The following is a 60,948-nucleotide window of genomic DNA, read 5'->3' as shown; positions in this document are numbered from 1 at the left end:
TCAATATTCAAATAGTCGAATTTTTGGCCAATTCGATAGTCGAAGTACACAAAAATAGCTCAAAATTAATTTTTTTTTACTTTGACACTTGATAAATCTGCCCCTTAGTGTTCTGTAAGGCAGTGGTTGTGTTTTTTTTTTTTAGATCATTCGTTTGATTTATAATTGTGAATCATGTAACATGCAAATTAAAACCCCATCTCCCTGCCGAAGGGGCCAAACAACAGCTCGGGGAGCCCAGGCCGGCCCTTTAAGCAGTGTAAGGCTTATAGAAAATGTACAACTTAGAGTGCAGTAGCCAGACTTGCTGTATTTTCCCAACCACCCCCACCCCAATGTATTTTTGCTGGAAAGCAACAAGGCTTTAAGCTTCAAGACAAAAACACAGACACAACTTTTAAAAAAGTAAAATGACAATAACAGCGATGTGTTTACCCCGAGCTGCGGGGTCGATTTTTTTTTTTCCTCCTGGGCAGAGGCCAAGATCAGGGAAGAATCGTAGATGTGGGTTTATCTGAAACAGAGGTCACTTTGTTTTTCTGGGCATTTTAAAGGGGCAGTCCTCATAGCGGATTCCGAAAAGGGGCCAGAAAGACACCGGAGAGGCAGAGTGATGGGATGAGTAGGGCGAGAAGGTAACACCCTTCAGTTGAAGCACCCAATGACAGTTCTGTTTTGCTATTTCTTAAAAACAGCCCTGGCACCAATGTTCCCTCTAATTCCTTCTCAGTTATATGCACACAACAAAATTCTTTTGTTCGCACATTTAGCAAAAACGGTGTGCTCAGGTCAGAAATGATAAGCGTGACGTCTTTTAGGCACTTTCGCCGATTTACTAACGGTAGCTGGCATAAATTCGCTGGCGTAATTACGCCAAGGAGATAAGACTCTGGCGCAACTTTGCACTCTAACGCCAGACGAATTTTCGGTCTGGCGAAAGAGCGTTACTACACAAATTCACTAGGTTTTTGATTTTAATGAACGTTACCTCTATCGCCAGACTTGCCTTCGCCACTTAAGATCAGGCAAAGTGCAATAGAGTAGATAGGAGTTCCTCAAAAAAAAGTTGAAAATTGAAAGTCCCAAAAAATGCTGGAGTTTTTTCCTATTTAAAGGGTGATAAGACTGAAAAAGATCGTAAATTTTTTTTGGGGTACCCTCTTCCCCCTACATTTGATAACATATGGCACCTAAACTATACTGTGGGCACATGTGTAGGGCAATATAACAACTCTATATAATTTTATTAAGGTTCCCTGGCCTTGTGTAGTGTAATGTATTTGCTGCAGGATATACGGCCATTGTACTTTAACTGCACGCCGTATGCTAATTAGCCAACACTAGCGTAACTTCCAACTGCTGAGCGTAATTTTGCTGGCGTAATTTCGCCAGCATTCGGTACTCTGTGCGCAACTTCGGATCTTCGTGAATTAGCATTGTCCAGTCGAATTTACACCTGGTGTTGCAATGTGCACGAAGCCAGCGCTGGCGAATTTTCGCAGGTTAGTGAATTTGCCCCTTTGTGCGCACCACAATTTGTTGAGTGCGTGCACCTTAGAGCAGGGGTCCCCAACCTTTTTTTTTTTACCCGTTAGCCACATTCAAATGTAGAAATAAGTTGGAGAGCAACACAAGCATGCAAAAAGTTCCTGGGAATGCCAAATATGATTGGCTATTGATAGCCCCTATGAGGACTGGCAGCCTACAGGAGACTCTGTTTGGCATTAACTTGGTTTTTATGCAACTAAAACGTGCCCCAAAACCAGCCCCTGCTTTGAGGCCCCCTGGGAGCAAAATCCAAGGGGTCGAAGGCAACTTGTTACTCACAAGCCACTGGTTGGGGATCACTACCTTAGAGGGAACTACTGGCCATGCAGCAAGCTAATGTGTGTGTATATCTTTATATATAACTTTCTTGTGCCATAGGAGGAAACGTAAAAATGATCCACATTTCCCAGATAGACTGGAGATAATAAAGCAAGACTTGGATCTTCACAAAGATATTGGGTGATCACATGTATATGAAGGACCTTCTCCTCCTTATTATTTCATATAGTATAAAGCTTGGAATAAACCCTTCCTTGATCAGTAGTGGGCAATTTTTAACTATTCATTGAGAACCGCATTGACTAATGTCCCATCGCTCTTGGGTGGCCAATTGGATTCACGCACATAATGGACTGCCTCTTTCAGCTGCAGAACGTAGGGCTACTTTTAGGTGGCAGGCTGCCTACAAGCTCTGCTTTCACCTCAATACAACAATTTAGTAACGACAAATGCCAAAAAAATAATCAGTTTGGGGGGAAAAACCGTTCCCATGTTTATGGCAGTTTACTGATAATCAGTACTATTGGAACGATGTTAATATATTTGGTTGGACACAAAGACGTAAGCACCACAGGTCTCCTGCTCTTCACCTAAAGGTAGCCCTGTTACGATTCCTATAACCCTTTGTTGCCAGTCATGTTCCCCTTAGCTATCTGCTCTGGCAGCACTAGGGTTTAATATGAAGACTTGTTCCCCCTCTTGCTGCTGGAGTCTACATGTGAAAGGTTTTCTTCAGCAGTGAGGAGGTCTCTTAAGGAAGTGGATTGTGGTGGTGTTTGGAGATCGTTGGCCGGCCCTTCTCCAGACGTCGTCTACTCTATCCGTATTAACTCAACATCGAAGATCAGAGTAGCATTAGGAGGGATGACTCCGGGGTGCCCTGTGGCTCCATAGGCAACGTCAGGGGAGCAGGTCAGCTTTGCTCTCTGGCCCAAACTCATCTGGAAAAAAATTAAAAAAATGGTAAAATTATATACAAGTTATATAATTGTGCCTTTCTATCAACTGTGCAAGTAAGGTGTCAAGGTGATATCATTACTGACATCATTACTCATGTATAGAGCAACCGGACCTCAATAATCAGATACAACTGAGAGCTTCTTTAGTATGGTCAGTCATGGACTACAGAGACGGGTAAATATAGTTCTTGCTTTTGTCCCTGCCCAACGGATATCTGAACTGCTGTAATAATATACTGGCCAGTTTCGGATCAATAGACAAACCTGTGGTCATCAAATGTAGTCAAGAAGGCCAATGAATTAGTCAATATCTGGTCATGAATGGGCAACTCAAGACAAAATACATAATTACAAAACACCATGTGATCACAATTTTCCTTTGCTATCCTTCTCTGCCCCAGTTGAATTCCAGCACCCACCACACCAACCCTATCAGGCTTCTGTCTTATTCAGCATACACCCACAGTCACCCATAAACCCCTGCCCGGGCTCTACACAATCCTATCCTCATCTGGCCCCTCTCCCCTAACAGGACTAAAAGGACAGAGAGACATTTCTAAGGTTGGAAGACAAGATGTGATGCTCTCAAGTTGGTCCCAGAGCTGTCCCTTTCTATAAGGCATAGATATAGCCAGATAACATCCATAAACAGAGCGTACTTCCAGGGCCGAATTTATAGCGGGCGCCCCTAGGCCTGATGTCATTTGTCGTCCCTGTCTCCTCCCCTTTATTCACACACATTTTTAAAAAACTATTGGATCTCCAGCGCATCCCCAGTGTTTCTGAACCAATGTGGGTGAGGTTGGGTTTCATTCCGGGCCTTGGTGGCCTCTCCACAAATCCGGGCCTGCGTATTTCACTCCTTACCGCCTGACAAATCTATGATAATGAATCGGACCAATGCTCTAAATACAAGGAAGAGATAGGCTCTCTGTTGCATGTTTTCTGGTCCTGTCCTATAATTACGAGATTCTGGGGTGAGGCAGACAGATTCCCTACAATTCCGGTCTTAATCCAGCAGGTGCTATTTCCAGTTGCTTTACTATGCTAAGCAGGCTATTACAATGCATTGAAAATCCCTTGATCTATTCCCTCTACAATTTTCTAAAAACTGGTAAAAGACTCCGCCGAAGCCAGAATCCAGAATCCAAAGCCCAGAGAAATTAAATATGAAGTTCTCAATCCATCTTAAACTTATATGTATAATATTCAGTGTGTTCTAGATAAACTGTGACTCTCCCCAGTGATACTCATGAGTTCAGTAAAATATATAAAGGTATGAGACCTGTGATCCAGAATGCACAGGACCTAGGGGTTTCTGGATAATGGATCTTTCCATAATTTGGATCTTCATACCTTAAGTCTACTAGAAAATCATGTAAACATTAAATAAACCCAATAGGCTGGTTTTGCTTCCAGTAAGGATTAATTATTTCTCAGTTTGGATCAAGTACAAGTTACTGGTTTGTTATTACAGAGAAAAGTGGTTTCATATTTAAAAATTTGGACTATTTGGATAATTATTATTATTATTACGGATTTTCCGTAATTCTGAGCTTTCTGGATAACAGAAAGCTCCAAATTACAGAAAGCCTGTCTCCCATAGACTCCATTATATCCAAATAAAGCAAATTTTTAATAACGATTTCCTTTTTCTGTGTGATAATAAAACAGTAGCTTGTACTTTATCCCAACTAAGATATAATTAATCCTTATTGGAGGCAAAACCAGACTATTGGGTTTATTTAATGTTTACATGATTTTCTAGTAGACTTAAGGTATGAAGATCCAAATTGCAGAAAGATCCATTACCCGGAAAACCCCAGGACCCGAGCATTCTGGATAACAGGTTCAATGCCTGTACTTGTTTGCAACTGGACATTATACAATATAAAATAAAAAAACGTCACCTCTAGGAGATCAATCAGAGAAAAGCTCCCCAGTGTTGCCCTGTCCTGCTGACATTGGTTTGCATGTAATTAATATAAATATATACAGTATTAGAGTGCAAGTCACTGCTCCCATGTGCAACAGCATCACCAATCATTGGAATTAGTGTGTCAGGGCACATCACTCATACTCAGCATTGCACCAGTCCCCCCAGTTAAGAATAACCTATTTCAATTACTTTGAGATTATTAGTGATAAAGATATTTATGTACTTAAATTTCAAACTGTCAGTTAAAGGGCATGTAAATGCAAAAAAATAAAATCCCATTTTTACTTTCTTTAATGAAAAAGAAAGAAAATCTCCAATTTACTTTAATTTAAAAATGTGTACCGTTTTTATAATAAACCTGACTGTATGCAGTGAAATTCTCCCTTCATTTACTGCTGTGGATAGGAATTGTCAGACGGTCCCAAACTGCTGAGCAGGGAAACAATCATACTTATGAACAGCAGGGGGAGCCCCCGCCTTACTTCCCAGCCATGCAGAACTCAAGCAGCTTTGTTTATGACGATCCCTAAGCAGCCCAGTTCTCCTTTAAGATAAGTAACTGTCATAAGGGACACTGTTATGGGAAAATGTTTTTTTTTCAAAATGAATCAGTTAATAGTGCTGCTCCAGCAGAATTCTGCACTCAAATCCATTTCTCAAAAGAGCAAACAGATTTTTTTATATTCAAATTTGAAATCTGACACGGAGCTAGACATATCGTCAATTTCCCAGCTGCCCCAAGTCATGTGACTTGTGCTCTGATAAACTTCAATCACTCTTTACTGCTGTACTGCAAGTTGGAGTGATATCACCCCCCTCCCTTTTCCCCCCCAGCAGTTTAACAACAGAACTATGGGAAGGTAACCAGATAGCAGCTCCCTAACACAAGATAACAGCTGCCTGGTAGATCTAAGAACAGCACTCAATAGTGAAATCCAGTTCCCACTGAGACACATTCAGTTACATTAAATAGGAGAGATAACAGCCTGCCAGAAAGTAATTCCATCCTAACGTGCAGGCACAAGTCACATGACTGGGGCAGCTGGGAAACTGACAATATGTCTAGCCCCATGTCAGATTTCAAAATTGAATATAAAAAAAAACTGTTTGTTCTTTTGAAAAATGGATTTCAGTGCAGAATTCTGATGGAGCAGCACTATTAACTGATTCATTTTGAAAAAAACATGTTTTCCCATGACAGTATCCCTTTAATATCTTGGAATAAAAAGCCAATAAATAATAAATGCAAATGACAAAAGTACTTAGAATAGCCCCCTCATCAATTTTACATTCACTTATTTTAAAGGATAACTTATTAGTGAATTATTCACAATTCATCTGCCATTGTTCTTCACATGAAATATACATAAAACTAGATATTTTCTATTTACAGACATGAGGATCTCCAGCAGAAAGATTGTCATTTATTTGCATAGCCGGGTTGTGCCTAATGACACACTAATTACTGGCCGGCAAGAACAAGTCCCGTGTTATACGGGAGCCATGGGAATAATCAGGGGACACTGATTAGGATATCAGGATTTATTGCTGGTGACAGAGGGGCTCGCCGCAGCATGTGTCGTGATGAACAATCATATTCCCCCAACAGCAGCTTTCGCAACATAAAACACTCCATTTCAGAGGATTAGTCAAGTGTCTGAAAGCGAGGGGGGGGAGGAAGGTGTGTTGGCGCAACTGTCATTTCTCAGCACAGCAAAATGATCAATCATGTGTGAAAGTCACATTTTCCCTCCTGCGAGAGGCCGGCTGAGCAATAATTACTGACCTTGTGGGCCTGGGGCAATACATTCTGTAGGCTACATGGGAAATATGCACATCTGCCAGTGTAAACTCATTAAAGGAGAACTAAAGCCTAAACATGAATGTGGCTAAAAATGGCATATTTTATAAAGTGAACTTATTGCATGAGGCTAAAGTTTGAGCTTGTCAATAGCAGCAATGATCCAGGACTTCAAACTTGTCACAGGGGGTCACCATCTTGGAAAGTGTCTGTGACACTCACATGCTCAGTGGGCTCTGATTGGCTGTTGAGAAGCTAAGCTTAGGGCTCGTCACTAATTATCCAGCAGAAAATGAGCTTCCCTGGCTGTAATATAAGCTGATGCTACAGGTTTGCTGATTATTAAATTCTGATGCTAATTGCACTGGTTTCTGTGCTGCCATGTAGTAATTATGTGTATTAATTACTAATCAGCCTTATATTGTGACATTTCTATTCTATGTGTACTGTATATTGTGAGTGGGTCCCTAAAGCTCAGTAAGTGACAGCAGCACAGAGCATGTGCAGTGAATCAGCAGAAAAGAAGATGGGGAGCTACTGGGGCATCTTTGGAGACACAGATCTTTACTGCTAAAGGGCTGTGGTTGCCTTGGGCTGGTACAGAAGCCCAAAACATCATGTACAACATTTCTAGCTACTTCTTTAGTTAAGCTTTAGTTCTCCTTTAAAGGACATATAAACCCTACAAATATGCACGCAGCGCTCTCCTGAGCACTTTTGAAATTTGCTTTCATTTATTTTCAACTCTCTGAGAGAAAAACAAGTATTAACATGCCCCTTGCCATCAGACAGCATGTACAGCAATCATTGATCACTCCCGGGAAAATGCCACAGGGGGTGGTACATATGCAGGAAGTGCCTCCAATCAGAAGGCTCAGCGCTGTGCCGGCCCATTCGCTAGATGTGCTGGGAAAGGAACAGTTTCCACCAGTCCGAAACAGCACTGACAGATCCACAGATAGGGATCCTTCTAACCTGGTATAAAGAGGATTACAACTACACTAGAATGCCATTAGATTGTAAGCTATGGGGAACAGGGCCTCTGTTTACTCAGAAAAGATAAAGAAAGTCTAATTTCAAAGAAAATGCCTCAAAGCAAAATAAAAGTATCAAATAAGCTATAAGTAGAGCAAGGACAGATCAAAACATCAGAATGAAATGAGAGATGTGATTTCCTTAAAAAGTTATGGCATTTGTTGTATGTGTGTTAAAGGAACAGTAACACCAAAAAATTATAGTGTTTTAAAGGAATGACAATATAATGTAGTGTTGCCCTGCACTATTAAAACTGGTGTGTTTGCTTTAGAAACACAACTACAGTTTATATAAAGAAGCTGCTGTGTAGCCATGGGGGCAACCATTCAAGCATAGGATACACAGTAGATAACAGATAAGTACTACTATAGTTTATATAAACAAGATGCTGTGTAGCCATGGGGGCAGCCATTCAAGCATAGGATACACAGAAGATAACAGATAAGTACTACTATAGTTTATATAAACAAGCTGCTGTGTAGCCATGAGGGCAGCCATTCAAGCACAGGATACAAGTAGATAACAGATAAGTACTACTATAGTTTATATAAACAAGATGCTGTGTAGCCATGGGGGCAGCCATTCAAGCACAGGATACACAGTAGATAACAGATAAGTACTACTATAGTTTATATAAACAAGCTGCTGTGTAGCCATGGGGGCAGCCATTCAAGCACAGGATACACAGTAGATAACAGATAAGTACTACTATAGTTTATATAAACAAGCTGCTGTGTAGCCATGGGGGCAGCCATTCAAGCACAGGATACACAGTAGATAACAGATAAGTACAACTATAGTTTATATAAACAAGCTGCTGTGTAGCCATGGGGGCAGCCATTCAAGCACAGGATACACAGTAGATAACAGATAAGTACTACTATAGTTTATATAAACAAGCTGCTGTGTAGTCATGGGGGCAGCCATTCAAGCACAGGATACACAGTAGATAACAGATAAGTACTACTATAGTTTATATAAACAAGCTGCTGTGTAGCCATGGGGGCAGCCATTCAAGCACAGGATACACAGTAGATAACAGATAGTTTCTGAAGAATCCCTTTGTATACTACAAAGCTTATCGGTTATCTGCTGTGTATCCTGTGCCTTTTCTCCTTTTTCCAGCTTGAATATTTGAATATGATCCTCCTCTGGTCCTGGCTGCAGTCTGGTATAGCTGCAAAAACAATTAAAAAGCCCCCAATCACCTGCAATCTCAGCTCCCTGACGTACAATCACCATGAAAACAGCAGCACAAAGCCCAGGAAACTTTCTACTGATCCCCACATGGACCAAAAAATACTGTTTGGACAGTTTTTTTTGGTAAGCCTAAAATGCACCCACGCATCAGCCTGCCTCCATTCGGCCCTCTGAATAATTGTCCTGCGTTAAACTGGTTCCGTGTTGCAAGAAAGGTTGGGGACCACTGCTTTAAAACACTTTCTTTTTTTGGTGTTACTGTTCCTTTAAAGGGAAACAATACTAAGTTTTAACAATCCTTAACTGGTCTCCGTCTCCTAGTGGGAAATGGACATAATGAACATCATAACCGAATTATGGCTTTACACGTCATTTATTTTCCCTGAAATCAGTCAGTGGAGAGTTCAAGGCTTTCGGTTTCAATTTGGCGCTTTGTATAGTGGTGTTATCCATGGCTCTTAATTCCATATAGATTTAAAGTGAGACTGACATATTCCGGTTAATTAAAGAAACATTCCCTGTGTCACCCACTGATATCCCGTACCTACATTGCCACTGGGGCTGTGATTTTGGGCCTGGGGGCAGGACAAAGTTCCGTCAGGCTGTGATGCTCCTAATGGGATTTTCACTCGAGTCTTAATGGAAAGAGGCAAGTCAATGGCCGAAACAGCAATGAAAGGGGGGTTAAGCGTCCAATTATAAAAGGTATTGTGCTCCTTATTACTTGAAAAACAAAGCATTATCAATTAGGCATGCTTAGTTCAATGGTACACGTTAGCAGAATTTTCCTTTTCTGTATATTTGATTTTTTAAATATTAGGAGGAGCTGCCATGTTGCTCGACTTAGTAGAGATGTCACAAATAAACATTTATATGTGGCGAGGCAAGCAATACAGCAGCTCCGGCGAGTATATTACTTAGACATCTAATCATTTATATCAGCGCCTGAAGGCCGGCAGAGCGGATGTGCATGTTTTTAAGGCTCTCGGCCTGTCCAAAGTACTTATTATTATTATTCCAACAGGTGGAATAGCATATAACTGGTGCATAATAAATGAGTCATGATAAATGAATATTTATAATGTCCATTCAGCTTTGATAGATCGCTGCTGTTAAAGGACAAGGAAAGGCAAAAAAAATAAAATCCCATTTTTACCTTCTTTAATGAAAAAGAAACCTATCTCCAATATACTTTAATTTAAAAATGTGTACTGTTTTTATAAGAAACCTGACTGTATGCAGTGAAATTTTCACTTCATTTACTTCATCTCCCTAACTGCTCTGCAGGGAAACAATCATACTTATGAACAGCAGGGGGAGCCCCCGCCTTACTTCCCAGCCATGCAGAATTCAGGCAGCTTTGTTTATGACGATCCCTAAGCAGCCCAGATCACACTGAGCATGTGCACAGTCTTGGTCTTGCAAAGATGTATAACAAAGTTACAAAATGACAGCCCCCTGTAGCCAACTTTGAAAGCATAAATCATTTGTTTGATTAGGCTTGTGGTGCAGTAAGTTCATGTTTATGTTTAGTATACAAAATACAGCATTTCTAGCTTTATTCTATTTTAGACTTTACATGCCCTTTAACAACAATACACATTTGAGTTTGGCTGCTGCCACTTCCCATAATAAACCTAAAGAGAATTAACCAGTCAAAATGAACATCCAAGAAAGGAAATGATATTTTACACAAGCTCTGGAGCAGCAAATATCTGGTGTGACTGCTAGTCAATAACGTTTGCCCTTGTGTGGGTGTCTGCATCTGTTCCACTGGGCTGAAATACATGGGAGGTTTATCTGTCCTGTGTGTGAGTGTACATGTATGTATAAATATGCAACCGGGAGAAGTGAACATTTTCCTGCATGTTACTATGTACTGCACCAACATGTGTGATAGAGAATCGGCATACGAGCAGATCTTTTCCCAATTTGGCTAAATATATTTATATAGGATCTGTTATCAAGAAACCCATTATCTAAAAGGCTCCGAATTACAGGAAGGCCATCTCCCATAGACTCAATTTAAATAAATAAGTAAAATTTTTAAACAGGATTTCCTTATTCTCTGTAATAATAATAATAATAATAATAATAATAAAACAGTAGCTTGTTTAGGTATAGGATCCCTTATCTGGAAACTTGATATTCAGAAAGCTCTGAATTACGGAATGGCTGTCTCCCATAGACTCCATTTTATCCAAATTTTAAAAAATTATTTCCTTTTTCTCCGTAATAATAAAGCAGTAGCTTGTACTTGATCCCAACTAAGATATAATTAATCCTTATTGGAAGTAAAACCAGCCTATTGGGTTTATTTCATGTTTATATGAATTTCTAGTAGACTTAAGGCATGAAGACCCAAATTACGGAAAGATCCTTTATCTGGAAAACCCCAGGTCCCAAGCATTCTGGATAACAGGTCCCATACCTGTCCTTGATCCCAATTAAGATATAATTAATCCTTATTGAAATCAGAACCAGCCTATTGGGTTTATTAAATGTTTAATTTAACATTCTGGATTACAGGCCCCCTACATTAGTGATGTGTGAGTCAGGATTTCCCCGTCCAGCACCCGCCCGCCACCCGCGCCTGACTTCCGGGTTCCTTTTATAGACCCGCCCCACCAATGATGTCACAAAAGGGGCAGGGCGAGCAGGTGCAACGTCTATAAAAGAAGGACCCGAAAGTCAGAAGCCAGCATTTGACGGTGACGGGCAGGGAGAGCAGGAGAAGAGCTCAACCCGCACCCGCCCGCGGCGAAGAAGAGTGTGAGGCTGGCCCGCACATCACTACCATATATAGACAGATAATAGATAGATAATAGATAGATAGATAAATATAGATAAATGCGTGTGTATGTGTCACCGCCCCTTATAGTACCTGTGCAACTCCTTCCTCCCAGCCTTTAATCACTTCCTGTCTCCCGATCTTGAACTTGAAAGGCTTGTTCCTGTCTCTGGACGAGTCAAACTTCTTCCCGTTCTGTAACATCCCTGCAAGGCATAAACAAGATATTAGCTCTTTGGTCATTATCAAATATAAACAAAAAACATCAAATAAAACAGGTACCTATCAGATATGTAGATGTACATGGCCAGTGTGGCATAGCACATATACATGCCAGTTGCTTTCACTGTACAGGTACCTAGAAACCCGTTAATCAGACAGATCCGAATTATGGAATGGTCTTCTCCCACAGACTCAGTTTTATCCAAATAAACCAAATTTTTTATAAATGATTTCCTTTGTCTCTGTAATAATAAAACCGTAGCTTGTACTTGATTCCAACTAAGATATAATTAATCCTTATTGGAAGCAAAATCAGCATATTGGGTTTATTTAACGCTTTGAGTCAAATTTTAGAATGATATAGAGACAATTTGCAATTGGCTTTCATTTTTTATTAATTGTGGTTTTTATTCAGCAGCTCTCCAGATGGTGACCCCCCTGTGACAAGTTTGAAGTCCTGGATCATTGCTGCTATTGACAAGCTGAAACTTTAGCCTTGTGCAATAAGTTCAATATATATATATATATATATATATATATATATATATATATATATATATATATATATATATATATATATATATATATATATATATATATATATATATATATATATATATATATAAAATATGTCATTTTTAGTAGGGATGCACCGAATCCACTATTTTGGATTTGCCCGAACCCCCGAATACTTCGCTAAAGATTCAGCCGAATACCAAATCCTAATTTGCATATGCAAATTAGGGGTGGGAAGGGGAAAACATTTTTTACTTCCTTGTTTTGTGTCAAAAAGTCACGTGATTTCCCTCCCTGACCCTAATTTGCATATGCAAATTAGGATTCGGTTCGGCCAGGCAGAAGGATTCGGCTGAATCCGAATCCTGCAGAAAAAGGCCGAATCTTGGCCGAATCCCGAACCGAATCCTGGATTCGGTGCATCCCTAATTTTTAGCCATTTTCATTTTTAAAGTTTAGAGGGGTGGTTCACCTTTAAGTTAACTTTTATTATGCTATAGACTGGCTAATTCTAAGCAACTTGCCAACTGGTCTTCATTATTTATTTTTTATCGCTTTTGAATCATTTGCCTTCTTCTTCTGACTCTGTCCAGCTTTCAAATGGGGGTCACTGACCCCTTCCAAAAACAAATGCTCTGTACGACGACAGACTTTTTGTTATTGCTACTTTTTATTACTCATCCTTCTATTCAGGCCTCTCCTATTCATATTCCAGTCTCTTATTCAAATCAATGCATGGTTGCTAGGGCAATATGGACCCTAGCAACAAGAATCCTGAAACTGCAAACTGAAGAGCTGCTGAATAAAAATCTAAACAACTCAAAAACCACAAATAATAAAAAATTAAAACCAATCGTTCTCTACATCATACTAAAAGTAAACTCAAAGGTGAACAACCCCTTTAAGGGAAGGGGGACTGTGGATACAGAACACTGACAGATACAGAACACTTAGGACTTCCATTGGAAGCAGACAAGTCATTAGAATCTCCATCCCTCCATCAGATTTCCCATCGCCTCTGGCTCCTGTCATCTTTGTGCGTCTCAGAGAAACAGCCAGATAGGTCATGCTGGTTTACTTGACGCTCTTTACTTGAGGGTGCCAAAAGACAGGCACCCCAAGTGATTGTATATATTTACGTGACACCCCAGGCCGGTGCTCCTATCAGCAGAAAACTGCACTGGCCTCGGGGTTATTCCAGTGAGCACCGCAGAGTAAACGGCTTCCGGCTTTTCTTTCTTTGCCTTACTTTAAAAAAAGAAGTTGGGTATTACAGTCTACTGAGCATGTGTCTGTCCTGGGAAATTTGAAGACAGAAGGAAGCAGACTGCTCCGTGGTGCTCGCTGGAATAACCCCGGGCCGGTGCATTTTTATTCTGATAGGGGTGCCTAACTTTTGACACCCCCAATTAAATATGCCTTTCCTTTCCATCCAACTATGCGATGGCAGGTGGCCTTCCCACATGTAAGAGGAAAGGATGGTACATGCAAAATGATCTCAGATGTGTTATTTGCAATCTGACAGAAAACCCACCTTCTGTTCCATATCCTGCTCTCGTCCTGTAGCCAAAGTCATTTGTTAAAACTTCTGCATTGCTGCCAAGACTGACAGAAACCTGCTTGCTGCCAAGCTTTAGAATTTCAGCAAAATCAGATTTTTTTTCACAAGATGATTCACACACAAAACGTGCTGCTCTGACACACTGTTGTCTATTGATATGGCTGCATGTTTAGATTTTCATATCCAGTTCCATTTACGGATTTTAGATAGGGGAAAACAGGCAAGGGTAGATGAAGTTGGGGGCGGGACCGATGACGTGGGCGGGACCAATGACGTGGGCGGGACTGATGACGTGGTCGCTAAGCACCTTGTCATTAAAGGGATACTGTCATCGGAAAACATGTTTTTTCAAAACACATCAGTTAATAATGCTGCTCCAGCAGAATTCTGCACTGAAATCCATTTCTCAAAAGAGCAAACAGATTTTTTTATATTCAATTTTGAAATCTGACATGGGGCTAGACATATTGTCAATTTCCCAGCTGCCCCTGGTCATATGACTTGTTCCTTCACTTTAGAAGAGAAATGCTTTCTGGCAGGCTGCTGTTTTTCCTTCTCAATGTAACTGAATGTGTCTCAGCGAGACATGGGTTTTTACTATTGAGTGTTGTTCTTAGATCTACCAGGCAGCTGTTATCTTGTGTTAGGGTGCTGTTATCTGTTTACCTTCCCATTGTACTTTTGTTTGGCTGCTGGGGGGGGGGGAAGGAGGGGGTGATATCACTCCAACTTGCAGTACAGCAGTAAAGAGTCATTGAAGTTTATCAGAGCACAAGTCACATGACTTGGGACAGCTGGGAAATTGACAATATGTCTAGCCCCATGTCAGATTTCAAAGTTGAATATAAAAAAATCTGTTTGCTCTTTTGAGAAATGGATTTCAGTGCAGAATTCTGCTGAAGCAGCACTATTAACTGATTCATTTTGAAAAAAATGTTTTTTCCCATGACAGTATCCCTTTAACTTCAATGGCAGCCTTCCAAAAACCGGGCTGTCCGGGTAAAATCCAGACAGGTGGCAACCGTAGTTCTATTGGGCTCGACCATTTATTTTATATTGATCACATTCACCAATATTGTTGCACAGTATATAGCGCAGAAGAGGTAAAGCGAAAACCTCAATTTTACATACTCTGATTTTAAGTTTTCCTTCATTTAACTCTGTTTTGTCTTTAGGGTCCCACCACTATATAATGCATGATGAATTTGACATGTTCCAGATTTTTTTTCTTGTCATCTGAAAGCAGTAAAATGGGGGTTTAATGTAAATCCATACTGCAAGGCCATGCCTTAATGACTTTATTCATTTACCACCAAAGTGGTGGGCCTAAAATATATATTGCTCTAGCTACCAGAAATAGAAACCAGGATTAGAATAAAAGATACGTATGAGTTTTCATACAGAGGCATCATACAATGTCTCAACAACAACCAATTCCCTGCTGTGAAACTCTGGAACATAAGGGCAAGTCAACCCCAAAGCTGAATATAGTAGGATTGAGGTCTCCTAATACAAGCTCTATCAGAAATTCAGAGAAAGATGCAGATGATCAGTCAATGTAACACAAGATCCATATCCAGGCAGGTTTTATGGTTTTATGTAATGGTCATCACTTCTTGGGGTGAGTCTAGCCTCCCAGGAGCTATACAAGTAAGTTGTAGATGAAGACAACACCCTACCAAGTTCAAAGAACACGTTTATCCTTTTGTAAGTTATTTTAAAGCAACAGCTGCCAAATGTGGCTTAAGAGAATTGTGGAGACCCTGTTAAGGCAAGCACTTTACACATTCACATAAATATTTTGCAAATCTATGGGACAAAAACTGTATAAAAGTATCGATGGATGCCAGTCCGTTTGCCTTGCAGGGACACTCTCCATACATATCACTGCAGCATTATCTAAGCCAGTGCGTGTTCCTTTTAGCCGCTGATTAAATTATACATGCATGCTCATACACCCACGTGTCCCAGCCAATCAAGCTGAGGTGGGTTTTCTAATATATATTTATTTGCATAGATGAGAACAATGCTAATTTGTTAGAAGACCAAGTGCTCCTCAACGGCTGATGTGCAACAGTGATATGAATTCATGAGCAGATCAGCACAGACCCATAACGAAAGAGACCAATTCATGGCTAGAGCTGGATTATCACATGCAAAAGTACGTTGGCGTAATTATAATTACAAGTCACAAACCTCTTATAGAGTTGGGAAAGTTCAAATAGAACAACACTTTACGCTCCGAAGCAGAAAGTTATTGCATTGCCCTCAAAGGCAAAGAGCCACATGGGCATCACCCTTGTGGGCAACTTTATTGGTCGTAGCCAGAGCCTTTGTTGGTGGATGGGAGCCAATTTGTAGGTGCACTTTTTCCTTACCATTATATGTGCTAAATATGCACTTAAAGGGATTCTGTCATGATTTTTATGATGTAGTTTTTATTTATAAATGACACTGTTTAAACTGCAAATAATTCACTCTACAATATAAAACTGAATTCGTGAACCAGCAAGTGTATATTTTTTTAGTTTTAGTAAAACTAGTCATTGTGCCTGGTCATGTGCTTTTAGAAAGAGACTTTAGGATGGAACTGCTTTCTGGCAGGCTGTTGTTTCTCCTACTCAATGTAACTGAATGTGTCTCAGTGGGACATGGGTTTTTACTATTGAGTGTTGTTCTTAGATCTACCAGGCAGCTGTTATCTTGTGTTAGGGAGCTGTTATCTGGTTACCTTCCCATTGTTCTGCTGATGGGCTGCTGGTGGGGAAAGGGAGAGGGTGATATCACTCAAACTTACATTACAGCAGAAAGGAGTGACTGATGTTTATGAGAGCACAAGTCACATGACTCGGGGCAGCTGGAAAACTGACAATATGTCTAGCCCTGTGTCAGATTTCAAAATTAAATATAAAAAGATCTGTTTGCTCTTGTGAGAAATGGATTTCAGTGCAGAATTCTGCTGGAGCAGCACTATTAACTGATGTGTTTTGAGAAAGAAAAAAAAACATTTTTTCCCATGCCAGTATCCCTTAAAGGTATACCAACGTGGCTTGAACTCAGGCATGCGGAGTTCAAAGCTGCTGTTGGAAATGATTGGCAGTAGAAAAGCTTGTCGGCGCTTGAATTATTCCAAGGCTCCACTTACATAAACAACCCAGCTCAACGGCACACATCATCCTCAACATTTGTGCCTCTCACACATCAATTCCCAGCGGTGGAATACATTACAAACACATTCTGTGCCCATAAATAAAAGATTATTTTCACTGTACTATTTCTTTATTGAGCTTGTCGGATCTGACAGCTACTTTAGGTGGAGACAGTTATTGAAAAGTGAACTGAGCTGTCTGTGGTCTGTCTAGTCAGGCTTGGACTGGCAATCTGTGGGTTCTGGCAAATGCCAGAGGGGCTGCTATAAGGTGCCATAGAAAGTCAGTATTTAGTGGGCTGGTGGTGGCTGATTGGGCCTCTGTGTACCTGAAGTGCCAGGGCCTATTTTAATTCTCAGTCCGGACCTGCGTCTAGTCTTTATGATGCAATTCTGTAACCTTAATTCTACTGCTAGTATAAAGCGTTAGCCACATTTTTCCTGTTTCCTATCTATTCCTGTTTTTCAATCTATTATACAAATACATTTTCAACTTAATATCTGGGCTTGTTCTGTATGAGAACAGTTCCTCAGCAGGAGCACTAAGTGCCACAATATCATAGCCCTTAGGCTCATACAAACTTGCACTTAGCCCTTGCCTAGTGCAATATCTGGGGGTGTAGGTGTGATGCACCAGCGATTTGCTGTGTTGCCCTATTATAATTTCCCCAATATCATATCACATATCAATGATGTGATTTTAAGAAAAGGCATTAATATCCAGTTTGGAGTAATTAACTTAACTTTACCTTTAATTAGGTTCCTGTAGCTTTGAGAGAAGGGTGAACTGCTCTTTCCTTCCCTGCTAGCAGCTCCCAAATTACCGTATTTCTGGAACTGTACTGGATAAACCCCAACCGGAAATAACAATAGGAGCTGCAAATCTTTCATCCTTTTGCAGGTTTTGCACAAGGACAGAGGAAAATAACCTAAAAATTATTGGAGTTTGACTTTTTTTGTTTCTCGATCAATGTCACACAGCACAGAGGATCATTAACAGAACACAAAGTCCATTTCCCACATGGTATTATTGTGCAGGAATCCAGATATAATTAGCAAGTGTTCTGTTATGTAGTTCTCGGGGGGCTTTTTTGATTTAAACCCAATTTTAAAGAATAATTAGGTATGCTGCATGAATCCAGAGCAGCGGGGCTTTAATCAGAAATTCAAAAGGTTTTCGTAATAGTTTCTTGGCGTGAGCAATATAGACCTCAAATCTGATTTTAATTTTCCTTTATATTTCTCTTTTATGGGTCTAAAGAAATGATTGGGAAGCAAAATATATGCAGAAATACTCATTCCGTTTAGGAGACAGCGCATAGCATGGTTGCCCACTAGCTCACACGTGTTTGCTCCAGAGCACAAAGAAAGATAACACATTTCTATTATTATGATGTACAAGTATGAGATCAGGAGGCTTGATCCATGGGTTTCTAAACCGATACATTAGCTGATTTGCACAAGCTTCAGCCCTACTGAGCATGTTCCCTGAGCTTTAAAAGCATAATTCACTTTATAATTAACTTTTATGATGCAGACGGTGATATCCTGAGATAGTTTGGAACTGGTCTTCATTTTTTGCATTCTTAAAAGTGATTTTGCTTTTTGTTCAGCAGCTCTTCAGTTTGGAATTTCAGCAGCTATCTGGGTTGCTAGGGTCCAATTTAACCTAGCAACCCGGCAGTACTCTGAATAAGAGACCAAAGATAAGGAATAAAAAAATAACAATAACAATTACATTTGTAGCCTCTTGGAGGAACAGTTTTTTGAATGTATGTTCTGTAACATAACCTGAAGGTGATGACCACTTTAAAGGAGAAGGAAAGGTCTTTTTTTCTTGGGGGTGCCTAGCTTTTGGATCGCATGTACTTACCTGAAACCCCGGGCCGGTGCACCTATTAGGAGAAAACTGCATCAGCCTGGGATTCTTCCAGCGAGCACCACGGAGTGACCACCTTCCAGCTTCTTCTCATGCGCAGTAGAGCGAAAAGTCTAACTTTTATGAAAAATTCTACTACGCATACGTCTGCCCCGGGAAATGTGAAGAAAGAAGAAGCTGGAAGGTGCCGTGGTACTCGCTGGAAGAATCCCGGGCTGGTGCAGTTTTCTCCTAATAGGAGGTAAGTACATGCGATCACTTGGGGATGTCTGAATTTTGGCATGTTGAAGGTGCTGGTGCTTGCTGAGCTGGGCAACCCGCTAGAAAAATATTTCCCGCCTGATCCATGGGTTTTTGGGACGTTCTTTAAAACACTAACTTGGATAATGGAACTTATACCTTATTAAAGCCTACACTTTAGACAAATGGTAAACAAATAGAAAGAAAACAACATTATTAGTGATGTACTATTTGATGAGTTTTTAATGGTATAATCTCATCATATGAACATTTCTTTAGAGAGAATCACCATGTGGACGAGGAGGCTCAGATGCTCTGCCCCAAGCCTTCAGCATAAGGGAGCTGACATCCCTGTATTGTTTCGTAGGGTAGGCACTCAAGAAGCAGTCCTCCAGGCAGTAGTAGTAAAAACAGGTCTTTTATTGAGGTACAAGTGTGGATCACAGCCTTACGCGTTTCGTGTTCTCACAACACATAATCAGGTCTTTTATTGAGATACAAGTGTGGATCACAGCCTTACGTGTTTCGTGTCCTTGCAACACTTAATCATAGGCCTAACACGAAACGCGTAAGGCTGCTTCTTGAGTGCCTACCCTACGGAACAATACGGTGAGTTTTTAATGGTGACCTGCTCATCTAGTGAGTGCTCAAAGTCTATACCAATGATGTGCAGCTATAATGAATGGGTGGCATGCAAGGTGCTACACAGTTGAATCTAAATGCTACAGAGGCATATATCAAAAGCCCTGTGTGTGGCACATTTATACCCAGTACTGTTCTTGCTGCTAGTAAATAAGGCCCTTGTGTTGTGCCTGTTACCATTAAACATATAAGAAGGAGTCTGGTTCAGGAAAATGTGATAAATTTGTCTGTATTTATAATTAGCTTTTCCTGCTGATAAATGTCATTTTTTTTAGTGATTCAAGATTAAAAGAAAGGGGTTATCATCAGGAAGGTGGTTCCGCTCCCCAACGTAGCCAGGGTCGGAATGAGCCGACGGGACACCGGGAAAAAAAACGGTAAGCCCCAGCTCTTGTGGGCCCCGCTCCATAAATCATCTAAAACCCACTTTCTTAAAGGGCATGTAAAGTCTAAAATAGAATAAGGCTAGAAATGCTGTATTTTGTATACTAAATATAAACATGAACTTACTGCACCACAAGCCTAATCAAACAAATAATTTATGCTTTCAAAGTCGGCTACAGGGGGTCACCATCTTGTAACTTTGTTAAACAGCTTTGCAAGTCTAAGACTGTGCACATGCTCAGTGTGGTCTGGGCTGCTTAGGGATCGTCATAAACAAAGCTGCATGGCTGGGAAGTAAGGCAGGGATTGTTTCCCTGCAGAGCAGTTAGGGACTGTCTGACAATTCCTATCCACAGCAGTAAATGAAGGGAGAATTTCACTGCATACAGTCAGGTTTCTTATAAAAACGGTACACATTTTTTAATTAAAGTATATTGGAGATCGGTTTTTTTTTCATTAAGGAAAGTAAAAATGGGATTTTATTTTTTTGCCTTTACATGCCCTTTAAAAAGCTAGTACGCAAGTAAAGAAGAAAAGATGTGCGACAAAAAAGAATAAAGAGGCACGTGCGGCGGGGAGCAGGGGGTCCGGAGGGTGGGCCTGCTGTCTCAGGGCCCCCACCGGACACCCTGGTCCAGTCCGACCCTGGACGTGGCACTTTGTCCTTCAGTGCTTTGGGCCCTGTAAAAACCCTGTGCTGAATGACTCCCTCTCAGACGGACGGATGAACAATCTGAAAGCATTATCATTGCTCGCAGAGGCAAAGACGTGACTTAAAGCACTTACTAAAGAGTGGCAATGTGTGACCCACAGCCTTTGCAAATTTCTTTCTATATTGGTTATTTCTATAAGATTCGGAAGATAATTTTTGCTTGCCAGGTTTATACTGCAGAGCTGAACACTTAGACCTTCCTGTAATGAAGAGATTGCCCTTACGCTGACTTCCAAGAAAAATGTCTTGCTACACAGGTCTAGGAAAGCCAGCGTCTCATCTGTGACCTTTACTGGCTGGAAAATGAAAGACACATGAGGACTGTACTTGCTTTTCTTTAAAAACGCACAACAAATATCAGCGTAGCATAAAAAAATGAACCCATAATAAATTGCATGCATCTGTGAACGGGCTGGCTTCTGCTAGATTGTTTTTTAACAGTCAGAATCAGCAGTGCACTGATGGGGCCATAGGTAGAAACCAATGCATAAGCATAAACATCATTTTTTGTATCTATGGCATCATTGATTTTCTGATGTAGAAATACCCCTTGGAGCATTTAGATAAAGACAATTAATAAAACAGTATATACCACCCTTTTGAAGTAATGACAATATAATGTAGTTTTGCCCTGCCCTGGTAAAGCTGGTGTGTTTGCTTCAGACACACTACTATAGTTTATATAAACAAACTGCTGTGTAGCCATGGGGGCAGCCATTCAAAGCTGAAAAAGGAGAAAAGGCACAGGATACACAGCAGATAACATATAAGCTCTGTAGTATACAATGGGATTCTTCAGAGCTTATCTGTTATCTACTGCCTAGCCAGTGCTTGAATGGCTGCCCCCATGGCTACACAGCAGCTTGTTTATGTAAACTATTGTAGTACTTATCTGTTATCTACTGTGTATCCTGTGCTTGAATGGCTGCCCCCATGGCTACACAGCAGCTTCTTTATATAAACTATAGTAGTACTTATCTGTTATCTACTGTGTATCCTGTGCTTGAATGGCTGCCCCCATGGCTACACAGCAGCTTGTTTATATAAACTATAGTAGTACTTATCTGTTATCTACTGTGTATCCTGTGCTTGAATGGCTGCCCCCATGGCTACACAGCAGCTTGTTTATATAAACTATAGTAGTACTCATCTGTTATCTACTGTGTATCCTGTGCTTGAATGGCTGCCCCCATGGCTACATAGCAGCTTGTTTATGTAAACTATAGTAGTACTTATCTGTTATCTACTGTGTATCCTGTGCTTGAATGGCTGCCCCCATGGCTACACAGCAGCTTGTTTATATAAACTATAGTGTTGCTTATCTGTTATCTACTGTGTATCCTGTGCTTGACTGGCTGCCCCCATGGCTACACAGCAGCTTGTTTATATAAACTATAGTAGTACTCATCTGTTATCTACTGTGTATCCAGTGCTTGAATGGCTGCCCCCATGGCTACATAGCAGCTTGTTTATATAAACTATAGTAGTACTTATCTGTTATCTACTGTGTATCCTGTGCTTGAATGGATGCCCCCATGGCTACACAGCAGCTTGTTTATATAAACTATAGTAGTACTCATCTGTTATCTACTGTGTATCCAGTGCTTGAATGGCTGCCCCCATGGCTACACAGCAGCTTGTTTATATAAACTATAGTAGTACTTATCTGTTATCTACTGTGTATCCTGTGCTTGAATGGCTGTCCCCATGGCTACACAGCAGCTTGATTATATAAACTATAGTGGTGCTTAACTGTTATCTACTGTGTATCCTGTGCTTGAACGGCTGCCCCCATGGCTACACAGCAGCTTGTTTATATAAACTATAGTAGTACTTATCTGTTATCTACTGTGTATCCTGTGCTTGAATGGCTGCCCCCATGGCTACACAGCAGCTTGTTTATATAAACTATAGTAGTACTTATCTGTTATCTACTGTGTATCCTGTGCTTGAATGGCTGCCCCCATTGCTACACAACAGCTTATTTATATAAACTATAGTAGTACTTATCTGTTATCTACTGTGTATCCTGTGCTTGAATGGCTGCCCCCATGGCTACACAGCAGCTTGTTTATATAAACTATAGTAGTACTGATCTGTTATCTACTGTGTATCCTGTGCTTGAATGGCTGCCCCCATGGCTACACAGCAGCTTGTTTATATAAACTATAGTAGTACTCATCTGTTATCTACTGTGTATCCAGTGCTTGAATGGCTGCCCCCATGGCTGCATAGCAGCTTGTTTATATAAACTATAGTAGTACTTATCTGTTATCTACTGTGTATACTGTGCTTGAATGGCTGCCCCCATGGGTACACAGCAGCTTGTTTATATAAACTATAGTAGTACTTATCTGTTATCTACTGTGTATCCTGTGCTTGAATGGCTGCCCCCATGGCTACACAGCAGCTTGTTTATATAAACTATAGTAGTACTGTTCTGTTATCTACTGTGTATCCTGTGCTTGAATGGCTGCCCCCATGGCTACACAGCAGCTTGTTTATATAAACTATAGTAGTACTTATCTGTTATCTACTGTGTATACTGTGCTTGAATGGCTGCCCCCATGGGTACACAGCAGCTTGTTTATATAAACTATAGTAGTACTTATCTGTTATCTACTGTGTATACTGTGCTTGAATGGCTGCCCCCATGGGTACACAGCAGCTTGTTTATATAAACTATAGTAGTACTTATCTGTTATCTACTGTGTATCCTGTGCTTGAATGGCTGCCCCCATGGCTACACAGCAGCTTGTTTATATAAACTATAGTAGTACTTATCTGTTATCTACTGTGTATACTGTGCTTGAATGGCTGCCCCCATGGCTACACAACAGCTTATTTATATAAACTATAGTAGTACTTATCTGTTATCTACTGTGTATCCTGTGCTTGAATGGCTGCCCCCATGGGTACACAGCAGCTTGTTTATATAAACTATAGTAGTACTTATCTGTTATCTACTGTGTATCCTGTGCTTGAATGGCTGCCCCCATGGCTACACAGTAGCTTGTTTATATAAACTATAATTGTCCGATGTAGCCCGAAGTTGCCTCGTGAGGCAACTTTGGAAAACAGAAGCAATACGTATGCCATCCCGCCGGCACCCCACATTGATGATACCTTTCCTTTAATTTATGTTATTTATAATTTATTTAATGAAATCGTAAAAGGTTGTTTGTCAAGATTTGACTCTTGTTCCACTAATTTAAATTTTATATCAGTGGATAAAGAAAAAACTCCCCAAAAACAGCACATTTGCCCCATTCGTTAGGTCATATATTATTTGGCTTTTACAGGGCAATGCAATTAAAAATCGCAAGTTTAAAATGGAGTTTTTGCAATTGTTTACTGCTACTCACAATGTGAAATCATTCACCGGCGAATATTACGTCGTTCAGCAAAGGTTAATGCTCTGTCGTTTGGTCAAATACTTCTTAGAAAAATACGCTTTGTGATTGCGAAATTTGATTACATTACAGTTTTATTTGCGAATGTTCGCAAAAGCCATTTGGTCGCAAACTTTGCAAAGAAGTCGTTGAGGTCTGAAATCAGTCAATTTAACATTTCAATGGTGTAATTGTGTGAATATAAACTTTCCCTTTGACATTACCTTTTCAATGTTGCTCCATTCCCTTTCTTTAGTGTATTTATCTGCTGGAGACCTTTCCACACTTGTCCATTGCTATAATTAAATAATAATAATGACTGCTCACTGGGCTGCGAGCAAGAACATACATTCTCCCATGGAAACCATCAGCCTGGACAGGAAAATGGACTATAGGATTCATGGGCCTCGGAGGGTCAAGAAATAATGAAATCACTCCCATACTCATTCTATAGGATAGAAGCAGTGTGACTAATCTATATACTTCATATAACTACAGCTATGGGATCTGTTATCCGGAAACCCATTATCTTGAAAGCTCTAAATTATGGAATGGCCGTCTCTCCCATAGACTCCATTTTATCCAAATTTTAAAAAATGATTTCCTTTTTCTCTGTAATAACAAAACTGTTCCTTGTACTTGATCCAACAGTCCACAAATCCTTGGAAGTTCTAAGCTCTGTTCTTATGTCCTAAAACCAATGCTGCTTGAACTTTTGCAGTTGCAACCATGGGTCAGGGTCCCCCCTTAGCTCATTATAATATTACTGATATTAAAAAAAATATTGGTGCATCCCCAATATTCACCAACTAGGGTGGCAAATATGTATTCCATCTGAAAATGCAACTTGAAAGTCAAATAGGTATTTTCCCCAAATCTCTCCTTAACCGACCTCAAAGTTGGGCTTTCCAATGTATCTACGAGACTAAATAGGTATTCTCCCCTAAATTCATCCTAACTGACCTCCACGTTGGACTTTCTGGTGTATCTTGGAAACCAAATAGGTATTCTCCCCAAATTTTACCCTAACTGACCTCCAAATTGGGCTTTCTGGTGTATATAGTAGACTAAATAGGAATTCTCCCCATATTTCACCCTAACTGACCTCCAAGTTGGGCTTTTCTGGTGTATCTAGGAGACCAAATAGCTATTCTCCCCAAATCTCACCTTAACTGACCTCCAAGTTGGGCTTTCTGGTGTATCTAGGAGACCAAATAGGTATTCTCCCCAAATTTCACCCTAACAGACCTCCAAATTGGGCTTTGTCTGGTGTATCTAGGAGACCAAATAGGTATTCTCCCCAAATGTCACCCTGACATCAAAGTTGGGCTTTCCAGTGTATCTAGGAGACCAAATAGGTATTCTCCCCAAATCTCACCCTAACTGACATCAAAGTTGGGCTTTCCAGTGTATCTAGGAGACCAAATAGCTATTCTCCCCAAGTCTTAACCTAACTGTCTTTCAAGTTGGGCTTTTGGCTGTATCTAGAAGGGCAAACAGGCATTGTCCCCAAATCTTACCCTAACAGTCCATCAAGTTGGGCTTTCGACTGTATCTAGAAGGGCAAACAGGCATTGTCCCCAAATCTCACTTTAACTGGACATTAAAATGGGGTTCAGTTGTATCTGGGAGACCAAATAGATTTATCTCCCCAAATGTCACCATAACTGGCCTTCAGGCCTCCCTATCCTTGCTGAATGGGCTTAAGGTTTGCACTGAAAGAAAGACGATCTAGGTCCACAACCCTACAGGACCTTAACCCACGCTGTCCCCCATGCTATCTGTCAGTCACTGAACAGCCACATGAGACAAAACAAATAGTTCTAAAAAGTACAAAGCAACGTGCAGAGATCTGTGACTCAGTGAAAGTTACTTTGGAGTCATCAGTCAATTTAACAGCCGCATTTCACTCACCAGGAGCCCATATGTACCAATTTAGCAACGGATACTTTTCCATCACAGCTGATTCCTATTTCTGTTGCACTCCTGCTATTCACTTGCACAGCTTTGCACACAAGAACATCTAGCTTGATTTAACTGTCACCATTTCTTTAACAGATGTTTTATTATTTGTATTACTACTTGTAAACCACCAACATATTATTAATAAACCTAACTGTTTATTATAAGAGTCTTGTTCAATAACTTCATATTAACATGAGTGATATTCAGAGTTCCCTATATAGCTCAGTCTTGTGCCTTTATATGGTCACAGAACAACCCCTCAGTGACTTCTAATATCCTTATCATTTACAGTAGGGGGTACATTATCCCTTATAATACATGAGTGATACTCAGAGTTCCCTGTATAACTCAGCCTGCAGCCTTGTGTCTTTATATGGTCACAGAACAACCCCTCAGTGACTTCTAATATCCTTATCATTTACAGTAGGGGGTACATTATCCCTTATAATACACGAGTGATACTCAGAGTTCCCTGTATAACTCAGCCTGCAGTCTTGTGTCTTTATATGGTCACAGAACAACCCCTCAGTGACTTCTAATATCCTTATCATTTACAGTAGGGGGTACATTATCCTTTATAATACATGAGTGATACTCAGAGTTCCCTGTATAACTCAGCCTGCAGCCTTGTGTCTTTATATGGTCACAGAACCCCTTTAGTGACTTCTAATATCCTTATAATTTACAGTAGGGGGTACATTATCCCTTATAATACACGAGTGATACTCAGAGTTCCCTGTATAACTCAACCTGCAGCCTTGTGCCTTTATATGGTCACAGAACAACCCCTTAGTTACTTCTAATATCCTTATCATTTACAGTAGGGGGTACATTATCCCTTATAATACATGAGTGATACTCAGAGTTCCCTGTATATCTCAGCCTGCAGCCTTGTGCCTTTATATGGTCACAGAACAACCCCCTCAGTGACTTCTAATATCCTTATCATTTACAGTAGGGGGTACATTATCCCTTATACTACATAAGTGATACTCGGATATATATATAACTAAGTCTGGAGCATTATGCCTTTATATGGACACAGATCTATTATTCCAATGCTTTGGGCCTGGAGTTTTAATGGGACATAATGAAAAATGTGCTGTATAGGAGGGAGATGACCTTCCCATGAACTGGAAGTTTCTGGATAAGTGATCCTATACCTATGATAATATATTACACTGGCATATTTGTTTAATTTGGTGCACTTTTATGGCTGGAAAATTACCCCGCATATGATTCACAAGAGACAACTCCCTGTTTCAGCTCAAGTTTCTGAGAATGATGGAACTGGGGACAAACCAATCTGGAAGTAGACATCTCTAATCTGGCCTTTGTTTTTTTGCAGGATCTGAATTATGAAGATAAAAAAAAACTACATTTCATGTATTAACATTTTAACGTTTTGGTGATAATAAAAATGTTCTAATGATCCCAGAGCAACGAGGGATGGGGGGTCCCTTTTCCTGCTGAAATATTCTGTATCTTCATTCCAGATTGTTTTGGCTGGGTACATAGAGCAGCTCCGGGAATACCAGGCTACTAACATTTCACTGCTGGCTTCTACAATTTTCTGATGATCTATATTTAACCCAACCCCTTACATAACTTCTAAAGACTTTGTCAGCGAAGTACATTATATGATATGCCGTGCTGGGGTGCAACACACTATACTAAGGAAATATGTATCCACAGGTCTTACTGGAAATAAAAAAATCTTTTATCAATTTTAAAAAGGACTAACGTTTTGGACTAACCTAAGGCTTTTCTCAAAGTTTTAGGGTAGGCCGAAAACGTTAGTCCTTTTTAAACTAATAAAATATATATATTTTTCATAATTGTAAGACATAGATATATATATATATATATATATATGTGAATTGTATATATATATATATATATATATATATATATATATATATATATATATATATATATATATATATATATATATATATATATATATGTATATATATATATATATGACAGAATGAGAAATCAAGTGAGTTTAAGCTGTAAAGGGTAACTTGAACCACATGTGTACCTTGCCTAGTGTTTCCCACACAAAATGCTAATGAGTGTTTGAATGAAAGCCATATTCTCACTATAATAGTTTTGTTAGTATTTCCTTGAAGATTTAGACATGGTCAGTAAGATGAATGCCTGTGCTTTTTTTGTGCTTTGCAAATATGGAAAAATGTGCATTGTGCTTAACAGAGTTCAATATCAATATAATTTCAGATAATACTAAACTAAACACCTAAGGGATGGAAATGCTTGGGTTGAATTCAAATTTCTAAATATCCTTATCACCTAATGATATATATATAGTATCACTCATGTATTATAAGGGATAATGTACCCCCTACTGTAAATGATAAGGATACTAGAAGTCACTGAGGGGTTGTTCTGTGACCATATAAAGGCACAAGGCTGCAGGCTGAGTTATACAGGGAACTCTGAGTATCACTCATGTATTATAAGGGATAATGTACCCCCTACTGTAAATGATAAGGATATTAGAAGCTACTGAGGGGTTCTGTGACCACAAGTTCACAGTAGAGAACTTTCATACTAATCACACTAATGTCTAACCATTAGGTTCCCAAAACACTTACAAACCAGCTGGTGGCAATGGCAGTACAGTTGCACAGAAGGGGTAGAATTGAGTAGGGAATCAAGGATCTTTTTTATTTTTTGAGAATCTTGCTGGGTTCCAATTATGTAGAGAAAACTGGCTTCCCTGCGATGACGCGAGCACCTAATGGTAATGCTGCTTCAGTGAAAGCAGAAAGTGCCTGGCGAGGAGTGTGTGGGTTAAGACATTTGCATGAAGCCAAGTAAAGGGAACAATAGCACAGCCAGCTCCTTCCAACAAGGCATGTCACAAAGACCCACATAATTATTAGTCAGTAAAAAGGAGTAGGTGGATTTTCTGTCTGATGGATGGGAAGGAGAGCAGGGATTAATTGAGAGAATTTGCAAGATTGGAACACACAGAGGCAGCTTACAGAGTTGGGTATAAGCAAGAATTTTCTATGGCTACACATTAAATCAGAGTGTTTTGGACTTTGCCTGTGCGGTAACATAGGGGTACCCTATATCAGACTGCACCCCATGCCAACCTATGCCACTGGACCACTAGGGTCCTTCCCCCAACAGGCTTTGTGGCAGCAATCACCAATCAAGACTGTTGGTTGACTCCATCTGGCCATACTGCTAGTTGGAATAGAGGAAGGCAAGTGGCCACACACCCTTATTTTCTATATATGCACCCAAGACATATGCCTAGGGCAGCAGCTTTAAAGGAGAACTAAAGTCTAACTAAAGAAGTAGGTAGAAATGTTGTACATCATGTTTTGGGCTTCTGTGCCAGCCCAAGGCAACCACAGCCCTAAAGATCTGTGTCTCCAAAGATGCCCCAGTAGCTCCACATCTTCTGCTGATTCACTGCACATGCTCTGTGCTGCTGTCACTTACTGAGCTTAGGGACCCACTCACAATATACAGTACACATAGAATAGAAATGTCACAATATAAGGCTGATTAGTAATTAATATAGATAATTACTACATGGCAGCACAGAAACCAGTGCAATTAGCATCAGAATTTAATAATCAGCAAACCTGTAGCATCAGCTTATATTACAGCCAGGGAAGCTCATTTTCTGCTGGATAATTAGTGACGAGCCCTAAGCTTAGCTTCTCAACAGCCAATCAGAGCCCACTGAGCATGTGAGTGTCACAGACACTTTCCAAGATGGTGACCCCCTGTGACAAGTTTGAAGTCCTGGATCATTGCTGCTATTGACAAGCTCAAACTTTAGCCTCGTGCAATAAGTTCAGTATATAAAATATGGCATTTTAAGCCATATTAATTTTTAGGGTTTAGTTCTCCTTTAAGGGGGTGGGCCTCAAGTCTATATAGTGGGGAAAACGCAAAAATAAACCCCCCTTCCATAACTGTACTGCCCTTTGTGTTGATGGTGAGATGGAGGTTAGAGGCCTGGCGTGTAGGGCAGCACCAGACTCAAACATGGTACTGCCAACATGGCATGTTATCATGGGGACTGAGGATGTCGGTGGTTGGGGGGCGGAAGGAAGGCTTCTGTTGAGGTTGTCAAAATGGTCTTCATTCGCCTTCAATCCTTTCATTATACAAAGGGAAAGTGAAGTTATACCAACTATTTAAACAACCTCATTGCCTTTAGATACATACAGTATTTGATAAAGATTAGGCAGCTATATATTCTTTAGCTATGCGGTATCTTGGCACGTCATTAAACTTATTAAAACATACATTATTCTCCCCCAGCTCCTAAACACAATCACATCTGACCAGTTCTTTTTTTATTTCCTCCAATGGCAAACCTCTCCGAAACAGCATTATCTGTAGAAACCCAGCAAAATTAAACACCATAATGGAGTTATATCTTCTCAGCAGGAAATAAAGTTCTCCAACAATACACTTTAATTCCACCGGGGCTTGACGTCATGTTTCAGATCCAGTCAGTGATATATACAGTCATATGAAAAAGTTTGGGAACCCCTCTCAGCCTCCATAATAATTTACTCCACTTGCAACAAAAAAGATAACAGTGGTAAGTCTTTCATTTCCCAGGAACATCTGAGTACTGGGGGTTTTCTAAACAAAGATTTTTATTGAAGCAGTATTCAGTTGTATGAAATTAAATCAAATGTGAAAAACCTTTGCTAATTTGAATGCATGTAACTGCTCAATACTGATTACTGGCAACACCAGATTGGATTAGCTTGTTAAGTCTTGAACTTCATAGGCAGGTGTGTCCAATCATGAGAAAAAGTATTTAAGGTGACCTATTGCAAGTTGTGCTTCTGTTTGACTCTCCTCTGAAGAGTGACAGTATGGGATCCTCAAAGCAACTCTCAAAAGATCTGAAAACAAAGATTTTTCAGTATCATGGTTTAGGGGAAGGCTACAAAAAGCTATCTCAGAGGTTTAAACTGTCAGCTTCAACTGTAAGGAATGGAATCAGGAAATGGAAGGCCACAGGCACAGTTGCTGTAAAACCCAGGTCTGGCAGGCCAAGAAAAATACAGGAGCGGCAGGCATATACAGAGGATTGTGAGAATGGTTACAGACAACCCAAAGGTCACCTCCAAAGACCTGCAAGAACATCTTGCTGCAGATGGTGTATCTGTACATCGTTCTACAATTCAGCACAATTTGCACAAAGAACATCTGTATGGCAGGGGGATGGGAAAGAAGCTCTTTCTGCACTCACGACACAGAGTCACTTGTTGTAAGTAAAAGCTCATTTAGACAAGTCACAGTCATTTTGGAACAAAGTGCTTTGGACTGATGAGATACAAATGTAATTATTTGGTTATAACAAAAAGTACTTTGCATGTCAGCAGAACACCGCATTCCAAGAAAAACACCTGCTACCTACTGTCACATTTGGTGGAGGTTCCATCATGCTGTGGGGCTGGGTGACTTGTTCAGGGACCGGGCCCTTTTTAAAGTCGAGGGTCAGATGAATTCAACCCAATATCAACATATTCTTCAGGATAATGTTCAAGCATCAGTCACAAAGTTGAAGTTCCGCTGCAGGGGTTGGATATTCCAACAAGACAATGACCCTAAACACACTTGGAAATCTACTTTAACTGAACTGGAGAGATTTTGTATAGACGAATGGTCAAAAATAGCCACATCCAGAATCCAGACACTCATCAAAGGCTATAGGAGGCGTCTAGAGACTGTTACATTTGCAAAAGGAGAACCAACTAAGTATTGATGTAATATCTCTGTCTTTATATCTCTGTAATATCTTTATGCACCTGTCTAATTTTGTTATGATGCATATTGCATATTTTCTGTTAATCCAATAAACTTTATGTCACTGCTGAAATACTACTGTTTCCATAAGGCAAGTTATATATTAAAAGGAAGTTGCTACTTTGAAAGCTCAGCCAATGATAAACAAAATAATAAACAAGAATTAAGAGGGGTTCCCAAACTTTTTCATATGACTGTAATTGGCTTTTTTCAAATCCAATGCATTACTGTCCATTAACCAGCCTGAAAGTTGCCAACGTACAGTATGGATTGGACTAGTACAGTAGTATTCACAGTAATACAATCCGGCACTAATCTGTCTGGAGCTGGCAGGTCCTATTAATGTGTCTGCTGTTTTCCAAGCCCACCACATACTGTCCATTAAGCAATATTAATTGCACACTGCCACCACTTGCGCCTATAATTAGACATGGAAAAAAGCAACTGCATGGGAAATGTTAGAAGCTGCTCTATCTGCAACAGGGACACGAGGCTGTCTGGGAATATAAATACATTCTGGAAATGTCTAAAGGAAAAAAACATAATTTAAATCATCAATTCAATAAAACCCAACACATGGACACTCCTCAAAAGTGCAGAGCTCCAGAAACATGGAAATCAAACTAGGAATAAACTCTGAAAACAGGGGGGCTTTAAAAGATTAGTAAAAAAAAATAAATAATAAAAATGTAGAGATGCGCCAGTTTGCTTCAGAATTTTGATAAATTGTGTACATTTTTGCTTATCAGTAGGGATGGGTGAATTTGACCCGTTTCATTTCGCCACAAATGGGTCACCATCTTGGAAAGTGTCAGTGCGCTCTGATTGGCTGTTGAGAAGCTAAGCTTAGGGCTCGTCACTAATTATCCAGCGGAAAATGAGCTTCCCCTGTAATATAAGCTGATGCTACAGGTTTGCTGATTATTAAATTCTGATGCTAATTGCACTGGTTTCTGTGCTGCCATGTAGTAATTATATGTATTAATTACTAATCAGCCTTATATTGTGACATTTCTATTCTATGTGTACTGTATATTGTGAGTGGGTCCCTAAGCTCAGTAAGTGACAGCAGCACAGAGCATGTGCAGTGAATCAGCAGAAAAGAAGATGGGGAGCTACTGGGGCATCTTTGGAGACACAGATCTTTACTGCTAAAGGGCTGTGGTTGCCTTGGGCTGGTACAGAAGCTTTAGTTCAGCTTTAAGTTACCTTTTAGTATGTTATAAAATGACAACTTTTCAAATGGCCTTGATTTATTTGCCCTCTACTTCTGACTCTTTCCAGCTTTCAAAGGCCCCATCTGAAAACAAATGCTCTGTAAGGCTACACATTTATTGTTATTGCTACTTTTTATTACTCAGCTTTCTATTCCGGGCCTCCCCTGTTCAAATTCCAGTCTCTTATCCAAATCCAATGCACGGACGTTGGGGTAATTTGCTGCAATTGTAATTTGTAACCAATTCGAATATGGAATCCTGAGCAAATACCAAAAACGATTACAAACCTTAATTCGCGAATTCAAATTTCAAAAAATAAATTGCAGCTGTCCTGAGCTGCAAAGTCACGTGACTTTCAGGGTTTGTGTTTAGTTTGGCTAAACAGATCCTGTAGAAAAGATTACAGGATGCAGAATTGGCAATGGAGGGCTGGATACACATGCCCCAGACCTACAGCTCAAGGTAGAGGTATCAGAGCAAGGGAAAAACAGCAGTAATGGCAAAGGCAAAGTAAAGACATCTACTTTATTTAGGCATATAACAGATGTACATTAAGCCTTTCGCATTTTGGGCACTTAAAGGGGTTGTTCACCTTTATATTAACATTTAGTATGACGTAGAGGGTGATATTCTGAGACAATTTTCAATTGGTTTTCATTTTCTATTATTTGTGGTTTTTGAGTTATTTAGCTTTTTATTCAGCAGTTCTCCAGTTTGTAATATCAGCAAACTGGTTGCTAGGGTCCAAATTACCCTAGCAACCATGCATTGATTTGAATGAGAATATGAATAGAAAGATGGGTAATAAAAATGAACAATTATAATAAATTTGTAGCCTTACAGAGAATTTGTTTTTAGATAGAGGACGACGATGGAAAGAGTATGAAGAAGAAGGCAAATAATTAAAAAAAAGTAAATAAATAACGAAAAGCATTTGAAAAATTTGTTTAGGATTGGCAATGCTATAACATACTTAAAGGGATCCTGTCATCCGAAAACATGTTTTTTTCAAAACACATCAGTTAATAGTGCTGCTCCAGCAGAATTCTGCACTGAAATCCATTTCTCAAAAGAGCAAATAGATTTTTTTATATTCAATTTTAAAATCTGACATGGGGCTAGACATTTTGTCGATTTCCCAGCTGCCCCTGGTCATGTGACTTGTGCCTGCACTTTAAGAGAGAAATGCTTTATGGCAGGCTGCTGTTTTTCCTTCTTAATGTAACTGAATGTGTCTCAGTGGGACATGGGTTTTTACTATTGAGTGTTGTTCTTAGATCTACCAGGCAGCTGTTATCTTGTGTTAGGGAGCTGCTATCTGGTTACCTTCCCATTGTTCTGTTGTTTGGCTGCTGGGGGGGGGGAGGGAGGGGGGTGATATCACTCCAACTTGCAGTACAGCAGTAAAGAGTGATTGAAGTTTATCAGAGCACAAGTCACATGACGGGGGGCAGCTGGGAAATTGACAAAATGTCTAGCCCCATGTCAGATTTCAAAATTGAATATAAAAAAATCTGTTTGCTCTTTTGAAAAATGGACTTCAGTGCAGAATTCTGCTGGAGCAGCACTATTAACTGATTCATTTTGGAAAAAATTTTTTTCCCATGACAGTATCCCTTTAAAATTAACTTAAAGGTGAACCACCCCTTTAATCATAGGCCGAAGTACACGAAACGTGTAAGGCTTTTTATACATTGGTAATTTGCCTAAATAAAGTCAATTCCTTTACATTGCCAGTCCATGGGATCTGTGAGCGCCTGCTGCTTTTGTCGACGGTAGAAACAGGGGCAAGATTTACCAGCACTAGACCAGGTGCGGTTGCTATGGGTTACTGCACAGGGGGAAAAAAACGATTCTGAATTGTTTTGGTAAGAGCGTAACTGGAAATACAAGACTTTTGTTTTTGTGCATAAATAGATTTCGGCACAACAAGAGAAATGGCAATAATAATAAATGGCAAGGCATTTCCTTCAAGACAATGGTATAAACAAGGCTGAAATATTCCGGAACACACAGTCTATTAGCTACAAGGCTCGTCCTGCATCATTCGGGGCTGATAGACACGTCTCCCATGCACTTTTATAGGTTATTATGCTAATGAACTCTTTGTTCCCTGGCGCACATGATGTTTCGGTCCCCCCACATGCACAATCCTAGCAGATGAATGTGTCATACTGCCCACGCACAACAATTACTAAACCTTAGTTAATGCCAACGGTACCCTCCTCCTCTCCAAATGTCACTATTAGCATGAAATAACGCATGACAGAAAATATTAGCAGTCCTGCAAACAGTTCAGAGGAGAACCTGTCTCTAAAATAATCTCACGATCTAGTCCAATAATTGTTTCTTGGCCAAAGCTAATGGTGGATTAATGAGATGTGGGGCTTCTAGGCTACATTCAAACAGGACCCCCTTCAGCACCCCAGTGACATCAGCAGGTGCACCCTATCACATTAGAATTTGGAAGGCGCACACCCTGAGGTGCTAATCCAAGGGGGGCTGCCCAATCACAGCCTCCTGATAAGTATCATGTCAATAAATAAATATATGGATTGCACACTCAGACTTGTATAAAAAGTCCAAATTTATTTTATCATATCAGTAAAAACGTACAACATCGCAAAAAAAAAACCCCAACGCGTTTCGACCACAATAAGTAACAATAAGGATTCGTATATGTGTGATAATAGAGGATATTTATGTGGGACACAATCTTTTTTTGAATATTCGATGAGTTAAATTGAATATATATTGAATATATAAAGAATGCGCATGCGCATTAGAGATTGGAACGCATGTGCGTTCCACACAAGGATTTTTTGCGCACACTTCCTGTCATCGCCTGTAACTAGGCGGAAATGACGTCACACGCAGAGCATTGATTGTTTGTGAGCTTTCTCAACATGCCTTAAGGTATTTAAACTGCACAGCACATACAATCTTTCTGCCTTTTTGATTCATTTTGTACTGAGAAGTTTTTTGCCCCTGATGAAGACCACTGCGGTGGTTGAAACGCGTCGGGTTTTTTGCGATGTTGTACGTTTTTACTGATATGATATAATAAATTTTGACTTTTTATACAAGTCTGAGTGTGCAATCCATATATTTATTTATCAGCAGGTGCAGCCGACCTGACCCAGTGGCACAAACAAAAATAAATATTTAAAAAAAAACCGAAACAGGCATAATAACTTAAAGGGGACCTGTCACCCTAAGAAATAATTTCAAATTATTTTCTATCATGTTAGTTGAGCAAAATAAACTTTACTTACACTATATTTATTATTTAAATTTTGTTTCCTTCAGTCTTGGAATTATACAATCTCAGCAAGCAGGCAGCAGCCATTTTGTGGACACGGTTATTAAGGGAAATTGTGTATCACCCCAAAATGTCCACGTGCAGTGCCCTACACAATTATAGAGCCTGAGGAGGGAAGGGAGGATGTAATTGACTGCCCCTCCTCTATGCCACGGGCATAGAGGCGGGGCAGATAATATTTGATTGACAGTTTAGATATTTAAACACCTTTATAACAGGTATGGATGTTTTAATGAAAACATTTCTTGGGGTTTCATATTTAATTTGCAAAGGACTTTCATTATGCAGCTTGTTATGTGTAGGTGACAGGTCCACTTTAAAAAAGCTAGATGGGCCCTGATCACAATCGGTGATAACCCATGGTTGTCTTAGATTTTGCAATGCCACCAACATATACAAATTCGGACAACACACTGTTGTGTTATCCTATTGGACAGCAGCTACTTCTTGTGGAAACAACTGCTGCGGGTCAGCGGCTTGAACGATACTTGCCTAAGCATACCATAGAATATACGGTAAGACATAGTAACCCATTTTAAATTGTTTAGAATTTGCACCAAAAATATACAATGGGATTATTTTACCATTATCTTGGGTGCTTTAAAGGAAAGGTTAAAACCAAGTAAGCCTTATCAGAAAGGTCTATATAAATATACCAGTAACCCCTCAAAGTAATGCTGCTCTGAGTCTTCTGTCAAAAGAAACAGCACATTTCTTTCCTTCTATTGTGTAATCACGGGCTTCTGTATCAGACTTCCTATTTCAGCATAAACCTCCAGGACTAGAGCTTGAGCATGCTCAGTTTGCTCCTCTTCCCCTACTCTGCTGTAATCTGAGCCCAGAGCAAGAGAGACTCAGGCAGGAAGTGATGTCACACCAAGCTTATATGGCAGCTGCTATACTAAACAAACAGAAAGAGCTTCTAGAGCTTTTTACTCATGTATAGCAAACCATTCTACAGAATAAATACAGCATTCTAGCGTGCACTATTGCAGCTAATCTATTGGCAATAAAATGCCTCTGTAGCTTTCCTTCTCCTTTAAATTACAAACAATATGAGGACTTTTAAAACTGTTAAGGGAAGGCAAAAGCTCAGATTGTTCATAAATCCAGCCCATAGTTGTGGTTACAAATATCAGTTTCCATTGACTTAATATCGGCTCCTCTTACCCTGAACTGCCAATGGATCCTGTTACCATGGAGTGGGCACTTTCTTCTCACATATGCAAAATTGTGTATCACCACAAAATCTTTTGTATGCCCCAGATTAGGGGACGTAATGGCCATGTGCAGTGCCAAACACAATTATAGAGTGTGAGGAGGGAAGGGGAGCTGTGGGGAGAGCAGTGACATCTAGGAGGTGCTGAATGGAAAGCGAAAGTAATTGACTGCCCAAGGCATAGAGGCATTAAATTAGGATTTAATGTTTAATTAGCAAAGGACTTTCATTATACAGCTTTTTATGTCTGGGTGACAGGTCAACTCTAAGGGGCAGATTCACTAAAGGGTGAATTGGCTAACGCTAGCGACTTTTCACCAGCGTGGCCACCCGAACCTCGCCAATTCACTAACAGGCGCCAATTCGCTAGCGAACAGGACCGTCGCTAGTGTTCATTCACACTTTATCGACTTTTCGTTCTGACTTCGCCACCTCAGACCAGGTGAAGTGCTAAAAAGAAGCTAGATCCTCAATCCTCTGTCACTTACATCATATCCTTTGTGCTGAAAATGCATTAAAGTTCAAAAAACGCTGGCGACTTTTCCTTTTTTGAAGCGGAATTGCCTGCAAAAGCCCTACCTTTAAATTTTCTTGGCTGACAAACTTTTTTTGGGTAACCGGTTTTCTCCAGACATTTCATAACATATGGAATATTCATTTTACAGTGGGCTCATGTGTAGGGCATTATATTAATTCTCTTGTCTTTATTAAGGTTCCCTGGACATGTATAAGAAAAAGTGGTAACTTCAAGCATTTGCACCAACATTTATAATAAAGACGTCCGTACAACTTTTAATTACCTGCCGTATGCAAATTGACCTAAGCGCAAGATCACTTACGAATTTGCGCTAGGTACAAATGAATGTTAGCACATCTTCGCTATGAAATGCTCGCACAGCCGAAGTAATGCTAGCGAAAAGTCCGCCAGCGTTCAACACCAGGGATATAACTTCGCATTTTAGTGAGTTATCGTATTCGTAGTGCATTTGCGCATGAAATTCGCCCGATAGTGAATCTGCCCCATGCCAGAGATAGGCTGCAAGTCACCACAATATGACATGGATCTGAAACCATGAATAAAAAAGTTGCAAATCACAAAATTCAAGAATAAATTGTGGTTTCAAAAGGGGTTTCCAAGAGCGATCCCTGAGTTCAGCAATGCTATCATTAAAGGACCATATGCATCTCTGGATAAAAAATATCACGGTGGCAAGAAGGAATTATTTAGTACAATCCCTCCGTAAGGAGGTGAGTTCATTATGATCTAACTCGCTATCCCTGAAGTGAAGTGTATATCTCCAAACTATTCTCGGTAGTGGAAACCGCAATCCATTGGAGACATTAAAATTTATAGAGCGGGCAATGTTTTATTCATCCTTCTCCGACTCGCAGGCTAGTGATTCCAGAAGGGCCAAGGCCAAAGGCATAAGATACATACAGTATACTCCATCCATTACCAAGAAAGGAATACGGCACTTTCTAAAAGAATATTAAAGGATTTGGCGCTGGAGGCAAGGCTCCTTCTAAATCAATAGCAATGCTTTATGTCGGGCCCTGCAGTAGCTTAATCTATATTCTCTGCTTGAGTACGAGATGAAATGCTACCAATGTTTGGACAGTTAACATGAAAACACTATGGTTTGTTTTATAAGGTGCACATTTCCAAGAAGAAAACAAAGTATAGCTGGTGTTTAATAAATCAATTTTATCATTGTTCTCAGATGTTTAAAGTTTCAGTTGCAAGGTAACATTTTTTTTTCGAGCTCCAAACAACGTGCACACGCTGAACGGCTCAGGAACAAGTGGTGAGAGAAGATTTATTTTCCTTGGTCGAACCGCATAAAAGAAGATGGGGAGCTGCTGGGGGCATTTTGGAGTGACGGGTCACTGCGAAAGGGCTATAATGGCCTTGGGTTGTTATATTTCTCAACTAATTCTTCGTAAAGTTTTAGCTCTTTGAAGGAAAGGTGGACCACACTGTAGCAGACAGCACCATCAGGAATATTTGTTTAAAAAGCCATTTTCTTAGGCTTTGTGATCAAGACAGTTACAACATTTCCAGCCAAACAATGGCCCTTTATCAAGCTTGATAAAGGGTCATTGTTTGGCTTGAAACGTTGTAACTGTCCTGACCACAAAGTCTAAAGATGGCCATAGACACACAGATCCTATCGTACGAATCGAGGATTCGTACGATTTTCGGATCGTGTGTGGCGTGTGCCGACATCTTTCGTCCGGCGGAGATCGGTCAGGTTTGATTTTGACCCGACCGATCCCGCCGGAACCCACGGCACATCGTAATCGGATCGTTCGGCCATACGGCCGAACAATCAGATAACACCCGATATAGCCATGTTTGTTAATGGCATATCGGGGAAAGATCCGCTCGTTTGGCAACTTTGCATCTATGGCCACCTTAAGAAAAGTAAAATAAAGGCTTTTTAAACAAATATTCCTGATGGTGCTGTCTGCTACAGTGTGTGTTGACATTTAAAGTCGGTTGGAATGGACACCGAATGACGTGCACCTGATTACTAAATGGGAAATTGGAGTTCCTGGTGAGTGCTGGCTTAATTGTATTTTTCAGAAAGGTGGACCAGTTAAGAGGATGGGGAATATAGACAAAGCTTCTTTGCAGTTCCTGTTATCGAGATATATTTCATAGTAACCTGGCATGGCCATGTTCTGTTTACAAGATGGTTTGGAAGACACTCTAAAATTTGTCAGTGGCCCGGCATTACTATAAAGTCATGATGCACCGAATCCAAGATTTGCTTTTGGATTTGGCTCAACCCCAGAACTTTTTGTAGGATTTGGCAAAATCTAAATTGGTCTGCCAAACCAAATCAGAACCATTAAATTCACAGCTCACAGGTAAGTTTTAGACCCAGATGATGGGATCAGGTTCTGTATTCTGCTGAATCTTTTGTTTGGCATTTGTCAGAATCCAATAGTTCTTGATTACCTACACAACCAATGTTTCTTCTTTTCACAAATCAACACAATCCAAACAGTTATTCAAGTACATGCACTATGCATCTTCTGTTTGACTTCAGCCCAATATAAATGATGGTGTCCCTTTATCATTTTTTGCTCTTTTTAAATTGTCCAACTAGATTCATACACACTTGCCATAATAGTCAACTGGCTTATTCACACAGAAATATCAGCTAAGCACTCAGAGCCTGCTTAGTCAACTTATTTAACGGTTATTACTTCAGGCGATGCACCAAAGCAAACATATCCAATTCCAATATCACTTTCATAATTATAAATGGCAATTGTAACACCAGATTACTTTTGGTTATTCAGTACTTGCATCACGTGGGCAAGACTGGTCTTACCTGTGTAATGGACTACACATGTCTGGCCCTTCTTTGGAAATGTCCTACCTGTAGAATGAAAAGAAATATAAATTACTTAATTGTACCTTTTATTTTTCAATTGATTTGAAAGCTGTGGATTAAACTTTTTAGAGTAGTGCAAATTGTACCCTTTCAAATAATACAGATGATACCATGCATACTCTGAGTTTAGTGCTGTGATCCCATATTTTTCCAGAGAGGTTCCTCTTGTAGTATTCATACATTATATGGCTAAAAGAATGTGGACAACTGTCAACTTCTCATTTCAAAATCATGTGTATGAATAAGAACTTAAGGTGGCCATACACGGGCCGATAAAAGCTGCAGACAGACCGTGTCGGCAGCTTATTGGCCTGTGTATGGGGCCCCCCGACGGGCTTCACCGATCGAGATCTGGCCGAAAGTCGGCCAGATCTCAATCGGATGGGACAAAAAATCCCGTCGGATCGCGGCCGCATCTATTCGTTGATGCGGTCCCGCGACCGCCCATTGGTATTCGTTAGGATTCGATCGTTGGGCCCTAGGGCCCGCGATCGGATCAGCCCGATATTGCCCACCTCAAGGTGGGCATATCGGGGAGAGATCCGCTCGTTTGACAACATCGCCAAACGAGCGGATCTCTCAGTGTATGGGCACCTTTAGTCCTGTTTTTTCTGCTAAACTGGTCTTTACCCTCTATTCTCCTAGGAAAGTTCCCACTAGATTTTGGAGCACAGCTGGTGGGATTTACTTCCATTCATATGTAAAAGGACACTGATGTTGGAGAAAAGACTTGGCTCCCAGTCAGCATTCTAATTTACTGCACGGGTGGTCAGTTTGATGGGTCTGGGCAGTCAACTTCTTAAGGTTGAGATCCGCTCATTTGGTGATTTCGCCAAACGAGCGGATCTCTCCCCAAAATGCCCAAATCGAAGTGGGTGATATTGGGCTGATCCCATCATGGGTCCTAGGGCCCAACGATCGGATCATAATGCCGGCAATACAGGCGGTCGGATCGACAAACAGATGTACCTGTGATCCGATGGGAATTTTAACTCTGCCTGATTGACATATCGATCGAGGAAGCCCATTGGAGGGCCCCAAACATGGGCCAATAAGATGCCGACTCGGTCTGTTGACAGCTTTTATTGGCCAATGTATGGCCAACTTTACACTACCAGATCAGCAAACTGGTTATGTATGGACCTTACTCTGTGCAGGGGGGATATTATTATGAATTGTGTAAGATTTTGCCACACATTTGCATGGACTAGTCACAAATGTAATTTTATGATCTAATGGCGCTAGTTTCTGCAATGGTGGGTTTGTATTAAATAGTGAATTACAATAATTAGAAGGTCACAGTGTACACACACACACATTTTGATACAAGATTTTGTTGAAAAGGCACAATGATTGGGGTAACATATAACTGCACAAAGGGTTCAATGATTTATTGTACAAGAAGAAGTGCATAAAGGTATTCTAGGTAACCCACACAAAAGTGCTACTATATCTATCTACAATCATGGAGACCATTTCCTTGGCAGATGGACTTCACAGCAGTTCCATGTTTTCTCACTAGAAGGTTTAAACTACCATCAAGCTGACACATATCTACCATTATTCACTAATGGATGGGAATTAAAGTATTACAAGGCTTTACTGATATTATTTTGGTCTGTAAACTCAGGCCTGGAATTGTGGGAAGGCCACAAAGGCCCAGGCCTAGGACGCCAGGATTTTAGGGACAGCAATGCCACCCAGCTGCATCTAAATAGGTTCCAAAGCACTGGGGACATGCAGGAGATTTGTTTTTTAATTCTCCTGTCTGCCAATCCCCAACACTCCGTACCCTAGGAGGGAAGTTTGTGCATGCACATGAGTGAAGGGGGCAGTCATAAGAAGCCAGTGACAGGGGCCTAGAGGCATCTGCTAGTTAAATCTGGGTGGGGACACACGCTAAGGTTCGGGGAGATTTAGTCGTCCAGCAAGAAATCGCCTCATCCTTGGGCGACTAACCTCCTCAAAAATGGGATGGCACTTTCATTTTCCGAGGTCGCCCGAAGTTTCCTCGTGAGGCAACTTCGGTCGACTTTGGAAAACAAAGCGATCCGAGTGCCATCCCACCGGCGATGTAGATTCTAGCCGGTGGGAAGGCTTTTTCGAGGAGATTAGTTGCCCAGGGAAGATGCGATATGTCCCCGGGGCGACCAAATCTCACGGAATCTTAGCGTGTGTCACTACTGTGAATTGCCTCTTTAATCAATTATCAACACCATAGCATTAATAATAAATTGTGCCTGTGTAACAGAGGGGACCATTGACATTACTGAGAGCACTGGCACATGCAATAGATCACTAGCTGAACTACAGATCACTGGCTGAAATAGCTCTTCTGGGTAACTGCTAAGATGTGGCTTCAGATGATTTTACAGTAGAACCCCCATTTTACGTTTTTCAGGGGACCAGGAAAAAATTATGTAAAATCCGGGAAAATGTAATATCAGGAAAATGTGTAAAAGTAACTTTTTCTTCAAGTACTGAAATAATATAAGCACAGGAGTCAGTTTTACTTTGAGATACAATATTTACTGTGTTAATAACAAGGGTTAAACATTGCAGTGTTAAAGTTACACTATGGGGGGGCCGCACAGGCCTCTCTGCCAGTCACATACACAAGCTAAAGCAATAAGTGATTGGTGCAGGACTGTATAAGGGGCATTGCAATTGACCATTTACAGACAAAACCATGGCAAAATATACATCTGGTTAGTATGTTAAACCTCTTAATTTCACAAATAATAACATTCATGGAGGAAAAAAAGCAGTATTTGGGAACATCAGGACAAAATTGTGATGTAAAATCAAGGAAAACGTTACTTAAAAAGAGGGAAACGCACCCATTGAAATGCATTGTAAATTGGTGGGATCACAAATAAAAAATGTAAAATGCGAGAAAACTTAACATCAGGGGCCTTAAAATCGAGGTTTCACTGTAATATAGAATGTGCTGAAGAATACCCTGTGACGTTATAGTAGGTGTGGGGACAAGTCCTGTGACATGACAAAAAAAATGTTCATTGTGATGTCAAACAGGGCCGCAATATATGACGTGTGTGTCTTTCATTTTAAGACTTTGGTTCACATTTGAGCTGATATGACGTTTATGGGCATAAACCAGGTTCCAACCTTTAGTAAGGTCCTCTCTTGAACATCCAACCCTCAATCCGAACCCACCTTAGCTCATGAAATGTAAAGATATAGTACAAGTCTATAAGTCATTTTAAGAATTTGGTTCACATTTGAGCTGATATGAGCTGCTGACTTGGCCTCTCCAGAATGGCAGCCTAATCACCTGTTTATGGGTCTAAAACAGGTTCCAACCTTTAGTAAGGGCCTCTCTTGAACATCCAACCCTCAGTCAGGACCCACCTTAGCTCATGAAATGTACAGATATAGTACTAGTCTATAAGTGATTCCATCACGGCTTCAACAATATCTAGAGAAGCATTTAGGTATGTCTTGAAGAGCAACTGGCCATTCTTCCCAATTCTTAGACTAACTGGCCTTCAATTTAGCTCCCCTGCCATCTGGGGGCTTAGGTTGAAGAAACCACTGACCTAAATGGCCATCCTGTGCAATTTGTCCAAGGATTAGCCACGTGTCTTACCAAGCAGAACCACATTGACCAGTTGATGCTATTTGTTCCTGACGGGTCTGCATACTGAGATTGGCATATTGGGACTTTAGTGTATTGCATATATTACAAATGAAGTAATCCCCAGTTCTGTTTTAGCTCTCCACCCCACCACCTTGGTCATGCAACATGTACACTCCTTTACATCTGGTCATATCACTTGGTCAACTTGCATGACATTTCTTGAGATTCCAGAATAACCCAAGAAACACATAGGAGTCCCAAGCATCATTATGGTTAGTAATCCAAACTTGTGTCCTCTAATTATGATCTAGTCTTGTGCCGGTTTGAAATGTTCCCATGTGTATCTCAACCCTAACCAACCCCTCCCTAATCTGGGTCTGACTTGAGGTTGAGAAAGGACTTGAAGGCTCCAAAAACACTATCCCAGTAAGAATGACTTGCATAATGGGAGGACAAATGGGCAATGGGCAATGGTTACGCTTAATAAGGAAAGGTTTTGTACAGAAAGATAAAATAAATTAATGCAAATATAAAGAGAGGGAATTTAGCATGTAACCAATTTAGCTTTGTAACATTACACTCTTTGGTCAAATAAAAAAGTAAAAATAAAAAATATCCGGACTTAAATGGTTAACTCCTTTGCTGCTGGGTCAGAGAGTGTTAAACATAGCAACATCTTATGGCTGACCTTTTCTCCTGGCCATTTGCAGTGACTGGTCCTGTTACACATCGGCTCGGTATGAATGTCACGCATAAAGAACATGACAAACTATAAACCCAGTCCTTTCCCACAGCAAACACCAAAACGAACAGCCCAAGCTGCGAAAAAGCTTCATTCCGTTCTGGGTGTACATGGCAAGATCCACTCTTTTGGCGAAGTTGCCAAGCGATCCTCGTTTAACTCGCCCACCCATTCCAAATTGGGCCAATCTGATCATTTGCACCCAAGGGCCAAACACTGGACTATAAAGCAGGACTTACGCAGACCTATCAGGATAGGACTATACGTGAACAGCTTGTTGCAGTCGGCACCCGCTCAACATACATAACAAGGCTGACAGAGGGATTGGAAATATATGAATATTCTATAATTCATTAGATTACGTTTATTACTATAATCATGTTTTATTTGGTGGGGCCCGGGTTAATACTGAAACTGATGAGCCCCATTATTTAGAAATTACATATTAAAGGATTTTCCAATCAATGGCACTTCAGCTATAGTCAGACTACAACTCCCAAAACCATCCCACAGCTGATTCTGGGAGGTTGCTCATGTCTGCTTTATAGAACTCTGCACCTGGAGTCTCTATTGCTGCCCTTGTGTATTGATGCAGCATTTAAGTCTTATCCCCGGAGTCGAGAATTTTATAAACAAACCCCATTATAGCAAATTATATGGATTTTATTCTGCAGAAATAAAGGTAAATCTCTATCTAAGAGAGAGTAGTGTACTAGAAACACTGACATTATGATTAGCAAATAAATAAGTAACTGCAGTCTCTTTTTCTATATATATATATATATATATATATATATATATATATATATATATATATATATATATATATATATATATATATATATATATATATATATATATATAAAAAGAGACTGCAGTTACTTATTTATTTGCTAATCATAATGTCAGTGTTTCTAGTACACTACTCTCTCTTAGATAGAGATTTACCTTTATTTCTGCAAGCTAAACAGAAAAGCCCAGCATTAAATGGGTTTGTGCCCATGCACTGAGCCTGGTGCCTGCAGAAAATACATGAGACGCAGATTTACTTAGACTTTTCCCACAAGGTGCCAGATTTATTGGGGAATCTCTGCCAGCCTTGCCTGGGTATAAAGATGGAAGCATGCAATGTGTACAGAGCTGCAGCAGGAGTTGCAGGAACCACAGACAAGGCATAGTAAATCTACAGGACAGAAAGGGAGGAACACATAGCAACACTGCACTGTGCATAAACTGCTACACAATGGGTAGGTGCAAAAGGCTACATTATGTTAGGGCAATACAATTCAACTGGGTTTCAGAGGGCTGCATTCTGAAAGTCCACAACAGATAAGTTTGGGTAGAGAGGCCTCCATTGTTGATGTAATATGAGGCAGGTGGGTGTGCAAGAGAGGTAGGTAGGGCAGAAAGTGTGTGCTGTGTATGGGCAGAAGAGGTAGGCTGAGAGCAGAAATACATCTCTGTCTATGTGCAGGGGAGAACGTTGGGAGGTGAGGTTTGAGGTCTGCCTGGTGCCTGAGAGGGACAGTAGAGCTGGGGTGCAGGGGAGCAAGGTTGGTTGGGTAGAGTTAAATGCAGTACATACATAGAGCAGGATAAATGAGTCAGGGGATGGGACAGGCAGGAGAAGTCTACGAAAAATCACAATATAAGATGAAATGGGGTCGTGCGAGAATGCAGCACTCGGATCCATAAAAGGATGGAATACTCTAAGAGGGAAGCGAAGGGAGGGTGCAGGAAGCTACTCAGTCAATTATAAGGCAGAGTTCTCTGCACAAGATGGGAATAGATTGTAGGAATTTGTGGGCACACACCACACAACACAGTGCATACATGAATGGAGGACTCACAAGGAATATAAGGGTATGGCAGTTCATATAACACATGGGAGGAGATATGAGGGGGGTACAAGCAGTGCATATAGTACATGGGAGGAGAGAGAAGGGGGTACAGCAGTGCATATAGTACATGGGAGGAGATATGAGGGGGGTCCAGCAGTACATATAGTACATAGGAGGGGGGTACAGCAGTGCATATAATACATGGGAGGAGATATGAGGGGGGTCCAGCAGTACATATAGTACATAGGAGGGGGGTACAGCAGTGCATATAGTACATAGGAGGAGATATGAGGGGGGTACAGCAGTGCATATAGTACATTCAATGAATTAGCTATGCCTACAAACATGTCAGGGGGTAGCAGGGAGTACAGAGGTAGGGGATATGGAATGGTATATATAAGGTATACAGTATATAACAGGAAAAAATTGGGGTGCATCAGTGAATAGAGTGAATGTCAACACTGGGGGTACAGTAATGTACAGTAACAGTATATGGGAGAGGATATTGCAAGTACATGAGCCAATGCGGTTAGGGCAGTGCATAGAGTGTATGAAGGAATGCTGGGGGTACAGAAGAGAATACAGCGTAACTGAGGGAAGAAGAGAAGTAGGGGAGCAGCAGTAAACAGTAAAAAGACTAGTGCTTACATTACATGCCATGACATATTTAGGCTACAGCAATACACATGGCGCTATATTTAGGGTACAGCAGTTGAGGATAGAGGGCATGGCAGGGATTACTGGGGGGGCACTAGATATTTAGGGTACAGGGAGGATACAGGGCAGGGATTACTGGGGGGGCACTAGATATTTAGGGTACAGGGAGGATACAGGGCAGGGATTACTGGGGGGGCACTAGATATTTAGGGTACAGGGAGGATACAGGGCAGGGATTACTGGGGGGGCACTAGATATTTAGGGTACAAGGGGGATACAGGGCAGGTATTACTGGGGGAAATTTGGGGTACAGGGGGGATACAGGGCAGGGATTACTGGGGGGATATTTAGGGTACAGGGGGATACAGGGCAGGGATTACTGGGGGGATATTTAGGGTACAGGGGGATACAGGGCAGGGATTACTGGGGGGATATTTGGGGTACAGGGGGGATACAGGGAAGGGATTACTGGGGATATTTGGGGTACAGGGGGATACAGAGGAGGGATTACTGGGGGGATATTTAGGGTACTGGGGGGATACAGGGCAGGGATTACTGGGGGATATTTGGGGTACAGGGGGATACAGGGCAGGGATTACTGGGGGATATTTAGGGTACAGGGGGATACAGGGCAGGGATTAGTGGTACATCAGGGGGATACGGGGAATGGGGAAGCATTTACAGTAGAGAGCAGCAGAGCAGGTGATAAGGGAATTAAAGCAGATCATACAGTTAATGACATGAGTTGGCAGATGATATCAATACGACATATAAATGAGTGAGTATTTGGGCTGCGGACAAGGGGTACCGTACCGTCTCCGGGTGAGATAGTTTCCAGATCCACTCCCATGTCTGTCTGTCTGTCTGTCTGTCTGTCTGTCTGTCTGTCTGAGGAATTCTTCGCTTCCTGCTTCTCTGCTCGCCGCTTCCCAGGCACTGACACAAGGACTGGGGTCCGACTGACAACTCATGGCCAGTAGCCAATAGTAACTCAGCTGGTCCGCAGCTCAGCCAATTGGATTCCCAGGACCGTCAGCATGAACGGGTGGGGGAGGGGCCATTGTCTGGGGAGGAAAGGGAAGGCGCTGTAACTGGAAGGAAAAGGTTGGCGGTGAATAGAGAGACGTGGGGCAGGTATGAGACTGTCTGTGAGGAGGGGAGTCAGAGTATAGAGAGACATGGGGCAGGTATGAGACTGTCTGTGAGGAGGGGAGACAGATCATAGAGAGAGATGAGGCAGGTATGAGACTGTCTGTGAGGAGGGGAGTCAGAATATAGAGAGATGGGGCAGGTATGAGACTGTCTGTGAGGAGGGGAGTCAGAATATAGAGAGATGGGGCAGGTATGAGACTGTCTGTGAGGAGGGGAGACAGAATATAGAGAGATGGGGCAGGTATGAGACTGTCTGTGAGGAGGGGAGACAGAATATAGAGAGATGGGGCAGGTATGAGACTGTCTGTGAGGAGGGGAGTCAGAATATAGAGAGATGGGGCAGGTATGAGACTGTCTGTGAGGAGGGGAGACAGAATATAGAGAGATGGGGCAGGTATGAGACTGTCTGTGAGGAGGGGAGTCAGAGTATAGAGAGACATGGGGCAGGTATGAGACTGTCTGTGAGGAGGGGAGACAGATCATAGAGAGAGATGAGGCAGGTATGAGACTGCTTGGGAGGGAGGGGAGATTATGGACAGAAATATGTGGTCACATTACCCCCAGGCTCCACATGTAAAAGCTCATGTAATGTGACAAACAGGTGCTGAAATCTCATATAAACATTTTATTTATTGATCATTGGTGGGATACACAGAGCTGGTTGTGCTGTCCCTATAGTTATACAGTAATCCATGAGAAAGTGACAGTCCATTCTCTACTATTTGCTCACATCTCCTTCTCTGAACAAAATTGTTTCTTCCTCCATTTCAAACACATGGTTAGTCACTTATATTCAATTCCATGTGGCAACTCAAGTCAATAATCATCATTAAATGAAGTGATCTTTTTCATTCAATACTTTGTTTCTGCTCTGAGTCGTAACTTGGACACACCGCCTACTGGTTTAAAGGAAAACTATACCCCTGAAACAATGTAGGTCTCTATAAAAAAGATATTGCATAAAAAAATAATGTGTAAAACCCTGCTTCATGTTAACAAACCATTTTCATAATAATAACTTTTTTTAGTAGTATGTGCCATTGGGTAATCCTAAATAGAAAATTGCCATTTTAAAAAATAAGAACCACCCCTTGGGATTGTATGATTCACGGTGCACACAAACATACCATAAATGTTAGGTCACATGAGCCAATTAACAGTCAGAGTTGTGTCTTTTGCTTCCACACTTCTTCCTGTTACAGTTAGAGCTGCAGTATTTCTGGTCAGCTGATCTCTGAGGCAGCACACAGACGTCACAAAATGGTGCTCAAGTATTTATTTTGGGGGTATAGTTTTCCTTTAAGGCCTGAGTGGGAAGAGTAGAAAGATACCACCACTCTGGCTCCCTTCCTCTACTGCACTGGGAATAGAGATGGGTAAAAAGTTTTGCCAGGATGGATTTGTGGAGGAATTACTGGTTTTGCCATCAGCAAATTATTTCACAAAATCTTGCTGCAATAATTTTTGCCGCAAGAAAAACGCAGTGTTGCAAAAAGCATATGCTAAGGATTTGCCATTGGGCAAATTCACTAAAGGGCAAATTTTCACAGGCGAAGTCTCCGCCACACTTCGCGCCACTTCACCAGGCGTAAATTTGTTACCACTACGCTTTCACTTAAAATGCAAAGTTGCATCTCTGTAGCCAAACACTTTTCTACTTAACTTATCTACTTAACTACCGTTAACTTATGAGCGTAAGCATTTCATAACTGTCGCTAGCGTTCATTTCTGCCTAGTAAAACTTCGTTAGTATTCTTATGCTCAGGTCAATTTGAATAGGGCGGTTACATATAGGTCACATATATGTCTTTATTAGAGATGTTGGTGCAAATGCTTGAAGTGGCCACTTATTATTACACATGTCCAAGGAAGCAAAATAAAGACAAAAGAGATCCTCTAATGTCCTAGACATGAGCCCACCCTAAAATGCCCCTCAAATGGTTAACAAAAAAATCTATAATAGTTAGAGCTTTTGAAGGCAATCCCGCTTTAAAATATGAAAAAATTCCAGAATTTTAATAATTTTTCGGCATACAGGATATGATGTCACTAAAATAAGATTGAGGAGGGTGTAGCTTCATCTCATAAATTCACCAGGTCTAAGATGTTGAAGGAAACTGGTGAATTTCTGTAAAATTCACACTTTATTGAACTCGTGGATTAACAACGTTCTCCTGATTGAAAATGCACCTGGAGATAGGGCACGAAACTGAGCTACCAACGGTCTCTTTCACTAGTGAATTGTCCTCTACGCCTGTTAGTAAATTGGCGATGTTCCTGCGGATGGGATTTCTGTCGAATTTTCACTAGCGATGGCCACTTCTCCCTTTAGTAAATCTGCCCCATTGAGTTTGGTGGTTTTTGCACTGTTTTTTTCAGTGTATTTCGCAGATTTTCCAGCGCAACAGGACAGATTTGCTTATCGCTAACCGGGACCCTCTGCCCACTGACTTTAGATACGTGGAGGCTTATTTATTGAAAGGACGGATTTTATTGGTTCCAGAGGTTTTTGAAACCGCCACTAAAACCACAAACTTTTACACCACGATTGTTATTGAGTTTATTAAACGTTCAGATTATAAAAAAAGTGCAAATCAAAAACAGCTCTGAACTATGCGCTAAAAAATACAAATACCTGTATTCTTCAGACAATTCACAGTGAAAAAAAATCAAAAAAAACTCTAACATTGGATTTAAAATCAACGCAGCTCCCGTTGACTTCTATAGCACCTCAAAAACTGTTACTTGGTGAAGTTTGGTATTAAAGGGTTTCGTATTTTTTTTTCACTTAATAAATTTTTAATTTTTAGAGTGGGGAAAAAAAAACGCAATTCGATTGCTAGTTAATGGGCCCCCAAAACTAATAGAAAGGTAATGCTTTGTATGGGGCCCTTAATCTATTTCTGCACTTGGGACCCTCTTCTGACTGTGGCCCTCTTGTTAAAATTGTGGGCCCTGGGGATGTTTTTTCTGCCCTTTTCATTTGGAACAGGGTTTATGAAATTATCCATTCCACAAACACACGACTGTTCTGTTAGAGAAACTTCACAGATACGGAGTCTGCAGATTGTGAGCGTATAATATAACCGAACCACGGGGGTATATACTCGCTGGATGAGTACACTGAACAGCTGCAAGTGTCCCATCGAGGGAGCAACGTGTGCCTGATGCCGGATTTAAATATAGGCCACTGGTCTGCACAGGGAGACAGAGATGAATGGAGCTAAACCAGAGAAAGATTCAGCACAAACGTTGCCAATGAACCTCAGTTGCTGATCTACCCAGGGTCACCATCAGGTGGGCACATGGGGTACTGTTGTACCGGGCCTAAAGGGGGGCCCGGCTGTGCTGCCAGGCCCCCCTTGACAGTGCCGAACCTGTCGAAGTCCCAAACTGCCAAAGTCCTGAAGCCACAAAACGATCCGAAGTTGTAGTCCTGAAGCCAGTTCTACTGAACACCAATGTGTTTTTTTATTATTAAACCTCTGACCACCAATGTATTATTTTAATACTCTATAGGCCCCTGGCACTAGGGATGGACCGAAGCCAGGATTCGGTTCGGTATTCGGCCATTTGCAGCACGATTCGGATTCCGACTAATCCTTTTGCCTTGCCCTACCGAATCCGAATCCTTAAAATCATGTGATTTTTCGTGACAAAACAAGGAAGTATTCAGCTGAATTTTTCACAAAGGATTTAGGGGTTCGGCCGAAATCGAAAATAGTGGATTCGATGCATCCCTACCTCCCACCTATCTTTTATTTAAATATTCTCTAGAGCCCCAATGTTTCTTTTTAACTTCTAAGGGGCGGTCCCTGAGGCCAATGTTTTTTTAAATAAAACTTTTATGGGGGGCCCTGGTGTCAATGTTTTTTGTTAAAAAAAACTTATGGGGGGGGCCCTGAAGCCAGTGTTTTTTTTTTTAACTTATGGGGGTCCCTGACCACCAATGATTTTAAAAAAAAAACTTTTATGGGGGGCCCTGATGCCAATGTTTTTTTTTTAAGTTATAGGGGATCCCTGACCACCAATGTTTTTTTAAAAAAAACTTTTATGGGGGGCCATGGCGCCACAATCTCTTTTTAACTTCTAAGGGGGCTCTGATCTTCAAAGTCTGTATGGTCTTTTTACTGTGGTGTGGAGTGTGCAGGATCTGGGGTGCGGCTTGGACGCTGGGGTGGGCTGGGCCCAGAAAATGTTTTATGGGGCCCCCGTGAATTCTAATGGAGGCCCTGAATCTACCGATTGTACTTTCAACCCCTACGTGATGCAAACAGAAGCACCCCCCCCCCTCATTGACCCTACAATTATAGAAAAGGGAATGTTTATAATTATGAAACTCATGTATGCCAGTAAGAATGGACATCAGAGTGCTCATGATCCAAGTAGATGGAACTAGAGGTTGGCAGAAGAGGCACCTGCATAAGGTGTAACAATAGGGAGTAATGGGCAGGTACCAGTTAAAGTGCCTTTTGCTTACCCCTAGTCTGTGTTCGCTGTCCTCTATCACCCTCCCCTCTGCTATGTCGCATGCTCAATCAGGTGCACGCACGGTGGGAGGTTAGATTTAGGGGGTTATTTATCAAAATCTAAAAATATGAGTATTTTCTGAAAACTACTCAGACGAAATTCGCACTGTTTGTTTGCCCTTACATTTTTTTTAAAAATTTCCTGTGTAGGAAAAAATTGTGAAAAAAATTGAATTGTACTCATTTTTCAGATTTTCTGCCCGAAAAGTCCGATTTTTTGGGGTTTTTGAAACCACAAAATCTTCGGATTATTGCACGAAACCCAGCGCAGATCAGGATATCTTTGTGACTTCTCTGATTGACTTAAGCTGGCCATAGATGCAAAGATCCGATTTTCAGATTGTGTGTGGAGTGTCCCGACATCTGTCGTGTCATGCCGATCGGTCGTTCAGTCGATCAGACAGGCTAGAAAATTTCTGTCGGCTGCCGATAATATCTCTGCGTGTATTGCCGATCTGATGATCTTCAGTGGGAGACTGCGGGCAGAAGCGGAGAGCTGTAGTTGAAGTGCAGTGAATGAGGCGAGGGCTGGATTAGGTTCAAGTCTCTAGGGGCGCCGCACTTGCATCCCCGTGGGGTCCCCCGTCTCTCCCCGTCCCCTTTTGTTCCCCCTGACCCTACCTGCAGCGCCGTGAAATAAAAAATTGCGAATGCCAGGACTGCGCTTGTGCTCATTTTAGAGAAGGGATGGTGGTGGGCTCCCCTCTGGGAAATCCTCCATCCTGCTCTCTAACAAACCCCCTCACTAGGCCTTCAGTAGAAGACACGTGTCCCGGTACGTGGAGAAAGTCTCCCCAGTGCCAGTCAGATAAGAAACCGTCAGCAGGGAGATGGAGCGGCCGTTAACTTGTCGGCATCTGTTACTGAAGGTTAGTGGCAGGTCGGGAGATGGGGACATCCGATCGTTCGATGATTCGAACGATCGGATCTTTGTGTCTGACCTTTTCCATCCTCGGTATAATAAATCCCGAAAAATTTGAGTTTTTTATTTCATTAAAAATGTGGATTCTATAGTCCAATTTTATGAGTTTTTGGCATTCGGACTTTAATAAATAATCCTCTTAGATTTGCCACCATGACTGGCGTTATACCAATTATATAGTAAAGGATTGGTGGCTTGGTGCCAAAACTCTTGAAATATAACAGATAAGGCAAGTCGTTTTCTTATAGAAAAGGTGGCAAGCCTTTTTATATCCATAGCTGATAAGAGCACATACAGTATTTATAGTATATTATTTATAGGCTGCTCTTTAACTTCATCCTGTATCTGTTATTAACTATACGACTATTCCCTAGGACAGTGGGGTGTCACTCATAATGCTCAACAACGGCCTCTTCCAAGAAACGTATATCCAGCGAAGAAAACACTTGTTCATATACCAGATTTACCATCCTTAACAATTAAATCAATTACAGCAGTAGATCTGGATGTTTATTTTTCTGCATTTTTATTTTTCCCTATTCCATAACTTGTCTGATCGGAAAAAGAAAAATGTATGTTTTTAGTGGCTTTTCAGTAGTTTTCCTTACTTTCTTGTAGTTGTTTGCATAAGCCTCTATTACTTTACTGTAGCCCCACCAATGATGTAGGTACTGTATGAGCGTGTTATTCGTCTCATGTGATATTAAGATAAGCTGACACTCTAGTGTTATTTAAAAATGTATATAGGAAACTCTTGAGTTTCACTCATGTATTATAAGGGATAGTGTACCCCCAACTGTAAATGATAAGGATATTGGAAGTCACCGAGGGGTTCTGTGACCATATAAAGGCACAAGGCTGCAGGTTGAGTTATACAGGGAACTCTGAGTGTCACTCATGTATTATAAGGGATAATGTACCCCTACTGTAAATGATAAGGATATTAGAAGTCACTGAGGGGTTGTTCTGTGACCATATAAAGGCACAAGGCTGCAGGCTGAGTTATACAGGGAACTCTGAGTAACACTCATGTATTATAAGGCATAATGTACCCCCCTACTGTAAATGATAAGGATATTAGAAGTCACTGAGGGGTTGTTCTGTGACCAGATAAAGGCACAAGGCTGCAGGCTGAGTTATACAGGGAACTCTGAGTATCACTCATGTATTATAAGGTATAATGTACCCCCTACTGTAAATGATAAGGATATTAGAAGTCACTGAGGAGTTGTGCTGTAACCATATAAAGGCACAAGGCTAAGTTATACAGGGAACTCTGAGTATCACTCATGTATTATAAGGGATAATGTACCCCCTACTGTAAATGATAAGGATATTAGAAATCACTGAGGGGTTGTTCTGTGACCATATAAAGGCACAAGGCTACAGGCTGAGTTATACAGGGAACTCTGAGTATCACTCATGTATTATAAGGCATAATGTACCCCCCTACTGTAAATGATAAGGATATTAGAAGTCACTGAGGGGTTGTTCTGTGACCATATAAAGGCACAAGGCTGCAGGCTCAGTTATACAGGGAACTCTTGAGTATCACTCATGTATTATAAGGGATAATGTATCCCCTACTGTAAATGATAAGGATATTAGAAGTCACTGAGGGGTTGTTCTGTGACCATATAAAGGCACAAGGCTGCAGGCTGAGTTATACAGGGAACTCTGAGTATCACTCATGTATTATAAGGGATAATGTACCCCCTACTGGAAATGATAAGGATATTAGAAGTCACTGAGGGGTTCTATGACCATATAAAGGCACATGGCTGCAGGCTGAGTTATACAGGGAACTCTGAGTATCACTCATGTATTATAAGGGATAATGTACCTCCTACTGTAAATGATAAGGATATTAGAAGTCACTGAGGCGTTGTTCTGTGACCATATAAAGACACAAGGCTGCAGGCTGAGTTATACAGGGAACTCTGAGTATCACTCATGTATTATAAGGGATAATGTACCCCCTACTGTAATTGATAAGGATATTAGAAGTCACTGAGGGGCTGTTCTGTGACTATATAAAAGTATGATGTTGCAAGCCAAGTTCTTTATCCATGTTATAAAACTCCAAGGAGAGTTGAAGTCATTTTTAAAAACTCAATTTTCATTGTCATGTGACATGCCCCTAAGGACTGATTATAAATGTTTGGGGTGGGTATGAGGGGCAAGCAAAAATTCTGCCAGGGGCTTAGTGGGGTTTGGGTGATATTGGGGTCGGATCCGAGGCATAGCTGGGTGTAGGAGCCCAATAACTTATAACAATCTGCCTATAAACAACCAGTCATATAGGAGAGAAGTTATTTATCATCCCATAAAGAAGCCCAACGTTTTAGTCTTTCATTCATCAGGGATAAAGGGAGAAAAAAAGTGCATGATGGAATTGTAAACAAGGACAACTTCAACTTGGGGATATTTTGTTAGTGTGTCTTCAACATGGAAGTGCAAAGATCTATCAAAATCCAAAATGTTCTTACTATTTTCTGAAAAGACATTTTCTTCCTATTTATCAATACATTTTCACGAAAATTTTGTGGGCTGGAAAAGACTCTAGAAAATCATGAAAAAAAATCAGAATTGTAAATTTTTTTCTCATTTGTCACTGAAAACTGTGACTTTTTAGGATTTGACACCTGAAACCTGCAACTTTTACGCATTTGACGCCCAAAACCACAATATCTTTGATTATTGAACGAAACCCAGCACAGATCACATATCTTCAGGATATCTGTCAACAGGACATCTGCCATTGACTTTTACATGAACTCGGCAGGTCTGAGCTGGAGTTGTTTATTATTCTGACTTTTAACACCATCAGGAAGCCAGTGTGGTTCACTTTTAATATGTCATAGAACGGCTAATTCTAAGCAACTTTTAATTTGGTATTCATTGTTAATTTAAAGTTTTTGAAATATTTGCTTTCTTCTTCTGACATTTTTCCAGCTTTCTAATGGAAATAAATTCATGATTGTTTGGGGATATTGAACCCTAGCAACCAGATGGCTGAAAGTGCAAACTGGAGAGCTGCTGAATAAAAAGCTAAATAACTCAAAAAAAAACAAACAAATAATAAAAAATGAAAACCAATTGCAAATTGTCGCAGAAGATCACTCTCTACATCATACTAAAGGTGGCCATACACGGGCCGATAAAAGCTGCCGACAGACCGAGTCGGCAGCTTATTGGCCCGTGTATGGGGGCCCCCGACGGGCTTCCCCGATCGAGATCTGGCCGAAAGTCGGCCAGATCTCGATCGGATGGGTTTAAAAATCCCGTCGGATCGCGGCCGCATCTGTTCGTTGATGCGGTCCCGTGATCCGACCGCCCGTTCGCTAGGATCAGCCCGATATTGCCCACCTCAAGGTGGGCATATCGGAGGGAGATCCGCTCGTTTGGCGACATCGCCAAACAAGCGGATCTCTCCATGTATGGCCACCTTAAGGTGAACAATCCCTTTAATATAAATTGCTTTAGGATTATAGAATCTAGTTTATAAACGGTAACGGTTGTGGCATACTATGACTGAACTGCTCTATCCCTTTTTTTAGTAGTATTACACTGTACAACTCCTAAAGATACCTGCTGGCAGAGGCTGCTGGGAGCTGTAGTTTTACATCATCTCCAAGGCCAAAGATTGCCGATTCTTCCAAGGCTTGTCTCTGATCTTGCAAACACTACACTCAGCTGTCCTTAGAGATACTGCTGTTTGACACTGTATTTCTTGGCTTTCCAACCTTTCTTACTCTGACGTCTTCCCGTCTCTCACCAGAGACTCGGTGCTTCAGCCGCTCTTTCTTCTATAGAAATCAATTCCAATGAATAAATTCCTTTAGTCGGCAGAAGCACGTTAGATGACGCAAATATAGAGTCAGCATGTCTGTTGCTGAGGAAAGCTTATATAATAATCTAATAAAATGGCAGCAGGCTTGTCTATGTATGATTATAGCTCTGCATATTTAGTGATGTGCCATGCTGTACTGATCTGGCTCTGGTTCAGTGCCACAATACCATCAGAGACATTGAATATTATAAATACCACCACCCAAAATTCCTAGGTGACAGTTAATAGTCCATATTCTATATTGGATGGATTGTAGTAGGTGAAAAAGGCAGATGTAGTAGGAAAAGGTGGCAGAAGTAGGACAGGATGGCAACAGTCATTTGAATACACTTCTACCCAACCAGCAGCCCTTTAGTTGTTGATGAAATTTACTACTAGTGATCAATTAAAAGCTGAAAGACATAAGTAAGACTAACAAGAAGACCCCACAATGTGTTTGCAAGGGGAGATGTGACACCTAAAACGACTACTTACATAGAGGCACCTATAGGATCATTATCCAGAACCTGTTATCCAAAAAACTCTTAATTACAGGAAGGCCATCTCCCATAGACTCCGTTATTACTCTGTTTGATCCAAACTAAGATATAATTAATATCTATTAAAGGCAAAACCAGCCTATTGGGTTTAATTCACGTTCAAATGATTTATTAGTGGACTGAAGGTATGGGCATCCAAATTGCGGAAAGATCCCTTATCTGGAAAACCCCAGGTCCTGAGTATTTCTGTATATCAGGTCCCATACCTAAAGAACAAATAATGTAATTATTTAAAACAATCCTATTGAGTTTAATTCATGTTCAAATGATTTATCAAATAATGAAAATATTCAAAACAATCTTATTGGGTTTAATTCGCGTTCAAATGATTTATTAGTAGACTCAAGGTATGGGGATCCAAATTACAGAAAGATCTGTAAAACCCCAGGTCCCGAGTATTTCTGGATAACAGGTCCCATACCTAAAGTTCAAATAATGTAAATATTCACATTAGTCACTTATTTTGTCCATAAAAATCCCCTTTCTGAGTCGTACTCACCACCCCCATGGAACATAAGATGCCTGGTTACATACAGACCGTGCACCAGAAGATGGACAGTGATCAGACACTCATTGACCCTTCGCTAACAATCTTTATGGTCTCTAAACCTCTGTTACCACAGTAACGGCAGACTGAAGTGACACCCACATTAGAAATGGAGCTGTCGCCTGTTTAACATCAACATAAGACCGGTTGGGACTGGGATTCACAATAGGCCCTGGCATTGTAAGTACACAGAGGCCCAAACAGCCCCTTCAGGCCCAATTAGAGTTGCCACCTTTTCTGGAAAGAAATACCGGCCTTCCTATATATTTATCTTTTTTCCCTATTAATAACATTGGGATCAACCATCATTTATACCAGCCAGGTGGCAACCCTATAGTCACCTGGCGATAGAGTGTGAATGAACGCTAGATTTTTGCTAGTGAATTGTCATCTGCACCTGTTAGTGAATTGACGATGTCCCTGCAGATGTGAAAGTCGCTAGCCACTTCGCCCTTTAGTAAATCTGCCCCAATGGATGAAATTTGATTGGCTGTTGTTGGCTGCTCAACTTTTGGGCATCCAACCAATATCACCATTTCATTCAGGTTGACCCCATGACTATGTAATTCAAGTTTGGTGAGTGTAGCCTCAAAACTGTATGAGTGGCAGCAATTTAAATTTCCCCATTCAAAGTCAATGGGTAAAATCTGATTGGCTGTTGTTGGCTCTTCACACTTTTGGGTGTCCAACAAATGTTGCTGTTTCATTCTGGGGGACCCCATGATTATGTGATTCAAGTTTGGTGAGTGTGGCTTCAAGTTGTAAGAGTGGCAGCAGTTTGAAAATCTTTCCTGTCAAAGTCAATGGAAAAATTGGGGTGTTCGGAGTGGAGCCCCAAAAAGACGGAGGAGGGGATTGCTTAGAAAAGCACAAGCTACCTGCTACGCTATAGGACGAAGATGTGTGGAGAGCGTTTTATATTAATTTGAAGGATTTCTAGCAGGCAGAGCTGTGGCACAAATGAATAACGAGGGCAGACGTAAGCAGTGAATGTAAATGTAAGGGCAGTTGCTCCATCTTTGCTGTGTTTGCAGTAGAAAAGAAGAAAGAACACGGACTGGTCCCTTCCTGATTTATTGCTCAACATAAAAACTGCTCAGTGGATGTTCCCATCTGTTGCTAGGATACGCAGCGAGAATAAAACATGGAGGTCTGATGAAGCTCTGCCCTTTGTACACACATACAATTTTGAGGAATTCAGCTCTCTCAGCATTTAAAGAGCCCTCAGCCTTATTTTCCTCAAGGGCTCATGTGACGTTCCGTTGGGTGGCGGAGAAATCACAGGAATTCCTAAGAATGTCAATTTGAGATTAACTATAGTGGAGTGTTGTGTGTTTGTGTCAGGCCAGAGCGGCTGCTGTAAGAAG

General features: G+C 40.9%; 1 protein-coding gene across 2 annotated transcripts; it reads right to left on the bottom strand.

The window, feature by feature from the left end:
• Positions 1-465: 465 nt before the first annotated feature.
• On the bottom strand, positions 466-48,997 carry fkbp1b.S (FKBP prolyl isomerase 1B S homeolog). Of its 2 annotated transcripts, XR_005961660.1 has the most exons (5): positions 48,853-48,996; positions 41,136-41,183; positions 11,646-11,758; positions 2,131-2,768; positions 466-1,961 (listed from the first exon to the last, which is right to left on the bottom strand). XR_005961660.1 is itself a non-coding variant. In XM_018265971.2 (4 exons), the coding sequence occupies exons 1-4, from the start codon at positions 48,887-48,889 to the stop codon at positions 2,640-2,642; spliced, it is 327 nt and encodes a 108-aa protein (XP_018121460.1). In that variant the 5' UTR covers positions 48,890-48,997; the 3' UTR covers positions 466-2,639. The 2 variants fall into 2 exon arrangements, 1 of the variants encoding a protein (XP_018121460.1); XM_018265971.2 differs by having other exon boundaries at positions 466-2,768; positions 48,853-48,997.
• Between the last annotated feature and the right edge of the window lie 11,951 nt (positions 48,998-60,948).

The sequence above is a fragment of the Xenopus laevis genome, chromosome 5S, assembly GCF_017654675.1.
Source record: "Xenopus laevis strain J_2021 chromosome 5S, Xenopus_laevis_v10.1, whole genome shotgun sequence".
Classification (NCBI taxonomy): domain Eukaryota; kingdom Metazoa; phylum Chordata; class Amphibia; order Anura; family Pipidae; genus Xenopus; species Xenopus laevis.
This window is presented reverse-complemented; position numbering and strand designations above follow the sequence as displayed.

Excerpts from the sequence above, each read along its gene's own strand:
- fkbp1b.S (XM_018265971.2), bottom strand. The coding sequence starts at position 48,889 with ATGGGAGTGGATCTGGAAACTATCTCACCCGGAGACG. Across the intron at positions 11,759-41,135 it reads ATGTGTAGTCCATTACACAG|GGATGTTACAGAACGGGAAG; the intron begins GTAAGACCAGTC and ends TATGCCTTGCAG. Across the intron at positions 2,769-11,645 it reads GGGAGGAAGGAGTTGCACAG|ATGAGTTTGGGCCAGAGAGC; the intron begins GTACTATAAGGG and ends ATTTTTTTCCAG.